The following is a 72,089-nucleotide window of genomic DNA, read 5'->3' as shown; positions in this document are numbered from 1 at the left end:
CTTGGTTACACTTATCAACAACCTCAGCAACCCCAGTACGGTCCGGTTAATCCTGGTTTTCTAGGAGGATATAATATCCTGAATGCGATTCCTATTCCAAGTTATCCTGGATATCCTCCTCCTGGGATTGGTCTTGTGACCCAAAGTTTTAGGGATCCTAATCGGCAATTACCATTTATTGCAACTTTGGATTTACCAGACTTGACGGGCCTAACGAACGATCCAATAAATTATCTCAAACAAAGTAAAATCTCAAAGCAAACCACCTAAAGTCTCTAAAGAACCAAACAAATTTGAATCACACGCCTAAAGAATCTAGGGCGTCAAACCATACATGAACAATAGCCTTCCGGACCGAAAACACTAGTTGGAGATGAAACCCAACATCGCCGAATTCAGTACAGAAGTGGTGGGCGGAACAGTTACCCCGGCAACCTGCTTAATGAATAGACCGGCACAAGTTCTTCCACTTTAACCGTCTCGAGTGAAGTGAACCCCCCGAAAAATCCAAGTGAGTCTAGCCGACGTCTGCTCCAGGTACAATGGGATCTTCCCTCCACCGTCACCTCGGTAGAATCCTAAAGATAATGGTCACTAAGGTTACCAACAACAACAAATGCACCTGGGGGAACAGTCTACACTCCGACAGCACGCAAGGGCAGAGTATCAAGCTCAATCCCCTTGTTGGCTCCTTGACAATAATCCAAGGTTTAACGACAAGTGACCCCTGGCTCCTCGACAATGGTTAATCCGAGGTTTACCGTTTGTAATACGTGCGTGTCTGGCGTCGTTCCCAATGGGGGAGGATTGATCCCCTCACTGGTTCGGACATGAGCTCGTGCTTCTCTTTTAAGAGGAGCTTTCCCAGAGTACAAATGAAACAATTGGATTTATCCTACCACAAGATGAGCTACTTGTTTGGTTTTGCTGTCTTGGAGAGTTAATTACTCTCCTACTCCAAGACACTAGCCTGATCTATATTGGTGTTTCAGAGCCCTAGTAAATAAAAGTTACTAAGTTGATTTTACTTTAAGCGTTAATTTTTATGGCTTTCTTTAAGACAAAAGGTAGTGGAGATGAAACTGGTGGTGTGTAGACTCGACCGAAATCCACTAAAAAGATGCACTTAGGATGATTTATACTAATTTTTCTTTTTCAATGAATTCCCTAGCTAAGAGAGTTGGAGAATGCAAACTTGATATAAAGACAACTTTCTTGGCAATGAAAAACAAAGAAACAAACTCTTTATCTTTTCAAAACATATGACACATGACCACTAATCACTTCATGAAAGTTCCTTTTTCTTTCAAAGACTCAAATGCTACTCAAGAAAACCTTCCTTCAAAAGATATTTTTGTATTTTTTCCAATTAATAAAGCATGTAAAACTTACTTTAACAAAAATCAAAGTTAAAAAAGCTACAACAATCAAATCAACTCAATTTCACTCAAAATCAAATCTAAGAGAAAAGCACCTAAAAGTAAATCTAACGAGTCAAAAGCTTACTAAAGATGATTCCTAGATGTTTTACTCAGTCAAAATGTAACTAAGGACTAGTTAATGCAGAACCAAAAACCAGTCAAAACAAAAATCAAAATCTTTTGTTCTTTTCTCAAGAATAAAATTCAAAGTTCAAACAACAAACTTTTTCGAGATTCACAAAGAGAAGACACAAAGGTAGGTCTCTCACAAGGGTGAATTCTATGACAGGCCCGACTCCTAAGAGGACTGAACAAAACCAAGGAGATCCAAAGTTTGACAACCTCTACAGGACCAGTTAAAAATCAAACCCTAAGGCAAAACCTCTATGAATTTCACTAAAACGCTCGACACTGACGAAACAAGCTTAGGTGAAGATTTATGGCAGAAAACCAGTGGATCTGGGCAGAAAAAATAAAATTAAAAACAAAATCTAAAAGGAAAAAAGAAGAAAATTGAAATTTTCTTAATTTTGACAGGGGTACGCAGGCGACCTGTTTGCACAGGTGCGGGTACGCTCTGTGCACAAAGCGACAGTGCGTACAAGTACGCACTGTGCTCAACTCAGAGGCTGCGTACTTCTAGCAAAACAAAGAAAAACTAAAATCTAATTTAACCCTAAGCTAGCCCACCCAAATACACAGTCAGACAGCCAAAAACCAGAAAACAAATGACTTTTCTCAGATCAAAAGTTGATACAAAGGAAAAAACATTCACATCAATGGATTCCCCAGCGGAGTCGCCATTTTGTCATGCGGAAAGAGTCGATAGTGCGGACACAACCGACCTCCCTAGAAGCAAAAGCTTTCTAGTGACAAACAAGACAAATAAACACTACCTTTCTCTAAACATGCATTGCGAATACAAGTAATCAGGGGATCTTTAACATACCTTTAGTCCAATTCTTTATAGTAGTCCAGCCTCGCCGATCCGGATGAGCTCCTCCTTCTCTTCGAAACCTGCATTCACTAACAAGCCAAAAGATTAAATAGCACCTGATAAACTCATAAAACAATACATATCCATTATACAGACCAAGGATTATATGAAACAAACCATGAATAACAATCTGTTGAGAAAAATAAGTTCATTTGTATTAAGAGGTAACAAAAGGAACCATTACAACCTGAGCCTTGCTATTGTGCAAGTCCCTCCTAGGGTCCAGCAAGAGTTTTCCTGTACTTTGATCAGCTCACCCACTCTCAAATAAGGCTAGGAAAGGATGGGAATCTCTCCTCTCAAGCTTTACAAGGGAATCCTAATTCCAGTGGCATCTACCCTTAGGAATGTTCAACTTTCAACCTCCCCTCCCTTTGGCCCAATGCCTGTATTTATAGTGCTCTAGAGGAAGTTATTCAGGTCCACCATCAATGGGATAAGCCCCTCTTTGGATGGGATAGCTCCCCTCTTGATGGGATAAGTTCCTCTTTGGTAGGGATACATGAACCATCTGGAGGCGCTTCATACACGTCAAACAAGCTTCTAGAATGCTATAGAAATGACCACAAGTTACTTTTTGGGAGTGAAACTTGCGCCTTTTGACCTTTACAGGAGTATGCACCCATTGCTTTATAGACAGAGCGTACAAGTACGCAAGTATTGTGAACTTGGGGTGCGTACACGCAGGTACAGCTAAGAGAAACTACGTACCCAGAGATATATAGATTTTTAATGACTTTCTCTCTTTCTTGGAGTTTGACAGAGGTATGAGGCTTGCCAAGGAGGATAGTATGACAGTTGATGAAGCCATACTAACTGCAAATAGTCATGGTGACAAATTTTAGTGTAACAAATACAACCAAATCCGCCCTACACACTCAGTTGCAGGGATCCACGCACACAGCTACGGACTCTACCAGGCCTTTGCACACATAGCTGCAGAGCCTCTATCTATCTACCGCACCCTTGACTCAGAATTACAGACACAAAGAGAATCTTTCCTTTACCAACCCATAACATTCAAGATCTTCTAAAAACTTCCTTCTACCCTTAGAGCCTCGCTCTATTTATACATCCCCATGGTCCATGGACCACAGGCAAGTCGACTCACTTCCTATTATTTTATATTATTTTTGGACGAACAACCCTTTGACTCAACTTATTACATTTCACGCTCTGTGCATTTTGCGGATATTTTCACAGTATCATTACCCTAACTTATAGGCTTTAATCCCCAAAACCGTTATGCGGGGCCTCCGTTACCCAACAGGCCCCCAACACAATCATCGTGACTCGTCCTGAATCACTCGTCAGTGCGGCAATACGCACTGCCAAGGCTTCGCGGTCCACCATCCCTATGAGTGACGTACTACATTTTCCTGCTCCCTCTTTGTCTCCTATAACTCTTCTTCTAGCTCCTGCTCCATTGCCTCCACTAAATTTCGGAACCGATGATGTTCATTCTGCTCTGCTCGGTTAACACAGAGCACCCCCTCATAGGATTTTAGCTCACGTTGGGGTGCCGCATATGGGAACTCTTTGTGCCAACGTAGCAAGTTTCCAATTTCTGGTCTACTATACACACTGTCTACTACAGCTTGTGTTGAAATTTTGCAAGAAGATTGTTGTTGTCCGTGAGATCCCACTCTTCAAGCTGCATCAAAGATGAATTGTTAATTGCAATTCCATCATTTGTCTCCATATTCATAGTCTTTCCCTTATCCTTTATGGGTCGCCGACCAGCCCACGGGTTGGATCAGAAGCAGTACAGAGTGGCGCAAGGCTACTGAATAGTTCACGACCCCTCCAAACCACATAAAGACATCCCAAGGGTGCGGAAACCTGGTTCGAGCACCCTCCCCTACTACCTCAGGTGAGACTTTAGTCCACACTCCGCAGACTGTTTCCGAAAGGTCCGGTAGTGTGGGATTTGTTTGGCTAATAACTCTTCCAAACCTAGGTCAAGCCCCAACAAATCAACATGTATTAATGGGAATTAATATATAAAAGTTATAAGTTAATATGAAAATGGTGGAAATGAATTGTGCTAAGAATAATGTATTTTCTGTATTTGTTTGCTTTCCACACATATACATTATAACATAGGCTTAAGTGGTTTTGTGGGTTTTTTGGGACAAAGGGGTTTTACATGAGGGGTGATTACTATCCCTAGGTAAATAGTGCTTTAACCTTAGGAAAATGGGTTTTATTAGGGAAATGAGGGGGAATATAGGGAGATGAATTTTTTTGGGAGGAATTTAGTACTTAACATCCATAAGTCATTGAGCCAAGGGTTCGGTCCCTCCAAAAGTCAGAGAAATGCTTTGAGCGTCTTTGACTTAAAGGTTTTTGATCACTTTGAACTTTATTATGGGAAATTAGTTAAATAAAAGGTGAAATGAATGGAGAAAGTTAATTAATTGACTTTGAAATCCATTTGCATGTTTGATTGTTCATTCATATCTAGAACTTTTATGATGAAAATAATAAATATGCTTTTTGTCTAACCAATCATCATATTTCTGCAATCTTTCTCCTACTTACCCATCTACTTTTCCTACCATTTTTACTTCACTTTATTAGGGTGCATTTAGACTAGAATACCCTTATCAAAACATTTTCTTTTCTTTTCACAAAGCAAACTATCTAATTCTATCACTATATCATCCAAGGGCTCAGATTAAACTGATGAGATCCTTTTATTTTTCTCTACCTAATCTAATGATCTGCCAAGATTAAACATTTTGGTCAAATTTTATTCTCTATCTATAGACATGAAATTGAAAACATGAAATAGCCAAGTTTAAACATTTTTGACTATCATGGATTGTGGCAAGGATCCCAAGCTGCACACAATCTTTTATTATGCATAAAAATAAATAGGAGTGGCATTTAGACTTGCACACTTTCATGGTCTCTTTTGTTTTTTTGGGTTCTTATTCTTCACTTTTTGGGAACTTTTTCTTTATTATTTTTGTCCTTTGATTATTATTTTAGGACATACCCTCTTTACATTTTTTAATTTTTTGAATATGGAAAACATTTGTAAAAGTAAAGTTATGTACAATATTACAAGGTTTAATCTCAGTCATTCAAAATTATGACTCCTATTGGTATGAGAACCTAACAAGAGGCATCTACCTCAATCTCAAATGGTTGTCACAAGTCTAGCAATGTGAGCACTGGTGCAAAGTAGAGGCGATATTTCAACTCCACGAATTCCTTCTATTGATATTCAAACGAAAATAATTTTTCTTTCACTCCCTTGGTGACTTAACTCAAGGGTCAAGTGATATGAGAGAAACCCAATATGAACATGCGGTAGAAATTGGAAAGACCCAGAAAGCTGCTGAGCTCGGTCAGAGTGGTTGGGGCTGGCCAATCCTGAATGACTTGGAGCTTGGTTGGATCCACATGCACCCCTCATCCATCAATAATGTGTCCCAGATACTGAACCTAGTTCATGCCAAAAGTTCATTTCTCCAAATTGGCACATAGCCTGTGCTGCCGCATTGTTTGGAGAACCTGTCAGATGTAGTGGAGGTGCTATTCGCAACTCTGGCTAAAGAGTAGGATGTCATCTAAGTATACCACTACAAATGAGTTGTAGAATGGCCACAAGATGTCATCCATCAGCCTCATGAAGGTTGTAGGAGCATTCGTCAACACGAAAGGCATAACCAACCATTCGAAAAGGCCCTCCTTGACTTTGAAGGCAGTCTTCCACACATCAGAGGGTTCTATTGGTACCTGGTGATATTCAGACTTCAAGTTGATCTTGCTGAAATATTTCACCCCCTTGATTTGGTCCAGAAGGTCATCAATCAAAGGGATTAGGTACCTATTCTAGACAGTGATATTGTTTGACACCCGACAGTCAATACAAAGTCTCCAAGTCCCATCCTTCTTCTGTACCAACATGATTGGGCTCCCATAGGGCGAGAAAATCAGCCAGATGCGACCTTCCCGCAACAGCTCCTGAATTCTCCTCTTGATCTCGTCATTCTCTAGAATGGAGCGCCAATAGATTGGTCCATTGGGAAACAACGCACCTGGGATCATATTGATTGAGTGCTTGACATGATAGTGCAGAGGCACCCCTATGGGGGAGGTGAAAATGTTCTCGTACTCCTCCATGATGTTGACCATTTGATTTTGTCATTTGAAGGGGCCCTTTCTAGAGGTCGTGGCCTTCACCTTCTTCTTTCCCTAAGGGCGTATCATCAGGAAAAAAAATTTCCCGATTTTGGAAATAAGCTTACTGCATTGTATTAAAATAACCAAAGAGATGGCAGTACGATGTGCTACATCATGTATCTTGTACAACTTATTTCCCAAGGTAACAATAATAGCGCAAGGCCTTGACTCATACACAACATGTCGCTTCCACAAGTATGGTTGGCCTAATAATACATCACAAACATCAAGGGGAGAAACGTCATATAATACCTCATTCGTGAAGGGCTTGATGTTGTATGGAAGGTGGCACTACTAACTCACGTGAAGATCCCGTCCTTGGTGAAGGCCCCCAAAGGTGTACGATTGTAGGTGTGTTGTGATTGGTAAGCCTAGCCGCTTCATGACCTCTACTAAAATAAGGTTATTCTGGCTCCCGCTATCAACAATGAACTATAGCACTGTACCAACATCTGGGAGTGGAAGAGGAACTCCTCCTCCTATGGATCTTCGGGTTCCTCCTTCTGGATCTTTGTGGTGACAACAGTGACGTTGGGCTCCGTATCGATAATCTGCTTCCCTTTGTCATTCCCCTTGTTAGGTTCTAACATAGAGTCGGAACATGCATCTGATTCTGAACCCTTCAACTCGGCCACTAGTGTTTTCTTGGCCCAACACTCACTTATGTTGTGAGTGGAGCACTTATGGAACTCACACCACTTTCCTATGTCCTTCTTTAGCTTCACATTATTTTTCTTTGCTTGCAGCTTTGGCAGGTTGTCTTGGGCCACCCTGCCTTGGCTTTGTCCTTTGTTATACAGTTTGGGAGCACCTTTTCCTTGCTTCGGATTCATAGATCCAAAGTCTTTCTTCTTCTGTTTGAACTTCTGCTCAATCTTGACGGTGTATTGGTACACCATGCCAAATGAGGATATGTCTAGGAACTCCACCTTGTCCTGGATGTACTTATGTAGAAAGACACGGTACTTGAGTACCAAATGTTTCTTAGAATCCTTGATACCCAACTTCGTGCGAAGGATATGATAAAAATTGGTAAATTCCGGCACATCTTGGTCCCTTCCCTACCACAGCATGGTCCACTTCATGTGTTTATCCTCATAGCTCTTGATGCGGTAGTAGTACTCCTTGATGGAATCCCAAAACGAATTCCAAGTGGGTGCGGTTGAGAACACTGAGGTCATACTTTCATCCTCCTTCTCACAGTAGGTTTCCCACCAATCCTTGATGTCGAGGGTGACTTTGGGAAGAGAAAAAGTAATCTTTTCCCGGCTGGAAAAATCATGAACAAAAAAATATCCTTCTAGCAGATTTAATCATTTATTTATGGTGTCCACATCTATTTGTCCCTCAAATATGGGAATTTCAAAATTTACCTGTACCTTAAAAGGAGTGGAGCCTCTAGAGTGGCTGCTGGATGTGGATGTGGATGTGCCACCATTGGGAAATTGTTAAAGGATCTAGGAAAAGTTATCCATCATTGTGTTCCTTTGTTTCTTGAGGGCCTTCTCGAGCAATAGTTTGATACGATCTCCTGCTCCCTCGTCTTTCTTTTATTCCCCCATGGGTGGTTGTAAGGGTTTGTGAGGTTGATCCCTAAATCCTTATATCTCGACCTCGTTGTGGAAATACAAAGAAAAACAGAGAAAGGGCAGACCGCTCTCATAGCACTGATCCTGATTTAAACAAGAGTGCACAAAATTATAGATATAACCAGAAATACAAAGATGCAACAGTGATCCATGTGGATCTTCAGAAAATTACCAGTGGCATGGTGAAAGGCTCAAAAATCAAAGTGGAAAAATCTAGATAAACTTAGCATCAGATCAAATTGCCCATCATCTCGATTCCAACAGTGCGAACGTCACTCAAATCCGAGTCCAGATGACGAAGTTAGAACAAGTAAAAGTTTGAGTTTTGACTTGTCCAGGTAGCAGGGAGAAGATGACATGGAAAAGTTTCAGCCAATGAGGAAGTGCCATGTGGCAAGTTTCCACTCGGTCCTGCATATCACATATTGGCCAAAAGGAGGAGCGGCTTAAGGAGAATCATCCCCTGGCATTGCCATATGCGATTGCGATATTGCATATCACAGGTTAGAGGAGGAACAAAAGGTTAAGAATTAGCCCCAGCAAAGACTTGGTTGCAATGTGATGTTATCTCATATCACAATCATAGAACAGGGATAGTGTTACAAAAGGCCTCGATGGAAAGCGTTGATTGTGATTTCGCGATAGGAACCGATTGCAATATTGCGATGGGGAGCTAGACCCGAAATGGTATATATTGTGATTTATAATTCTCGGCGGGTCCACCATATCACAGAGTACTGGTGCTAGATTGATACGCAGATGGGTTCGATGCTGATTGTGATTGGCAAGGAGGATCCAGACACGATATTTTGTATGGTGTGTTTTATAAATCGGCAGGTTTATATATCACAGGATGCTTTTGTCTTGGCTTGGATTGTCCGCATATAAGTTGGAAACGTCGAAAAACATGCCACCGAGACTCATGCGTAGTTGAGATGGGTTTTCCTTGTTGGAAAGGGGCTTCACTATTGCGGTAAGGTTGTTTCCGTGAATCCTTCCAGCTTGATTCCACCTACTAACTTGGGTTCTTATGTTAGAACTGCCCCAATTTTGAGGGATGCCACCATGCTTATATATACAACTGTTTGTGTTGGGAGAAAGAGGAGAAAACTGGCCGAATACACAAATTTTACTGCATAAAGCAGACCCTGACCTTAGTAGTAGGTCAGAACCTTGCCTTGAGTAGCAAGGAGTCCATGAGAAGGTTGAAAAAGACCCGATTATCCAATTTGAGAGTTTGGATAGGCGTTTTTGCACTATTTTTCACTAGGAGTTCAATGGTTCCATCTGTTTTCAAATCTAGGCTCTCTATTCTCTGTTATGAAACCAGCTCACAAAAAGATAGAAAAGAGATATCCACGCCTTAGAATTTAGCCTCTTCGAGGGGGCAACCTCCTTTACATTACATAAATGAGCAATTATTAGATGATACAAATGAAAGACCTCCTTTCTATACATAGGAGTCTATGGGGTCATAACATAATCAGAGCGGACATAACAATAATAATGTAAGGGCACAATAATAACAATAGTGGGCTTCTATGGGGCACAATAGTAACAATATGGGCACTACATGGGTACATCAATATAATAAGTGGGTTGTACTAATAACAATAAGGGGTTATACTAGTAGTATAGGGGCCTAACATGCCCCTCTCCTTCAAAAAGCGTTGTCCTCAACGCTTGAGTAGTTCTTGATGCTTCTGTATAAAATTCTTGTCCTCCCATGTGGAATCTTCAGCAGGTAACTTCTTCCACTTGATGAGATACTTTGAAATTGATCAATTTCAGAGCTGTCGAGTTCTTGTTTCTGTGACTGCTCCAAGTTCCAATATGATTTTTCCTTCCTCTTCAATTTCTGGCAATATTGTTTGAATTGGGATCTTTTGCAACTTTTGAATAAGTGGCCATACTTCTTCGTACTTCTTCCATTCATCGCTTGCTTCGTTTATCCAATCTGGTTGGATAATAGAAATAGCACAAAAAAATGCTTCCACATCCTCATCCTTGAAGAGTCTTCCCATTCGGTAAGGTCAACATTTTTTAAGTGCATGTAGTATTGCCAACATTTCCTTCTCATAAATAGCTTGCTTCAGATGTAGCAGTAAAAATACCCAATCACCTACATCAAAATTTTTTTTACTACGATGTTGATCTACCTATTGTTTCGTTTGATTTTGCACCGAAGTGGTGTTATCCTTTAAAATTTGGAGAACTTGTTGTTGATGCTCGATGTGATATTTCACTGCTTGAACCTTTTTCTTCTTGATATGTCCATCTATCTCTAGAGTTTGAGGAGTGGTAATTTCTTCCAATCCTTTACAAGATATGGTCGGATTCATTTCTTGATGCTCGATGTGATCTTTGACTTCTTGAACATTTTTCTTCTTGATATGTCCTTCTATCTTGATAGTTTGAGGAGTGTTAATTTCGACCAATGAATTGCAAGATATGGTTGGATTCATTTCTTCTTTCTCGATGTGATCTTTCACTTCTTGCACCTTTTTCTTCTTGATATGTCCTTCTATCTTGAGAGTTTGAGTGGTAATTCTTGCCAATGCTTTACAAGATATGGTCTGATTCATTTCTTCTTTCTCTGGGGTGGGGTCCTAGCGCATATCTTCTTCTTTTGATGTTTCTTGATCCTTTTCTTCCTCCTCTCCATATTCTATGTAAAATAATTTCTTCTCAGCACACTTATGACCTTTAGTGCATTTGCTATCACAATTGTAACAAAGCCCTTTTTCTCTTTTTTCTTCCAATTGTTGTGGAGTAACTCTTGTAGGTTCTGGAAGGCTAGGAGAAACAACACTTCCATCTTTATAGTTGGCAGGGGTATGCTTCCTGGTTTCCATAATTTTTCTTTCCACTATGTCACAAAGCCCTTTTACTACTTCCAATTGTTGTGGTGTTGCTCTAAAGAAGGTGTTGCTCTTTGTATCCTCATAATGTGCTATTATTTCCTGCATGAAAATTGACCACGTAACAAGTTGTTTATGAGAACAAAGCCCTTCATATCATAAAAATTGATCTAGTTATAAATATAAAGATGCAATACATACCTTTTGTAACAGTGGTACACCATGTATATCAAAATATTGCTCCATCTGAAGTATCGAATTCACCGGATCCTTGCCATCAAACTTCCTCATCTTGCTTTTTCTTGATTTTAGGAGCTCGATCTTGAAACGACTGTAACTCTATACTTTCATATCTTTAAGTTCAAAAATTGTGATTTGTAGTAGCCCTCTGTGTCCTCTTTCCAATGCCACTAGTCTGATCCAAATTGGATTCTCCAAGAAAGAGTTATGCACAATCTCCCAAGACGAATTGGTTATAGACCTTTCCAGAAGAGTGAAATTGTATGAAGTGCCACGTGTCACTGTTTCAACCTTTGGCTCTGATAAATATCTAAGAGAAACTACAATCCGTTATCTCTCTATACCTTCTTATGAAATTTCAATCCAATGCTCAGAGAGAAAGTTATGACGATTTTCCACAGGTCACTTGTTTGGAATGTAATTCAAGAGTCTGAAAAAAGACCAACTTCCTCAGATCATATCTCGGCAAATATAGTGCAAAAAGCTCTGAAATTTGGATCTAAGATTTAGCGCGATTTCTTCTCAAATGGGTTTTTTTTTTAGCTTCTAAAACGACAAAAAAAAAAAAGTTATAGCGAAAATTCCACGATGACCTGTTTGGAGCAGCGAAACCCTAGAATCCAAAGCTCTGATACAAAATGTTATGAAACCAGCTCACAAAAAGATAGAAAAGAGAGATCCACGCCTTAGAATTCAGCCTCTTCGAGGGGACAACCTCCTTTACATTAGATAAATGAGAAATTCTTAGATGATACAAATGAAAGACCTCCTTTCTATATATAGGAGTCTAAGGGGTCATAACATAATTGGAGCTGACATAACAATAATAATGTAAGGTCACAATAATAACAATAGTGGGCTTCTATGGGGCACAATAGTAACAATATGGGCACTACATAGGTACATCAATATAATAAGTGGGCTGTAATAATAAAAATAAGGGGTTATACTAGTAGTATAGGGGCCTAACATTCTCTTCCCATATATTAACTTCGAGGTATAAGGGTTGAAATTGCTTGGTTTTTTACTTTTATCTCTTTTATGCCACTAATAAAAAGAAGGCCTCCCAACTCTTGAGCAGGGCCCAGAGACGTAGTCCAAATTGGACAAACTCCATAATCAAATCATTGTGTCATGGTTTCAGTGTTCTTCTAATTATTTCTACATTTTTTATGTGCTTTTAAGTTCCATGGTTAGTTAACTCTATTATATGTAATTCTGATGCATTTGTAAGTAAAATATCTTGGATCAAGTAGAAATAACACTTCATTTCATTAATATCAAATACTGAAATATTCTTATAGACATAATGGAAATAAGACTAGCTCGGGCGATAGTAGCTTATCTCTGCGAAGAGATGTGATGTCTACATGCCTCTTAACTGTGTTACAATGAAGCTCAAAGGCATATTTATTATTTAGAAACAATGGAAAACCATAAACATCCAAAAACCTAATCCTAGGAGATGAAGTGCCAAACTATGGGTCCTGTTTGGGTAAATTGGTATATCAACTTCTCGGGGTCGTAACTTTGGCATACAATCTTTGTTTGATGCAAACAATACCTCATTAGAAATATATATCTGAGGAGTACAACTTTTGAGTGGAAAAAAAATGTCATTTAGGACCTAAAAATGGCTTCATAAGTTCACGACTAGAAAAACTGCCAAAATAGTAAATTGTGCTACAAATAAGGAAACTGAAAAACTGAAAGAAACAATGGTGGGGGTCTAAGTGGCATAGGTGGTTGGCCACCAATATCCACCTGATCAATTTTTAAATAATAAATTCCCTTGAACCTCATTGTAACACAATTGAGGGGAATGTACCCACCACATCTCTTCTCAGAGATAAGCTACCATCGTCATGTACCCACCACATCTCTTCTCAGAGATAAGCTACCATCGTCTGAGCTAGTTTATTTCCATTATGTTTGTATGCATATTTCAGTATTTTATATTAATAAAATGAAGTGTTATTTTTGTTTCATCATTGTATTTATATTTATATCTATGATCTTTTGTGTTCCTTTTTAAGTTTATATTAATTTTCTTCTTGTAAGGTAAGCCTTGCACATTTAATTCCCTAGATCTAACAATAAAACTTGTGTATGGTTTTGTCATTTCTATGCAACAGAGAGAAACAAAAGAAATCAATGGCATAAGCTTTGACCTTGAAAGTAAGTAGGCACAAATATTTCTAGGTCATGACCTTTTACCTTGTTTTACAATGTAGACTTCTTTATCATCATGATGAAAAAATCTCGTCTATTTTTTCTCGCTTAATCCTTAAGATAAGTTCCAAAAGTTGGAATTTCCTTTCAAAGTTGTGTGACCTAATAGGCCAAAGAAAATAATAAGTAGTTGTGGGAGGGGTTATAGTAATTACAATGACTAGATTGATAGGTTCAGAACCAACTGGTTTCCCATATATTGATAATGGAAACCCATTCTCTTTTGATAAGGTTATTGTATCCAGCAATGTCTGCCTTGGAGTCGATACATGGCCCAAACTTTTGCTACTCTTTTTTGCAGTGCGAGAAGATTGAGATTTGATCTCAAAGATAAAATTCCTAGTGGCCATACACTTGAAGGAAGTGACTAGTTTAGATCGAGATTCAGAGTTTATTTGTACCTTTTTGGCCTCCATTCCAAGATAGTTATCCCTGTAAAATATGAAAAATGTCACACCTCCATGATTTTTAGGTATGTTTTCTATATTGACCACCTCCAAAAACACCCACAATACAATCAACCACAGGTAAAATTATGAGTTTCATGTTGTTTAAAACTTTGTTTCTCCAAAGAAGTTATGCATTTCCTATAATTTACTAGCAGGAATAAAAGTTTGAAATCCCAGAGAGGAAAATGGGTTTAGTTTGTTATAACATCAACCTCCATAATATTTACTGGTCCCTGATACATCTGATATTGTGAAACAAAGATTCACGTAAGCAATAAAATTCATTAGCATCAGAGTCCTCACGATCATAGTTTTCTTATGAAAGAGGAGCAAGGGGGGGTAAATGTGTGTCTCCTTTGTGCATAGACCCAACTCTCAAATAAAGATAGCCATAAGTGTTTTCCCATTGTCTTTTGGTTTCTGAAATCCAACATCAAGTTTCTTATCCTTGCTTCTATTAGATTCATGTCATCGTTATCCAAAAGTTTGTCGAGAAAATTCAATGTATCTCATGTACGAAAATGGTTGCATGGTAAGAATGCAACATCAAATCAATATCATAGGTCAGATCAATATTGTTCTTGTTTTTCTTGACAAGCTACAAAACTCCCTTGTATATTTATTCAACCCCTTTAAGGAATTGGTCATCGAACATGTATGGTTGGGACACCTGTAGAGACCTCATCATCTAGTTCAGAATATAAAGATGATACAGGAAAAATAAAGCACAACATATACATAAAATTACTAAAAGATGGGAGGAAACATAACATAATTTAAATACATGGTGAAAGAAAGAGATTTTCCTTCACACTGATTCCATAAGATCATACTGGATCTCGAGCATAATTCTAAAAATAATTCTTGCAGATGCCCCTAAAATAGAATGACTCAAATCAAGCTCATAGGTTCCTTTGGATAAAATTATTTCCATGTCTCTTTTATCTCTTTTCTATTGGCTTATTTGGTAGATGACTCCACAAAACAAGCATCCAGTGTTATGTCACATGTTTTATTGCAATCCTTTCCATCTTGGACCTACAAGCCACATTTTATTAAAAGGAATAACAACGTGAAATCATACACCAATGCTTAAACATTACAAGAGCAATGACTTTTGGATTACAGTTTTGGCCCTTCTTTGAGAAAAAATATCATTTTTAGAAGTTTTTCAACTTTTAGTAAGAAACAATGTTTTTTCTATTTATAATTTCATTTTACAGTAAAAAGAAAACTTGTCAGAAATTTTATTAGCTTTCAATTTCTTATTTTTTAGAATTTTGTTATTCACATTCGATATGTCAACTTAGCAATTGTTTGAATATGTTTTCTTTAAAAATAAAGGGATCGATAAAAAGTCAATTTTTTTAGCCCCAATTATTCCTTGTTAACTTTGCATTTTTGAAAAGAAAGGTGTTGCAACAATCTATACAATCTATACTTTGGCATGGCATTACTTACAAAAACAACATATGCATATCATAATTACTAGAATTTTTTGAATTGAACCAATTGAAAAAACCATAGATTTTGAAGATGTTTAACAAAAAACCATGTTTCTCATCATATTAGTTAAAAATTAAATGAGGACTGACCAACATAATGCACCATAAATTTTCCATATTTTTCACATTGTATTTTGGAAGATACAAAATTTTGATTTCACTAAGTCATAATGACCTTTAGAAAACATTTCCACACATTTTACTTGAAAATTAGTTAAAGGTAGAAAATATCTATGAAATTCCCTAAAATTTATATCTAGTGAACGTAGATTCAATTCTACAAGTGCTGGTGTTGGTTCTGAAAGTAAATTCACTATATTTTATAGATTTTAACTATTTTGAAATTGGAGAAGGATGAACAAATCTGAGCTAGCTCTGGTAGGTTCCAAGGTTGCAAGTTTTTAGCTGAACAAATTTTCGGCAGAAACTAATTATTATTTCTGGTTGAACATTAAAATTCTTTAGCCAAAAGTTAAAATTAACGAAAAAGTAAATAAATAAATAAAAATAAAAATAAAAAATGGGAAAAAAGCTATTACTTTTAGGTAAAAACTTTTTTCATTTTTCTATCGATTATGAAATTAACACGATGTGACCATGTCAAATGAAAGGATGTGACTCTTTTGGACGAAACCTATAAATAAAATCGGTTGAAATTTCATTTTCTCACTCTCATTCAACATTTTCCATATGCAACTTTTGGACAACGAACTTTTTTGGATCCACCTTTAAGATAGTAAAACTTTTTGGGATAGATTTTGAATAGTGAACTTTTTTTAGTAACACATTTCTTGACTAGGTAGATAATATTGTGGATATCATATTTCCATACACAAATATTTTTACAAGAAATTTTTTATCATATATTTCATTGGGTTTCTTGTCGATGAATGTTGAATTGTTGGTTTAAGCTGAGCTTGTCAAGCTCTAGATTAATGGTTTGGTTGTATGAATATTTAGGATGTATTTTCGATGCTGGTGTGATTTATTGTTAGATCAAATTATTATTTACGGTTATTAATGTTTTCGATCACAAGGGTTTACTACTAAATATACTAAGTTTGACAATGTTAAGCAGATTTGATTCTTGAGATAGCTTATGTGCCAAGGATTATATTGTTGATATACATGAACCCTAGTTTAATACCTATATTACAACTAGAGTGTTGAGTGTTACTTGATTGTACAGTTAGGGTTTGTTTTGATGATTTTTTTAAGTAGGGTTGATTGTTGACTTATCTTTGAGGGTTGATAAGGTTGAAGCAGAAGATAGGGTTTTCATTTATATGCTAGATAGCTAACAAAATTTTCAAAATATATCTCTTGGATAATGAAATTTTTTGGGTTACTTTTTAGATAGTAAACTTTTTTTAGTAACAAATTTCTTGAATAGGTAACTATGATTGTGGATAGCATAGGTAATATTTTTTGAGGTTTTATTATTAAATTTCTTTTCTAATTTTTCTTTAAATTAAAATGTCTATTTCCCACTTTCTTCTCTATGATTGTAATTTTTTTTAATTTATTTTTAAAGTATAAAATTTTTTCTTTGAGATTATATTCCTTAATACAAATTTTTCATTATTTTTTTATAAATATATATAGTCCAAATTACCATGGGGAATCCAAGATATTGCAAGAGAAAATGTGATCAAATTAGAGACATTGAGGTTTGTAGAGAATACCCAAGAAACTATTACAAAAGAAAGAAGGAAGAATGTTTAAATATTGAAAGACTACAAATCAATCTCAACAAGAAGAAGTTGAACCATGTATATAATTTACATATTGTAAATGATATTTAAAATTTAATATTCTATTGTGTAATTTAATTTTTATTTGATGAACTAATTTGAAAAATATTTTGTAATATAAAAAAAGAGAGATTCATCTCATAACATTGATGATGAGATTAAAATTGTTAAAAGAGAAAGTGAAGAAGAAAATGAATCAGTCATTGATGAAGTTGTTGAATATGTTGAAAGATATTCAAGTGAAGAATAAGTTGAACGACCCACACACACATATATATATATATATATATATATATATATTATTGAAATTTTACATATTTACTAGTTTCAATTTCATTCTCTACTTTTAAATTTAATTTTTAATGTATAATTATACTCATTTATATTAAATTCTCATATGTATGTAGGTTAAATCAATATTTATGATGATATGTTAGAAAATGTTGACACTAGCACATACGAAGATAAGAAAGTTGACCATGTTATAAGGCATCGTGTTAATTTGATTATTGATAAGTTCTTCAAAGATGAAAATGTGACAGTTAAAGCTCAAATTTTGAGAGGTATCTTAACATCAAAGGAATTAAAAGAAGTTACAACACTATTAGGCATTCAAAAATAAACAAAAGATAAAAAAGTGAGGGAGAATGTGATTGCAAATGTAAGTAGTGTTATAGAATCAATTGGAAGATCTAGAAAGAAAAGTGATCTAGATGCACGTAGAGAAACTACAAATAACAATGGTTTCATCAACTACTTGTGAAAATAATTTGATAAAATCCATGGTAGAGGCAGTGGGGGATTCACGAAAAACATTTCACAAACGTAGGAAATTTCAATGGTAAATAGATGCAAATGATGAGCTTGTTTGTTGGACAATAATTTGTAGGTAACCATACAAAGATAGACTTGGAGAAAATATTAAAAACATGATAAGTGAATAATGGATGAAAAATTCGCGTGTTTCACCAAAAGAAAGGGATGTGATGCGATGATGAAATAAGTATGAATAACATCCAAAACATATCTTGGATACCACTAGGATAGAGTTGTTCAAGAAGTTCAAAGAAGATAATAGTGGAATTAATGTCTCAATTAGTGATTTTTTGCAACAAAACACCATGGCATGTTAAGCCTATCATTGTGGTCGTTATCATATGGAATATGAATTATATTATGACACCTTCCTTTATTTTGGTAAAACAATTTGGAGAAATTTACCTTCTCCTTCCTGTTATAGACATTTTTGGGCACTGCAACCCCAATCATAAATGTCCATAAACCAAGGGCTCCTAAGTCCCTAAAAGTGTTGTTCCAACCCCTAAAAGAACAAGGTCAGCTGATTACATTATCTCCCAGATGTTCTCCATGAAAAACTACTCAGAACTGGTCAAAATTGGACCATCTCACCTGCTCCATGGTCAAAGTGCGTTGCATCCCACCTAAATGCACATAGGAGGTGCGATGCATACTAAAAAGCCCTTCTATGGGGTGGGATGGGTGAGCGTGGACAAATGGCAGGGTCAATCTATGAGGTGGAGGATCATGGAATCTTCCAGAAACTTCTCATGTGACACTTTCCTCTCTGCATTCGCCCAGGGATGAGTAAGAGATCATCAATCTCCAAGTGGAATCAAGAAATATCAGAGAGAGGAAACTAATCAAATCTCAAAAGCCGACTCACCCCCCTTGCAAACATCTATATATGGATCCCTCATCCCAGAGATCCAGAGGCTGGAATTTTGTATCTTGTAAGGAAGTGCTGCTGGTTTCTTGGTGTAACATCATAGTGTTGGGTGATCTAATATTTTCATGAGGTGAAGAAGGGCTTTCTTGCTGAGAGGATGACGCTGGGTCAGAACAATTGGTTGTAATCCTCTTTGCTATTCTTGATTATTAATAAATCTATTAAAGTTTTCCTCCACATTCTTGTATGATTGATGATATATGCGTTTTTTTGGTCAATATATATCTGGTCCTATATTGTTTATGATAGTAGATCTCTGTTCTTGGATAGTGTTATGCTGCTTTGATTCGACAGGTGCTCTTTGAAGTTGGGTAGACAAGGAAGCGAGTGGCAAAGATCTATTAGAAGGGAGCGGAATCAAGCCAGGAACCAAGCACAAGACAAAGGTTGGTCTCCTTTGTTCCCCTCTTATCTACTTCTGATAAAGGAAAAGGAAAGTGGTTTTAGTTTGTTTGTTTCTAAGGTAGCTACCAGCCTTAGTGGGACTAGCAGCTCTGCATAGACACTAGATTTCTTGGTAACTAAATGCTGACTCTGCTAGGGAATGAATAGATTGTTTGTTTGTCTATATTTGTTTGCTTTATAAACTTACAGACGGAGCCTGAAGTCAAGCCAGCTAGCCTTCGAACTGCATTTGCTATGCAAGTGCAAAGTAGATCAATGCTTCTTCAGTCTATATCGGGGTTTTGTTTATGAACTGAATAATCATTTTATAAGCCCTCTAATTGCCCTTGTGGTGGCTCTAGTAACCTCCTTAGATCTACCCCTGTGATTTATTTACTGATTACCACTTGCTCAACCTAAATCCCTGAACTGTGCTGCAAACTGTGATCAAGAACTAGATCAAAAGTCTCGCACTGTACCATCGCACCCTCTCTTCAAGGATATCAGTATTAATCGCACTTCTCGTGTGTTGTAGGTTGGATGCATACTGGAATCCCTGTGTAACATGTGTGCTGATCAGAAAGGGCTAATTTTTCCTTCAGACTTTGGTTTTTTCACTCTTTTCAACTCTATTTGGGAGTTTTGCTGTCTGTAGTCAGTATACCTCTATTTGAAACCCCCTTCCTTTCCATTATTCCACCTCCATTGTGCAAAGAACTGTAAATGTTTTTATGTATTGTGAGCCATTTTCAGTTCTCCTTTACAAAGAAGTAACGTAATTGAATTGTCATTTCTTGATTTGGAAGTGTCGCAAGTGTCGTTTTCAATCATAGAAGAGAATCCGATTGTTCTTGATAGTCGATTACACTGTTACTCTTGTATTTGACTTGAATTAGTAGTTTTTCAAGTGTCGAAAGCAAGTTTTCAATTCCAAATAACAAAGTGTCATCATTGTCTTCATTTTGTCTTGAAAAGAAACTTGTTAGTAATGTCGCTTTGAAAACTAGTTCATATTTGTGCTTAGCTTTCTTTTTATCATTCACACATTAAGAAGGCTGAAAGAAATACATGCATGTGCATTTGCATTTAGACTGTTTGTTGGTTTGATTTAGGACAGTGCATACAGTGTGTGCTCTCTGCTCTATGTTGAAAGGATATCATCTCTCTCTCCTTAGTAGCTAGGATTTTCATTGCAAAAAGAAGATTAAACAATTGTTTATCATCTTAGATTGCATTTTAGGAATTGTATATCTACATCACGCGGTGAACCTGAAAGGAAAATTTCTTAAGCAAGATCAACTGTAAAATAAATTTAATGAGTCTAGAAATTCTTTGGAACCTAACGCACAACATTTAGAAGTCTAGGCTAGAGACGTATTCCGACGTTGTAAAGCCTGGTAACTGTTGTTTTCATTGCTGGTTGGGTGATTCCTCCACTTTGAGATGATAAGTGCTAGTATGGACTTGTGCTCCCACGTACCGTCGAGTATATATTGGGAGACCACAGTAGGCTTTATCCTTTATCCATAGGAAGCCGTGTCTGCCGCCCTATCGATCACAATGCACTGAACACAAAATTAGGGAAGATTGACTATCGTACCGTAAAAAGTATTATGAAGTTTTGCGATTGGTTTAGTAATCCCTCTGTCTAGATTTCCAGAGTAGTCTCTTTCGTTCATTTTCAGACTCCTTAAAGGAAAAGGTCCATCTGAGCACTTGTCACTTCAAGCTCATTAAAAATAGAAGGTGACTAGAGTCATCTTTTGTTTTTTCTCGACTCTTAAAAATTGAAAAAACAAGTTGTGTCAAAGCATATAAAATTTATTTTAATCGGAAAAAACATCACCTTTCCTACGTTGGTCTTAGGTTGAGAAAAATGGAGTCCACCAACCAAGGATTTCCCCTTGGAGGAAATCCTAGTGCTTTCTCCTCTTGGGGAGATGTTGGTGCACCCCATATGGCCACATTTTCACTTCCAGGATTGACAATCAGCTTCCCTGTATGGCTCTTCTCAACCTCTATCGTTCAGAACCCCATGATTCCTGAACAATCAATTCAACAACTAAATGATACCAGAGTTACCCCCCAACCTTCTACCTCGTCCAGTTCTCCCTCTCCTCCTTCCTCTTTGCTTGATGAAGCTGGTAAAGCCAAAAATCAAGTAACTGAGAAGAAGAAGGAGAAGAAGAAGAAATAGAAGAAGAAGAAGGAGCCAAAGGCGAAAAGGGGCAACCAAGCATCGTCTAGCGAAAATCCACACACTGCACCGTCCAGGCCTAAATCGCCATGTGTAATTTGCAAAGGAGACTACTATCATCGAGATTTTCCTTGCATCCCTCAGATCTTAAGGGACTAGTCTCCTCGTTTGCACAATCCGGTGTCATCAACCTCTGACGATCATGTTGAGAATACACCGTCAACTAGTGAAAGTGAAGCCCCTGGAAAAAAAGGAAAATGTAAATTTCCTTGTAAATTGTGTGAAGGCGATCATGCCATCCACCATTGTCCCTTCTTAGACGAGGCTAAAAGAGTTTTGGACGACCGTCTAGTTTCACCATTACAGCATCCTCCTGGATATAAGAAACTCTTGCTGAGTCCGTCACTAGTTGAAAATCCGGCTGACACGCCATTGTGGTAAGCTGAAGCATCTATCATTGAAGATGAAACCTCGGAATCCACACTAGACGAAAGTCAAAAGGTCGAGGCGGCAGTTGACCCAGTATTGCCTTCAGAAGGTCCATCTTTAGATGATATAGTCACCAGAGAGAACAAGAACGACACCGTTCAAATTCTCTTCGTAAGCACATACTCTGACGAACATGGGGGCAGTCTACCCATTCCTTTACCACAGGAAGGAAGTTCGTCAGAGTTGTATCCGGCTGTCCATTCGGTCCCACCTCCAAGCAACTTAGTTGTTTCCTTCAATTGGAATCTACTAGGAAGACCCCATTTACTAGCCAATGTGCCATTTCAGATCATTGCTCAAATATATAGAATGATCATGGCTGGTACCATCATAGATGAAGGGGCTTCTGTGAGTATCCTTTTCTCAACTGCTTGGAAAGTGCTTGGTTCGCCATCGCTTTTGCCTGAAATGAGAAATCTAACAGGCTTTGACAAAGGAACTAGTCGACCGTTAGGGAACCTTCCCAATGTGCCGATAACATTAAGAAGGAAAACTGTTCACATGAACGTAATGGTCGTCCAAGGACCCCTGGATTATAATCTACTCCTTGGACGCGACTATATTTATTACATGGGAGCCATTGTCTCCTTACTCTTTAGAGTAATGTGTTTTCTACATGAAGGAAGAGTGGTCAAGGTCGTAGACCAGCTTTCATTCCCCAGTTCACAGATAGCAAATATTCAAATACCATCCCTGAATGGTCTTTTCAAGCAAGGAATGTCTCATCAATCCCTAGTCCATCCACCTAATGAGCGCGAGTGATTCGGAGGACATGACTGAAACCCGGGGGGCATGCAACCTGGTCTGTTTCGATAGGAAAACCTTGGGTATAGGGTAGGTTTCCGCGAAGGGTATATGATCAGTTTATGAGATTAGACTGGAATAAGATTCCTTCATCAAAGTTATGTGAGTGGAGCCAGTTGCGCCACTCACCTTTGTTTATTTCGGTAGACATCGCCGAGGAAGTGTTTTGTCTGAAGTGTGGATAGAATAATCTTTGGTAACCTGGAAATTTTTCACTATACTTGGGGGCATGCAAGCGAAGAGCGACCATTTATTTTTTAAATTTGTAGGTCCTCTAACCCTTTAAACTCGTAGGATCGGTCATTTCCTAACTTTCATAAAGAAAGGATGTGGGGCAAAACTTTAAAAAATTCCATTTTAAATGAGACATCCTTATTATACGACTGGATCGAGTAGTTTTAACGCAGAATTCAAGCTCGTTAAAAAATAAACATAAGCCATGAGCAAACGTTCCCCCAAAGTTTAAGATCATTAAAAAATGAACCAATTTCCGGTAAATAACCATCGTGAATGCATTATCATCAGCCTTTAAAGCCTTGGTCATGTTCTCATCATCACCTCCACTCTGTATTGGCTGATCATTCACCTCCATTTGATTGTTTACCCTTTTTGAGGAACAACTATGAAGAGTGATCCTGTTAGCCATCCTTGTGACACTGACGTGATTGGAAAATTCCAAGCCTTACCCGGAATTAGTTGCTACCCAAATTTATCACTCTTTCCTCGAAAAACAAGTCTCCTTTAAGCTCTTTTCATCTGAATCGTAAAATATGAAAATATTGCCGAGCAATTGGTCTCTCCAGCTCGTTAAAGTGACTGGAAGTGCTATCCATCCTTTATATTTTAATCTTTTTGGACTTGAGGGATTATTACAGAAAACGATAGCGCGGTTGTTTTGTTCGGTTCGTTAAAATTACCGAAAATTCATCCCTTTTGTATTATTTTATACTTTTTCGGACTCAAGGGATTATATGACGAAAATGATTGTTGGAGTTTTCTTTACGTCCCTTTTTTAAACTCTCTAAAATTGAAAAGGACCAAGTGATATTTGTCGTTAAACTCGTTAAAGCCGAATAGCGACAAACTTTTCCATACAGACAAGAACGAGTTTCACTATCGCTAGGCTCGTTAAAACATAGCGATGGGTTTACCCAAAGGGAAAATTAGAGAACAAGCATATGTTATCCTCCTCAAGCTTGACAAAAATAAAGAGGTACTGGTCAGCAATGACTGGGGAAAATTTGGGAAGAAAACTTGAAGAAACTTTATTGGTAGCAAGTCGCTCTTCAACATGACATTTTCACTCCGCATCCGAGTCGGGTTGGGTTGTTCCATTCACTGGTCATATCACCATTGGTCCATCACACCATCCATATTTGGGGTTAACGCTACCAATCCATCATGTCAGTGTCGCCGATATGTTCAAGAGAATTCACCTGTGTCTCATCCACTGCAATACATTTACTCTCCATTCTTCATAACCGCCACCCTAAACCTTATGTCATCAGATCATTTTCACCTCCATTAAAATCATTTGCTCCGTTCCGTGTCATTGATGTGGGATTCACTAAGGCCCTCCTAAGACAGATCACTTCTTGTCGACATCAGCTCATTATCCAGGAAGTCGATCTAGGAACAACCCTTTGAGTACTTTGAAGCTTGCATGCCTCAATGGAGGGTTTCTCACTTCCGGAGACAGGTTTACATCAATGGCCTTCGACCGAAAGATTTTGCGTGGTGTTCGACGCCAAGTCCCTTATTCACACCACATGAATTATACTGTAGTACCTTGAGGGTCATCATCATTATCGGTGATTCCTCTCGTGCCTGTTAACAACTTACATCATTGGCTGGTAATCAGGCGATGTCTTTCCATGTTCGACTCCAGAACATCTCTCACATGGATCGACTTGTACTTTGAGTGAAGATCGGATGAGATTGAAGACCTCGGATCTAGTTTCATCCATCTGGGCTGCAATATATATTCAAGAAAATAAAGACATCAAATGCACATCATTGCTCCACAGATAATCATCCAATCCAAGGGATGATGGCTCTACCAGAATCATCAGTCTGCACTCAGACGATTGTCTGTCTTATGTACATGAAAATGAATTTATAAAGTTGAGCATGGGTTGCCCACCTCAGCTAGATCATGAAAATATTATGAATATAATGTATTTTATTGTATCTTATTACAGGTCGCCTTCCAGCTCGAAAAAACTTCGGATCCTCATGATAAAGCATTTCACTTGACATCAAAAGATTAACGACCTCAGGCTTTAAGGGGCAATTGTTATAGACATTTTTGGGAACTGCAACCCCAATCATAAATCTCCATAAACCAAGGGCTCCTAAGTCCCTAAAAGTGTTGTCCCAACCCCTAAAAGAACAAGGTCAGCTGATTACATCATCTCCCAGAAGTTTTCCATGAAAAACTACTCAGAACTGGTCAAAATTGGACCATCTCACCTGCTCCATGGTCAAAGTGCGTTGCATCCCACCTAAATGCACACGGGAGGTGTGATTCATACTGAAAATCCAGTCTATGGGGTACGATGGGAGAGAGTGGACAAATGGCAGGGTCAATCTGTGAGGTGGAGGATCATGGAATCTTCCAGAAACTTCTCCTATGACACTTGCCTCTCTGCATTCGCCCCGGGATGAGTAAGAGATCATCAATCGCCAAGTGGAATCAAGAAATATCAAAGAGAGGACACTAATCAAATCTCAAAATCTGACTCACCCCCCTTGCAAACATCTATATATGGATCCCTCATCCCAGAGATCCAGAGGCTGGAATTTTATATCTTGTAAGGAATTGCTGCTGGTTTCTTGGTGTAACATAATAGTGTTGGGTGATCTAAGCTTTTCATGAGGTGAAGAAGGGCTTTCTTGTTGAGAGGATGACACTGGGTTAGAACAATTGGTTGTAATCCTCTTTGCTATTCTTGATTATTAATAAAGCTATTCAAGTTTTCCTCCACATTCTTGTATGATTGATGATGTATGCGTTTGTGTGGTCAATATATATCTGGTCCTATATTGTTTATGATAGTAGATCTTTGTTCTTGGATAGTGTTATGCTACTTTGATTCTACAGGTGCTCTTTGAAGCTAGGTAGACGAGGAAGCGAGTGGCAAAGATCTATCAGAAGGGAGCGGAATCAAGCCAGGAACCAAGCACAAGATAGAGGTTGGTCTCGTTTGTTCCCCTATTATCTACTTCTCATAAAGGAAAATGAAAATGGTTTTTAGTTTGTTTGTTTCTAAGGTAGCTACTAGCCTTAGTGGGACTACAAACTCTGCATAGACACTAGATTTCCTGGTAACACTTCCACTATCCATGATTTCATATCCTAGATTATGTATGGAAGAGAAAATCATGAATTATTTTACCAAAAGAAATGTGTTGGTGGTAAAAAATGTGATCATTGTGGAAATTTGACTTTGTTTCATAAAAAATATCCTATTGATATGAATGATCAATCATTTTCCAACGTGAAACTAGAATGGAAGAGATAGGAATATATCCATTCATCGATTGGTGCAAGTGGTAGTACAAGTGCTAGAAGCATTGATATACAGGAAGATGAAATTTTTGTGATAGATATTTTGAAGAAGTTTGGAATATAAATTTATAAAAACACCAAGCATTCTCATAGAGCTCAATGGTAGGACCTGTAATTCAAAAAAATCCAGTGAAATGTTTTCACCAAGGACAATTTTGTCGGTAGTTGATTTTGCAAAAAATTACACATTTGTTACACAAAATGAAATACAAATTGAATATTATATTTCTAACCAAGTATTTATGCTTGTCCATGTTCTATATAGACATGTTGAACATAATTTTTATCATATAGAAAGCACCAATGACAATCGACATGTTATTAAAGAATATCATTTTTATATCAGTGATGAACGTAACCACACTACACTTGTTTCACAACATTACTTTGATAAGATTTATGATTCATTGAAAGCCCATGGAATAAAATTCAATGATAATTGGATATGGTTAGATGGATGTGCGGGTAATTTCAAATCTTCACAATCATTTTTTTGGTTGTGTTATCCTCATATGAAAACCAACATTAAACATTGTTGGAATTTCTTTGAGACTAGTCATGAAAAAGGAGAATATGATGGCGCAGGGGCATGTATAAAATGAGTACATCAAAGATATCATATGGACCACTCTGCCAACTAATTTATCTTAGCTAATAAATTTGTTCAATGGTGCATTGTTGCACTAATCCATGAGATTAATCCATCAAGGGAGGTATGCAGGTATATGCATATATATATATATATATATATATATATATATATATATATATATATATATATATATATGAACTTGTATATATTTTTAATATATGATCTTTTTTATTAATTTTTCAATTTTTAAAAAATAAAAAAATTATAGTTTAAATAATTGATCGATTATTATCTTTGACATATAAATTGTATTTTAAATAACATATTTATATTCTTGTTTGAATTTACTATGGGTTCTTTTGGCATATTGGATTTCAAGATGTAGATAGATAGATTCCATATGAACTTGAAATAGTAAAAGGGACTCGACAATTGCATTCAATTAAAAGAAAATAGTACCCAAATGTGTTTGAATTTGACAAAAGTAAATAATAATTTTTTTCTTGTTTGCATAGAAGACACAAAATTCAATGATGTTTGTGAAAACAATATGTATGTGAAATCTTGGCAACATACAAAGCTTAATAAAAAGGGGGAAATGCCACTTGCAAGCTTGGAAAAGATGGAATCAAAGGAGACTATAGTGGCATCCGAAGGTGATAGAGTTTATGATCTTGTTAGAGAAGGTAACATTTCAATTTCTTGTAAAGGATATATATATGTTTTATGTTTTTAATCATTCTGTATAAGTATAGATAATAGTTCAAATATAGATCTAGATCTAATAAAATTGTACATGTTGATAACTAATTTCTTGATAATGATGATCTGAATTTGTACATCATTTTTTATTACGCAAGAGATGTTTTTGTTGTAGTTTCACCCATTAACAACATAGAAAATTCAAGTATTATTTGATGCGACGTATTGAATGAGAGATGAAGTTATTGGAGGACTATGATGATAACACTTTTATATATGAAAGAGGCTCTATTATACTGAAAGGATAGTTTTACAAAGAAACTCATCAAACCGAGAGTCATGTTTACTTTCAAGATTATCAACCTGATGCCATAAGTTTTCAATATAGTTACTTGGTTTGTGCAATGCGCATAAAGTTGGTATAAGTTCAATAAAGAAAAAAATTGAAATTTAAAGTTGGAGAATGTTAAAAGTCAACCATGAAAAAATCATTCAGGATGACATTCCATTAAAATATTTTTAATTGAATTGGTCAACAATATATTCTCATTGTATTCATCTCTTAGAAATATTTCAAGTAAATTGTTAGCCTCCCTTTTTGTGCACTCTTAAGTTGTCCATTCTAGCTACTACTAGGTATTACAAAATTGTTTTCATTAATGTGTTGGCTTTGTTGTTAAGGTAAAAGAAAATTAAAAGATCCAAAATAATACTATAATGTAAGGATGTAGCATCACAATTTTCTTATTTGTTGTTGATCATACTTCTATCATGCTTGTGATGCATTTTTCTTCTTTATGTCATCTTTGTGTCTTTTCAAATATTTTTAGTGCTATCTTAGTGACATAAAATCTCATTGCCATCAATTTCAAATGTTTTGTGTCGCTTGTACATCTTTAAATAATCAAATTAGTGTCTTAAATAGGTCAAAAAATTTCTTTTTCTAAGTGTTGGTCCTATACATGCAATGTATACACCATATATATGTGCATTGCATAATTTGCAATATATGAACCTATTAAATAACAATGCATGCTCCATACATAGTATTTAATATTTGAAAAAATAATTTACTAAGACAAATGTTAGGCCCATATTGAGATTAATGCAACTTCAATTGATTCAACATTGTAATTTTTAATTCCCAATCTCTAAGCTTTCTCAAATTTCATGAAAAATACAATAGTAACAGACTTTAAGACAAAGAAGGTACTTTAACTCTATAATGTATGTATTTAACAAGCTTAATGGAATGTCCTTTTATATAAAACACAAATCTCATATGTATGTACCATAAATCTCATAAAAAGAGAGAGAAAGTGCATTGGTATATTATATACGGGTCACTTACTACTCCAAAGTTTCTTATAAAACATAAGTTCATGAGGCTATTATAGAATTTCTTCAAGATCTACTATGGAAATATCTCAAATCTTTGGTCATCCTTTCAATCACAAAACATGGATTTTCAACACTTTTATAGTCCTAGGTTGAAAAAACTTTTCGTACATATGCATGCAAATAGACTAGATCAATATAATATTACCTCTAATAGGAGGAGGATAATGATAATTTGATGTGTCAACTATATTTGGTAGAAGACTTTATTGAAAGGTTCAAAGGGTGAGAAAAATTGGTTATGAAAGCATTCAAAGATTTTATTGAATGGAATGGATAGGATTGGGGCATAACTTGCTTTCCAAAAATTTCATAAGAAAATTAAGCAAAGACGATGATTAAAGTCACAAACTATAACTTGAAGCTTAACATCATACAAAGAGTTGGAAATTAACTAGAACACCCAAGAAAAGGTCGCTAAATGAGAACTTTGGTGGGTAATAATGGCATCCAAAACGTGACTTTTATGTGACTACATTTGTTGACAATTTTGATGCATTTTACTTATCCATATTTTAACCATATGCATTCTAGTTATTACTTGTCGCATTCTACTTATCATTTAACTTCAAACCTAAATCACTAAAAGTTGGTATGGGGAAACTATAAATATAACAAAGGTTATCAAAAGTTGGGTTCTAAAACTCTACATATGTGAGCCATACAAAGTACCAACTAAATGCAAGTTTACTTCCATTGCTTCATATTCATGAACTAATTAAATGTAAAAAATTTAAGTATCAAACCATGCATCATGCAAAATGTACCATCTTTTATAATGCAATTTTATAGTGTGTTTGCTTTGAACAACTTTATTTTAAAACTTAAGTATCAACCCACATCCATAGTAGCTCTTCTAGATAAGATGATAATCTATTCATGAATGCAACATGTAAACCATGTTTTATAATGCAATTTTAAGTTATTATTTCTTTCAATATTCATCAACAACTTGATAAAACCCAAGTATCAACCCACATCCATAGTAGATCTAGACTTCTACAACATGATACTTGATTCAAAAATGTAAAATGATTGCTTTGAATTTATTCATTGAACTTGATAAAGCCCAAGTATAAACCCACATCCATAGTAGCTCTAGACTTCTACAACACAATTCTTGCTTCACAAATGTAAAATGATTACTTTGGATTTATTCATTGAACTTGATAAAACCTAAGTATCAACCCACATCCATAGTAGATTTTCTACAACATTATAAGATTCATCATGAAAAATGTGTACCACAATTTATTTAATGCAAATTTACTTTCATTGCTTCACATTCATGAACAAATTAAATCTAAAACCTTTTAAGTATCAAACTATGCATCATGCACAATGTACCATGTTTTATAATGCAATTTTATAGTATGTTTGTTTTGTACAACTTGATTTTAAAACTTAAGTATTAACTCACATCCATAGTAGCTCTTCTATACAAGATGATAATCTATTCATGAATGAAAAATGTATCATGTTTTATAATTTGCAATTTTACTTTACTCTCTCTCTCTCTCTCTCTCTCTCTCTCTATCTATATATATATATATATATATATATATATATATATATATATATATATATACCTGTGTGTGTGATTGCTCTGAATATTCATTGAACAAATTTACAAAACCTAACTATCAACCCACATCCATAGTATTTTCTACAACATTATAAAATTTATCATGCAAAATGTATAAACTCCAATTTTTTTATATTAAATATCAATTCATGATAAACAATTCTATGAAAAATGTGTCCAAAATTTATGTCATGATAAAAGTTTATATTAAAGATATTCTCAAATGCAAATGTGCATCAAGGAGAATCTCACTCCCATCTATGATATATCATCATCCTCATCCTCATGGATGCCTTGCAAAACATGTGTAATATCCATATATACATAAGATTGTATACCTTTAAATTAAATTTTAATGTATTAAAATTAAATGATAATTTTATTATCAAAACAAAATTATAAAAGGTTTCAAATTCCACACAATACCTCATGGTGTTTGCCCTACATTTCACCCTTGTGGATGCTTTGTATAACACATGTACATGTATATATTAAAAAATTAAAAATGCACATGAAAATGCATGAACTCAATATATTAAAAAAATTGTAAGTTTTTCAAATTGTCTAGACAATCCAATCCACATAGTTGACTCCATTGCTAATGTCCCTTTTGAATGAAAAATGCATTCACAAACCTAAAATTTTAAAATTTTAAAATTGTAAGATAGATCTCGTTTTTTAATGAAACTTGCTTCAAGTTATAATGAAACAAAGTTGAAATATTTAATAATTGTGACAAGCCAATCTCTGGAACATCTCCTCATATAGAGTAAGAAATTTGCACAGTGACGATAATGCTAAATGGAATGGGAATTTGTGAACATTTAATTATGTAATTCTTTTTTTGCAAAAATTTCTTCACAATACCGATATATTAAAATAAAATTAATAGTATGGACATGTTCTTAAAGAAAACTAACATCTCTCAACATATCTTCATTTGAACCTAAACCTAGCAACGTTATATTATCATAATTTTCTTTCAACAAATGAGATAACTGCAAAGGGTGAACGTATGAAAAATTCGTTTTAGACTATACCTAAAAACGTTTATAAAATGTATGTGAATCCAATGGCCTCTTCTAAATATTAACATTAAAACAACTCTTCTAAACATTAACACATACATTACATTACATTAAAACATTAATCCTAAACATTCACTGTTGGGCTGCCAAAATAAACATTTTCTTTCACTATTTTTCACCTTTATCCTCATTTTGTCACTTCATTCCATTACATTATCATTACTAGAGTTCACATTTACATTTTCCAAAGTTATTAATTCCATGTATTTAAAGTGAATTTATGATTAAAGGTTAGAGAGATAACATGTATTTGCTTATACCTAAAAGTGGCTTGAGTTTGATGACATGTGTAGATCATTTGGAAGCTTCCAAGGCACCCTTATGTGGCCTCGCAAGATAAAATTCTAATTTCAACTCAAGAGGTGGCCCATATTCCAAGGAGAAAGATCATGGAGATCTTGATGTGTCATGGGATTTGGATCTAATATTTAGGGATAAGTTGAGACAAGTATGGATCTAGTAGATATTTAAGGGATCTACATTTATTGAATAGATATCTCTAATTCATGTATAAATAAGAGAAGCATCCTTCAAAGGAAGAAGAACAATTATCAGTTATTCATTAGCGTCATATTTATGTTCATTCAGTATGAATAATATCATTTTCTCCAAATTATGAGTTATGAGTGTTGTTTGATTCTTAAGGTGTGATAGTTGTTCATGTGTGCTCATTGAGGAATCGAAGGATCCCCATACCAAGATAAGTACACTTTGTTGTAGATTAATGTTCATAATTGTGAATACACTAGTTTTAATTTTGGATGTTCATCTTATTTATTTGTTGTAAATACTTGTAGATAATTTCAGTATGAATTCATGTTATGGCCATGTTTTGTTGAGTGAAGATTGATCTACTTTCAGTAGCTAGTTTTTATGTGAGAAGGACAAATAGGATCTCCTAAATTAGGAGTCTCTTCTCCATGAGCTGGACTGAACTGAAACAAGATTTACTTTCTTATATGCTTTCCCAGATTACATTTATGTGAAGATTGATTTCCTTTCAGTAGCTAGTTTTTATGAGATAAGGACAATCAGGTCCTCCTAAGTTAGGAGACTCTTCTCCATGAGCTAAGAACTAAACTAAAAACAATATTTACTTGCTTTCATTTATATGCTTTCCTAGATGTTTGGAAATGTTGTTATAGAAAGATTGTAGAAATACAATCAGGACTCTTGAACGAGAGACTCTTCTCTATCTTCTAAAGTAAACTAATTCCATTGATCAAACATTTGTAATATGCATTTCCATTCTAAACAAACTTCCTACACCTATTTCATCTAAGGTTCCATATATTTTGGTTTGCTTCAAAGTTTATGAAACCCTCGGGTTGACAAATTAAATGACAGGGATTTAGCAAACAACTAAATCACCCAACATTTTGGCATCGTTGTCGAGGAAGCAAACTTAGATGTAAGTAGGAGGATTGTTTAGGAGCAATTTTCATTTAGGATCATTCTTATTTAGGGTTAATTGCATTTAGGAATTTTCATTTAAGTTTATTCTCATATAGAAAACATAGAAATAGAACACAAATAAAAAACCCCAATTCATTGAAAAAAAGAACAAAAATACAATAAAATCCATATGTATATATGGAAGAAAAATGAGTATAAGTTTGGAACAACTCACTCAGATCCTAGCAAATGTCAAGATCTCCTCTTCTTGCAAAGAAGAGATCTTGATAGTAGCCAAAATCTTAACTACTCCTCTAGAAGAAAACAATGAATTAACATTCGAAGAATCTTGTATACCTCATGATGAAAAATTATTTGAACAAGAGACTGAGGAGGATGAAGAGAAGTTGCAGCATGATATGAATCAGAGTGGAAATCACACCTATGAAAGCCTTATCGAAAGGTGGTTTCGATGGTTTCAAACAAGTACGAGGTTAGATCAATTTCATTTTTATTTCATTAAATCACACTCACAAAAACTAGATTCGATCATCCTTGTATATTTTCATTTTAAAATTGCAAAATTGAAAATGAATATATTTTTACTACTATTACATGAATGATTACATTAGAAATTTAATTACATGTAATAGTTTGTAATTTTCAATTAGCATAGAATAGGTAGGATGATATTTTCAGTTCAAATAAGTATGCTCTCCTCTTGCATTTTTGCACAATCTCAAGGATAAGAAAGTATGATGTTTATAAATGTTTTCGGGTTGCAATATACTTGTCTCCATTTGCTAAAAGAAAAAATCATCCTAATTCAATAAAAAATTCTAGGCTATTTTAGAGTTAAAATAAAACTTAAATTTTTTTAAAAGATTTTGATTGTAAAACAATATAAAAATAATAATAATAATAATTAAAAAGATTTAGAATAAAATTCAATTTATTTTTTAAAAAATATTTTGATTTTAATAAATAAATATATTGGAATAAAATTCATTTTTTTTAATTAAAAAGAAATTTATGAATGAAATTCAATTTGTTTTTAAAGATTTTTAAAATAACCAAAAAAAACTCATTAGAAATAAATTTAATTTCTTTTTAATTTGTTGCAACACAAAAATAAAAAAAATAAAAATTTAGGAATAGAATTTTATTTTTATTTTTATTTTTAATTAAAAAAAAAAAACAAAAATCAATTTTAATTTAGTTCTAAAAAAACCATTAGAAAATAAATAAATAACGCATTCTGCAAAAGAACTAACAGTGAAACAACCGCTCAAACCATCGAGATAACGATTAGCCAACCCAAACCATCGTTTGCATCTGATCTAAGGGATATGATCGGTTGGAGATAAGCTTTGAACCTAGGGAAGCCATTCAAACCTTTCAATCAGATAATGGGAACTCTTCTTGCTGCAAGGTGTTAAAAAAATTCCTTTAATTGATGAAGCTCGCCTATTCACGGATGTTAATAAGGTTGAGTGCACCTTGACGGTAGAGGAAATGCGCAGAAATACTATGATGTATGACTTGTTATTTGTAACCGTGACCATGATATATACATGAATATGTGTTATACGAATTATCTCCATCAAGTATGCCATCATCAACGCGATCTTCAAATCATCGCTGACCCATATGTGATTTCTCAATGCTACGTTGGCTCTTTAGGATATGTGAATATTGAGGGAACCGCCAACCCAGAAAATCAGTTTTATGAATCACCTTAACCAACCAATAATGCAATAACCAGGTGGACGGATGGCTTGGAACGTTGGGAGGTTCGTCTCCTTCCCGATCCCTGCGGAAAAGAAAATCAAAACAATACAAAACATTTTTTTGTTTTTGTGATTTTATTATTTTTATTTTATAACCATAAAAGAAAAAAAATAATAACAACAACAACAAAAACAAATAAAAAAAATCAAACAACTAAAAAATAATATTAAAAAAAATCAAGACAATTATATAAAAAATCAAAACAATTCCAAAAAAATATCAAAACAAATAAAAAAATTTACAAATTTAAAATTTTTGCAAATGGACATTTCATAACTTTTGAAAACAATTTATGTTTTCTTGGCATTATTTCAAAGGAACTTAAATACAAAGGGAACACGTAAAAAAATTCATTTTATTTCGTTGATAAGCATTCATACTTATTCTTGAATTTTATGTCTTCCAAAAAGCTCTCTCAGTTTTCATGCAGGGTTTGTACTGAGCTTTTATAGGTGCGTAGACGATCCAAGTTCATACAAATGTGATCTCGAGAAATCACATTCATCATTGAAAGCTTGAAGGAGTTAATACATATGTCATGACATTTATCACTACAGAAAAATCTTTTGCGTCATGATATGTTACCCACACTTCTCCTTCAAAGCCTCATTAGTCATCCATGTTAAAGTCCATTCATTCATTACCTTATCCATCATGACTTCATACATGTCTACTTTTTTGAGCCGCATACATTTTCGCCTTCTTTTTAGTTCATCTTTTTGCTTCATGAATAAACCATCCATCTCTCTACATTGTCTTGTTTTCCATGCCATAAAAGTTGTTTGGCCATAACATCTTGTATCTATAGTCCTAACAATCATTTTGTACAAACCCATGTTGACTAATGTGGGATTATTTAAGGCCCACCTTTTAACAAGTCTTGACCCATCGGCCTTAGCACCTTATCTGGGACAAAGACTAGAGTCATTATCAGTACCTTGAGGCTTGTAGGCGCTAATGGAAAGTCCTCTTGCCAATGAATAATGGGAATACATTAATGTCCCTTGTTTGTTGGATCTTGCAAGTGGCTCGACATCATCTCATTTATTCACACTTCGCAAGATGTACATCGGTACCTTGGCACAAATTGACATTAATGGTGACTTTGCCTCGCATTCGTTAACGACATGAAATCATTCGACATGTTTTTGTGTATCACTTTTTTGTCGGTAATCTAATGACTTCTTTCCATGTTCGACATTGACACATTTACTCACATGGAAAGAATTGTGCCACGATATGGAATGACATGAAGACTATATGATTTAGTAGCAGATTCAACAGTATTTTATACTTTGGAATAGATTTAGTAGTAGTGTTAAAGGATCCACATTCACAAATTCACTCTAAATACATGAAATTAATAATTTTTGGAGCAACTAAGACACATATCACATTCTTGTATTCTTCATTCCATGATTTAGCAGCAAGAGCTACACTTTTCTACATATACACAGTTTGTCCACTTAGGTAAGTAAATGTATGTTCTTTTCTAGCTTTTTACCATATAATTCCTTTAATATTGAAAATTATAATTTTTGGAAAATGTTTCACCATGTTCATGTTCATATCACATATTCAAATTTCATTATATAAATCACATTCATATTCCATTATCACCTTTCATATGTCATATATATCCTAACCAACATAATTTTCCAAACAACTATTATTGCATTATGATTCAAATGTTACATGCTTTGTAAATAATGGTTGAAGAATGAATGATTGCTTAAATGTTTTCAATGTCTTTTGATGCAACACAAAAACAATGAAAGTATTGTTACACAAGAACCAATACTAATCAAATTTTGGCTATCACACAAGAACCAACCAAAATAATATGTTGCAATCAAATGTTTTCAGAAAGAAGACTTTGCAAAAAAGGAACAAAGTTGCCAAAAGAAAAATTATGCGAAGTTAAAAAATTGATATCAGCCAAAGTCCATATAAAAGAAAGACAATACAAAAAGATTAAATCATGATTAAGTGAATCAATGCAATAGATTGCATGAGGACATGAAATAACTTAAGATGGAGGGTATGTTGGGCCACCAAAATTAACATTCACTTTCACTATTTTTCACCTTTATTCTCATTTTTTTGCTTCATTCCATTACATTATCATTACATAACCCTATGTTATCATTTCTACATGAGTTCACATTTACATTTTCCAAAGCTATTAATTTCATGCATTTAGAGTGAATTTATGATTAAAAGTTAGAGAAATAACACGTATTTTCTTATACCTAAAAGTGGCTTCAGTTTGATGACATGTGTATATCATTTGGAAGCTTCCAAGGCACCCTTATGTGGCCGCCCAAGATCAAATTCGAATTTCAACTCAAGAGGTGGACCATATTCAAAGGAGAAATATCATGAAGGTCTTGATGTGTCATGGGATTTGTATCTAGTATTTAGTGATAAGTTGAGACAAGTATGGATCTAGTAGATATTTAAGGGATATACATATATTGAGTAGATATCCCTAATTCATGTATAAATAAGAGAAGCATCCTTCAAAGGAAGAAGAACAATTATCAATTATTCATTAGCATCAGATTTATGTTCATTCAACATGAATAATATTATTTTCTCCAAATCATGAGTTATGAGTGTTGTTTGATTCTCAAGGTGTGATAGTTGTTCATGTGTGCTCATTGAGGAATGGAAGGATCCCCATACCAAGATAACTACACTTTTTTGTAGATTAATGTTCATAATTGTGAAAATACTAGTTTTACTTCTGGATGTTCATCTTATTTCTTTGTTGTAAATACTTGTGGCTATTTTCAGTATGAATTCATGTTATGGCCATGCTTTGTTGAGTGAATATTGATCTCCTTTCAATAGCTAGTTTTTATGTGATAAGGATAACTATTATCTCCTAAGTTAGGAGTCTCTTCTCCATGAGCTAGACTGAACGGAAACAAGATTTACTTTCTTATATGCTTTCCTAGATTACATTTATGTGAAGATTAATTTCCTTTTAGTAGCTAGTTTTATGAGAGAAGGACAATCAGGTCCTCCTAATTTAGGAGACTCTTCTCCATGAGATAAGAACTAAAATGAAAAAAATATTTACTTGCTTTCATTTATATGCTTTCTTTCTTGTTTTCTTAGATGTTTGGCAATGTTATTATAGAAAGATTGTAAAAAGAAAATTAGGAATCTTGAACAAGAGACTCTTCTCTATCTTCTAAAGTAAACTAATTCCATTGATCAAACATTTTTAATATGCATTTCCATTCTAAACAAAATTCCTACACTTTTTTCATCTAAGGTCGCATATATTTTGGTTTTCTTTTAAGTTTACGAAACCCCCAGGTTGAAAAACTAAATGACAGGGATTTAGCAGACAACTAAATCACCCAACATTCACACATAACAATCCCATGCCCTCTTCATCATTACCAATTAGGTCTTTTCAGCCATCATGGAATTCCTTTGCATATGCTCTAACCTCTTCAATATTCATGTTATCTATTTCCACATCTGATTTAAATACAAAATTAGCATGTGAATCAATGTGTGCTCTTTGTCAATTTAAACCGACATCAATTCCAGTCAATGTAGTCTATATGTTGTCTAGAATATCATCCCTTCCTTCTCAACCAATCTGAGAAACGACATCCATCTCCGATCACAGAGTTACCAGACATGGTTATTGACGTACCAAAGGAGACAGAGGACGAGGAAATGCAGTATCCCTAAATGCACCCTTTCGATCATATGTATGATCTTTTCTAGTACCATAATATCTAGATGGAATATCATTATAATCGAGTTCCATACCCTGAAAAAACTTTGCATAAAATAATCAAGAAAAATAATGTGGAACCTCGTCATTCCATGGCAGGTTGGCATATGTTGCAAGGAACCTATCATACAAATGATGGGCAATTTCAGGGTGCTTGAAATATTTCACCTTCAACATATTAATTATCAACCCTTATTTAAAATTAAAATATATTTGGCTTATGCTTTTGTAATCCTCCTATTTACCTCATCTGATTTATTGGGACCCATCACTTTCTCCTTATGACGCCTCATTGTTGGTGGCTGAAATTGCATGTTTTACCCACCTTTTTACCTTGTTTCAGGTATCCATTTTACACCATTGTTGAAAAATTTACATTATAAACCACATAGGTATACCTCTTCTCATGTCGGTATGAATCATTAATCAATGAATCATAGACATAGGGGATTGTTGCATAAGTGGCTTGCTATTTTGATTATTCTTGCAGATTTGGAGGAAGTATGATCAAGACCGTGGTTCCACAATGGTGACCATCTAGTTGGCAACACTATCTCAAGACATCAGCTGCAACAGTGGATCAATCCTTCAATCAACACACTGTTATCTTTATATTTTGTTTCTCTTAAGAAACCACTATGTAATTGTAGGTACACAACTACCGTAATTATAAGAGATGTTAGTGTTAACAAATTGTATAAGTAGAGTTACGGGGCTGTGAAAGTCGACAGTTAGGATCACAAGGAATTATGTTATCTTTGAGTCTGTAACAACATACATGTATTACCTCTTTTGATTAATGAAATTATGATCTTCTGAGTATTTCATGACTTCTAGATCTCGCCATAGCCCTGATCAAGGAGTTGGGCCCACTCTCTTGATCAAGTGTTATTGGATAGATGTGTGCATAGGTTTATTTCACTCAATTTATTTATTGTTGTGAATTCTTATTAGTGTGTTGCTATGAGTCTGCTTTGTTGTTACTCTTGTTGCTGTTACAGTCATTATTGTTGTTACTCTTATTTGTTATTACACATTGTTAAGTGTATAGCTGAATGTTCAGTTTCAGGTAGGGAAACTGTGGTCTACATATACTTTGCATGATAGCCTTGAAATACTCATAGAGCCCTGAGTTGACAATTAATGCGGAATTGTGTGAATTGCATGATTCATATATAAACATCAACATTTTGGTGTCGTTGTCGAGGAGGCTATTAAGGGCACAAAAGTATGACTTGTATTGATCATAGGACTGATTTCTCGTCCTAGGGAGGGAATTTTCCACCCTTCTCTAGGTCCTGAGCATTAGATCGTTTTGTTTCTTTGATTGTCTTGTTTTATTTTTCATAGGAACCATTGGGAAGTTTTTATGTCACCCTGTTTTAGGTCCTGAGCTTAATTTGGTAATTGATTTATTTTTAGGGGCCACTCTCTCATCCTGGGGAGGGAATTTCATACCTTGCTCCAGATCCTAAGCTTTCTATTTGTTTTCGTTTTTTCCTTTTATCTCTTGACTGTATGAATAGAGATACAAATAGAAAGGGCAAAGGAAGACCCCCGAAAAGAAGAGGGGGAGGTCTAGGCAGAAATATCTACATCCAAGAGATCATTTCAAGACCTGAGTCAAGAGCATCACTGTGAGCTACTGTTAGGGTGAGATCTCACATGAGATCTAGAGGGAAATCAGTTTCACAACCAGAAGCTTCCCCAATAACAGAAGTGTAATTAAGGGAAGAAGAAGTAGCAAGTAGAGGATCTAAGAAACTGCATATTGCAAGTTCAGAGGAAGAAGATTGAGGGAATTATTTGCACCACTTGATCGAGGGCATGTTGTTAAACAACCTCAACCACCTGTTATAGAACAGTCAGGGCCAGAACCTATTGATATTCCAAGTGCGTATTGGTAGGTATTCATGGCTTCTACAACTTCTTCGATTGAATTTTCAATTGGAGATATATCAGAGGTGATGTGCCTATGAAGCCTATTCCTTTAACAACATTACCTAATTTCCATGGTCTTTCTTCCAAGGATCTAGACACATTCATTTTTGAATTTGACATTGTTTGTTGATGGTATGATTATATTTTTGAAGCTCAAAAATTGAAGATATTCCTCGCTACTTTGAAGGGCACATATTCGAGATGGTTTATGGGTTTAGGGGAGGAATGTATTGCTACATGGGACCATATGAAGATGATTTTCCTCGAGAAATATCAAGATCAGTACAAATCCTAAAATGTGAAGGAAGAAATCTTTAAGATTATGCAAAAAGAGGATGAGAACATGGAGGAATTTGCGGAGCACTTTCAATATAGTTTGCAAAGGTCAGGCCATTGTGATATAGATAATAATATTTTGAAAATAATCTTTCTTAGGTCACTGAGGGAGGAATCTCTAGAACTATTGAATGTGGTAGAGAAAGGAGATATATCACAAGATGAATTTGATGCCATCTGTGAATTATGCATCAAGTTTTAATGAGGGGATGTCAGGCATAAGAAGGGGATCTGAACTCGCAAGGCATCCAGCGGTGGAGTTACAAAAGTAGAGATTGGGAACTTGCTAGATAATTTGATGTTAGAAAATTAGATATTATAGAGAAATGCAACACACAAAATATTACAGAAATATAAACACAAAAAACACATAAAAACAAGAGAGACATAGATATATGTGGTTCACCCAATTTGGGCTATGTCCACTAAGAAACATAGATTGCTTCCTTTTTTTATATTATCCAGCAAAATAAAGAGATACAACCTACAGGAGGTCCATTGTAACTCCCTCTGCCCTCTCACACAATATCCTCTCTCTTTGTCACTTAGAAAACACATCTTTATAGTTGCAATACAATTCTGTCATATATAGTGAGGGGTTTCCTTCTAGGGAAAAAACCCCTAATTTAAACATAACTTCTATGTCAGCATGCAAAAATGGCCATTGTTTCCACCCCATCACGAAGTGGGGTCCAATGCGGTGATACCTTTGAATAAAAATGATAATCAAGCTCCACACCCAATATTTTAGAACCGGTATCGTGAGCACACTGTCATCACAGTTGGACGTGTTACAGGCGAAACAGAAGCAGATAGAAGTAGATAATGCTATGTCCATTTTCTATCCTCAATGTAGGAAGAAACATCTAATAAAGGAATTCCCATTGAATTCAATCAAGACTTGTGATATATGTGAACGAAGTCATTCCACTAGCATCTCTTCCTGGGCTGAAGGCAGTCTTTCAGGGAACGAATGAAGAAATGGATCAATTGTATTTTAAGGGATCAAAGAAACCATAGAAACCACGGCCACAGAACAAGAATCAAGGTATGCCTTAAGACCCTTCATAGTATTTTAATAATTTGAATTTTGGGCCTCAACCTATACCCTATTCACCATCATTGTTGCAATCTTATCAATATCCAATGTCTTGGAAACCATGGTACCCTCAATGTAGTCCAAACCCTTCATGGTCCCAGAATTGGCATGGACCTTCTCCTACTCCTCCTTCAGTACAATTATCCCAACGTATGCCACAACAACAGCTACATCTACCTTCTAATGCATCCACTAGTAATCTTCCTCTTCATCTACAACTACATGTTCAATCCAATCCAAATCCAAACAATCGAGGGGTGCAACAGGTTAATACACTCAACCTCCCTTCATATAATATTTCCACTATGGAATGTTACAAATTGAATCTTTGGTCCAGTTGGGTGGTGAATACTCAAACTTCACCAATAATTGTTGAACATACCAATCATCAAGTCTCGGAACCAAAACCTAGAGATTCTACTAGAATAACTGGGGATGAGAAAGTACAAATTACTACGAAACAACAAACCCCTTCACAAACGTTTGTTACTAGAGGATTTCAGACTATCCCACCTTATCCTACGAGATCATCATTGAGAAAACCAAGTCCTCATCTTGAATTTGACTTTTTAGGGGAGCTGCAGAATTTATTTGTCAAAATACCACTACTTCAAGATATGAAGGACGTACAGATTTATTCTGAAAAATTTAAAGAATTTTTCTCTAAGTAATCGGGTAGAAAACTAAAGCATCCACTCACTATTCACGTTATAGGAAAATTATCAGACAAAATGCTGGGGAAGCCTATACCTATTAAATACAGGGATCCAGGGAACCCAATTCTGACAGTACAGATTAATGGGGTTGATATCCCAAATGTACTGGTAGATTTAGGGGAAACCATTAATGTTATAACCTCTGCAACTGTGATTACCTTAGGTTTTTGAAACCTTAAACCAACTCCCACCATCCTAGAATTGGTAGATTGGTCTACTATAAGATCGGTAGGGAAGCTGGAAGATATAATTATTTTAGTAGACTCATGGAAATACCTTGTTGATCCTTTGGTTTTACATACTCAATCCCTAGCCAGTGGACACCCTTTGATTTTAGGGAGACCTTGGTTTGTGACTGCATATGCTTACATTGGGTGTTGGTCTATAAATATGGTAATATCCAATGGGGAAGTGTGGTGCAGGTAAATTCTCAGTGCGAACACAAACAATTGCTCTAGCTCGAGAGAGCAGGTCTAGCCACAAATAAACAATCTAAGGAAAATACCTTAAGCTAGAATCAATTAAGATGGCCTACCTCTTAGAACGTTATTCCACTTGGTGGTGATCCTGCTTCCTCACTCTAATTATCTTTCATTTCCTTCCTTCGAATACCTGAAACAAGAAAACAACAACAACAAAAAACGTGACAACATGCAATATTGTTTTCAACCTACTTAATAGGTCAAGGAACATTAAGCCATAAAGATGTAAAATTAAACTTCATGTAGGAAATCAATTGATAGTTTCATGAATATAAATCAGAAAGAGATTACAACTGGTGCCTTGATATTGTTGATCTCCTCCGACATATCCGAGTTCCCACACTTCTGATAGCACTTCATGGATAGCCCAAGCAAATGGAAGTTTAAGGCATCTTTCCCTCTAGTCTCAAACCAAACCAAAATCACACTATTCTCCCTCAGACACACACTAGAAAGCTATAAGCTATAATAACTTGTTGGTTATTCACACTTGCTCAAAAACTCCAACTAGCTTTTGCTTGGGAAAAAGAGAGGCTTATATAGCTTGAATGGATGGGAGATGGCTCCTCTCATCATGGGAGAAGGTCTTATCTCTTGAGGTTGTTCCATCCTAATAGGGGAAAGGAGCCCAAACTGATTTCCCCGGCTCTATCCAGCCCAACCATCTACCAAACTTCTGTTACGAAGCTTTTAGACATGGAAGATTTGGCTCCTTATTTAAAAAACCTTCCAAAAGAGGATCAGCATGACTAGAAAAGGTCTCAGTCGATATGATTGGCGCGAGTAGAAAACAGGTCAGTAGCATCGGTCTTGTAAAATGGGTTAGAAGGAAGATTCTTAGGAAATGATGCAAAGGGGAATTATTATGCTCATGAAGCGGGACATACTGGGAGTTTCTTCATGATGGGAAATCATGTTGGGTACACTATAGAGGTCCTTTGAGATCGTAGACAGGGGAGTACAGGGACAGTAACAGAATGTTGTTTAACAGATGCCCCCTAAAGTGTGAAGGTCGAACTAGAGTGAAGGGTGAAATGCTTTATACATGGAAGCAGAGAACTCAAGTCTGTCATCGGAAAACCTGCAAGCAAGCATAGATACATATACATCACTGAAAACTATGAATAATAATACATGAATCATGGTATGGATGAAGCCATCCAAAGAATAATCATGTAAATGGATCCAAGGCATGGGTACAACCATCCAGTAGAGAGGATCATAATGAAACCAAGGTATGGTCGCAGCCATCCAATAATGAGAAGGGTCACATATAACAATTCATTGTATGGTCATAGCCATCCATCTAAAAGAGACATGTACATCAACATGACCATGTCACATTGCCTTGCAACCTGGACTTATGTAATCTTAGCCCAGGGTCTTACGCTCCAAACGACCCGATCAAAGTACAAATCCTAACATGTGAATGAATGTGGTGAAGTCGAACATGCTAAGAAGTCGCTTGATTATCGGTCAATGATGTGAACCGTTGACAAGCGTGAGAGAAAACACCAATAATGACAATGGCTCTCAAGGTACTGGCAACACCATTCATGAAATGTGAAGAAATGAACTGATGTCGAACACCCATGAAATCACCCGATCAAAAGTCAATGATGTTTACTTGTTGTCGAGTATGAAGAACTTGCCATTAGGGCATGCAAGCTCTAAGGTACTATAAGGGAGTATCTCAGCCAGCTTCTTGGATAATAATCTGAAGTCGACAGGAATCGACCGTGTCGAAGGAGGGCCATGATATATCCCACATCATCGACACCAGACAACATGATGAAAATGATTTCAGATGATACAGAGAATCAAGAGTAAGTGTAACTGCAGAAGGACTGACTCTTGAACATATCGACAGAACAATTTCGGAGTTTGGCAGCTATTGGATCCATAAGATCGGTATTCATGATAACATGGCAAAGATCAAATGGAAGGCAAAAATGAGTGCCCCAACATGGGAAGGTCAAATGAAAAGGAGAATATCCCAACCCGACACGAAGCAGAAAATGTCATATTCAAGAGTGAGGTGCCGACACGACTAACCAAATTTCCAAATTTTCCCCACCATTTCTGGCAAGTACCCCAATTATTTTTTATTGCAAGCTTGAAGGGATAGCATATGCTTACACTTAAGTTCATCCTTCGGACGAATCCGACCTAGTAAGTTTAATGAGTGCTAGGAAGGAGAAGCTACCATTCATCATGGTGATGAATCCAATGTCGTTTAATGTTTTAATGAGTCCAACAAAGATGCAACTTGGTATCATTTTCATGTTTAGAGAGTTTGAAAAATACATGGAAAATAAAACTCCACATGATCCCTTTTCATACATTTGTGTCTTTCGAGCTTGGAAAGGTAGAAAACGATGCTCGAGAGAATCGCTTGACCATTTCAGTCAAGGAGTGCCTTTTTCATAAATAGTGCATCCCAGCCCAAAAAAGGAGTAAATGTATATTGGGTACACAACGTTTTGTAGCCTTTTAATGAGTTCAAAATGAGAAGAGCTCAACAATCTTTTCGTGTTTAAAGAGTCGGAAAAGAGCTTGAAAGCAGACCCCCCATTTTATTCTCTTTTATGAGTCAAAAAGGGAAAAATACTCAGTGATATTTTCATTTGATATTTACGAGTCAAGAAAAGAGATGAAACATGACTACAGTACCATCATCAGCAATCCATCACTTGTTGCTACACAAGAAAGGTAAAGGCATTATCAAATTTTGAGGCAAAATAGGTCAAAAATACTTAAAAACCTAATACTTCATGAAAAAATGAATAAAATGGGGCAAAATTAATTATTTTTTACCATTTACCATTTCACCTTTTTGTGAAGAGCTTTTTATCCACTTGTGCCCTAAATTTTCTGGAGCAGATTGCATGAGATCTAGGAGGTCATTCGCCGAGTCATTAGTTGCAGGTAAGAGTCGAGACCTTAAGCTCCATTTTCACACTGATTCTTCCTATTTTTATCCATTTTTGGGTTTCATGGGGAGCTTTTGGAAAAAAATTTCGCCCTCGGTCGATGCGATTTTCAGTCGCAGAATCTCGCCAATCGGAGGTGGCTAAAACTGCCAACCGTGTCACCGATGCCACTGTTTTTAAAACAGTCGCACCAGCGCCGTGAGAAAAAAATTTGCATGTTCCTTTCTCAATTCAACCGTTCAAACCCAATTCTTTTCAGCCAAGGATGATCGTTGACTTGATTACATGGATTTTGTAGGAAGAAATCATGAAAAATGGTATATTGGAAAGAACGTTAGCATGAGGATATTGATACTCAAGTAATAGTTGATCCAAATTGCTTGGAGGCTTTGAGGAATGGTGGGCTCCTCAAATTCTTTCTTACACCAGGTATATGGGCCCAACCTAAGTTTCTACGGTACCTAATTAGTCTCTGGGACATAAATCGAGAAATTTTCATAATTGGTGACCAAGAGATAGAGTTGGAGACTTCAGACTTTTATTTCATCACAGGACTGTCCCAGAGAGGGGAACTAGTCAACCTATATGGATCGAGGCCGATTGGGCAAGTGTGACTATGCTACTTTCCAAACATTTCCCAGGAGCTCTCAAATCAAAAAGTGGCAAGATCGAGATTATGACCATTCAGGATCTTGTGTTAAGAGTGCTACTATTGACCATCAATAGTGCTTACACCTAATCCTCGTGATTGGGTGAATTATTGTAAATAGACAAATAGGAGCAGTATACATTGCAGATCAATCAAAAATCAAGCCATCGGGGCTTGGCGCAATTGGGCTTAAACTGCCTGGTCTTCCAGAATGTCTTGTGGATCTTGTTCTATATCTCTCATAGCTCAAGAGAAACTTGTTGTCCTTGGTCCACATCTACTAGCAAGGTCACTCCATTCATATGTTTGATGGCAAGCTTGAGGTAAGAAAAGCATATGACCACTCACTTTTCATGAGGGGAATAGAAGAAGAAATGCTTCTCAAACTGCAAGGAACATCTACTCATGCACAACATTTCTCATACAATTCTCATCATGAAGAAGGTACACTTCCATCAAGTTTATTATGGCATGCTAGATTTGAAAATTTGAACTATGACAGTCTTCGCTTATTGAAGAAAAATGGTGTCGCTGGTTTTCCTACAATTCCTAGGAAACTTAAGCAATGTGATGCTTGCATTCTAGGAAAGCATAGCAAACAGTCTTTTCATGATTCACATTCAAGAGCACATAGGAAACTTGAACTCAATCATTCAGATTTATGTGGTCCAATGCATGTTCCTTCTGAAAATGGAAAAAAATATATCATGACATTTATTGATGACTACACCAGAATGTGTTGAGTTTATTTATTGAATAAAAAATCTGATGCTTTTCAAACATTCAAGAATTTTCATAAATGGATTGAAAATGATGCACAATCTCATATTGGGTCTATTCGCACTGATAATGGAAAAGAATACACATCAAATGAATTTGAAAAATATCTTCGCCAACATGGGATCAAACATCAAACAACTCTGCCTTATAATCCCCAACAGAATGGTGTAGCTGAAAGAATGAATAGGACAATCTTAAATATGGTACGATCCATGCTTTTCTTCAAAAATGTAAAGATAATGTTTTGGGCTGATGTTGTTCTATGTGCTGCATATATAAAGAATAGATGTCCATCTAATTCTATAAGAAACAAGACTCCTTATGAAATGTGGTATGGACATCTTCCTTCAGTAAAACATCTCAGGGTCTTTGGTTCCACCTGTTATGCTTTGATACCAAAGGTACATAGAAACAAACTTGATGCTAGAAGTCGTAAGTGTATCTTCATGGGATATTCAAACACCTCCAAAGCATATCGTCTCTATGATGAAGTAAATAAGAAGTTTGTTGTATCTATAGATGTAATTTTTCTTGAATCATCCAAAACAAACAATGTTGTTGAGCGGCAACTTGATTGCTTGGATAGATTTGCAGAAACAAAATCATTTCAAGAATTTGATAATCAGATTCCACATCTTGAAGGGGGGATTCCTATACTAGATCAACATGTGGAATCTTCTTCTGAAGAACACTCTCTCCCGCATGAAACTCCAACAACGGATGATGCTTTAAGTGATGTAATTGATAGAATTGGGAGACTCAATCTTGATTCAGTCCCAACTCAATCAACGGAGCATCCTGGGCCATCTCAAAAAGGTCCCCCAAAGTGGCTGACAAAGACACTTGAAAGTGTTCATCCTGATGAAGTTGGAAAGACAGGAACCAGAAATTCAATCCAGAAAAATGGAGGTGATGTAGATGACTCTAATTCACTTGTTGATATGGATGTTTCTTATGATTGTGAATTGAACTTGTCTACAGATTTTGAACCAACTTCCTTCAAAGAAGTTGCTTCTCATGATGAATGGAAAGAAGCGATGCAAAAGGAGTATGATGCCCTCATAAAGAATGGCACTTGGAAGCTGGTTGATCCTCCATTAGGAACCAAATCAATTGGCTGCAAGTGGGTCTACAAGAACAAGTATAAAGCTGATGGCTCACTTGACAAGCACAAAGCTAGGCTTGTGGCAAAAGGTTTTGCACAGAAGGAAGGGTTCGATTATGAGGAGACCTTTTCCCCCACAGCAAAATGGGCTACCATACGTACACTCTTTGCACTAGTAGCTCAGAACGGTTCGAAAGTCCATCAAATGGATGTAAAAACTGATTTCTTGAATGGAGATCTAAAAGATAATATTTTTATGTCTCAGCCTGAAGGATTTGCTGTAAAAGGACAAGAACATAAAGTATGAAAACTTGTGAAGTCCTTGTATGGCCTCAAACAAGCACCGCGAGCCTGGTATGAAAAACTAATTGAGCATCTTCTGAAAGTCAATTTCAAACATTTTCATCTTCATGATGCAACTTTATTTGTGAAGAAAGTTGGCAAAACAGTTGTATATCTTGTGGTATATGTAGATGATCTTTTGATGATAGGGAACAATGAAAGCTACATTGCATCCATAAAGAAGGAATTGGGGAAAAATTTTGAAATCACTGATTTGGGCTATGTTCATTACTATCTTGGCATTGAAGTAACCCAACATCCAAAGTCCATATTTATTTCTCAAAAGAAATACATTGGAGATCAATAGGTTTGGCATGACAGAGTGCAATCCCCTTACCACTCCAATGGAACAAAACTTAAATCTCACATCTATTGAAGGAAAAGAATTTGAGGATGTTGTGGAGTACTAAAGAAGGTATGTTTTTGATGATTATTTCAGTATCTTTTCATTAGAACTTGCAAACCTTTTGCATCATGAACTCGGAAAATGATAAAGAATTATAATAAAACATGTGAGATTAATATGCAAGACTAAAACGCTGACAATTGCCATTTACTTATGCAGGAAGGAGGGAAAACGAGAAGTTGTCGTTCCAAAGGAAAGGACAAGGATGGGTTAGCCACTGTCCCTTTGACAGGAGACCGAACGCAAACAAGGAAAAGCAAATCAAAGCGAATCATCCTGGAAAAGGAGGTGGAGATATCAGCTCGACGCAGGAGAGAAAAGAAATGACTGAGGACTAACGGTTCGGAGAATCCCTCAGGATCCTTGATCCTGAGGGATCATTGTTTTAACTATTTTTGCACTTAGACATCTCTGTCGTCACCCTTATAAAAGGGGCAGCACTGTTAGCTCGGGAGAGAGTTAGATTCGGTTATGCTTTTATGTAATTTCTTTTAAAGATCAAAACTTTGATCATCGAATCTCGTTAAGAACTAGTTTATTGTAATTCTGCTCTATGCACTAATACAAACTTGGTTATTACTTCATCTCTGAGTCTGGATTAACTTCAAGCAGTGTACCCCTAGAGGCTAAGGGCCCGGCCCTGGAGGACACTTGCTCCTGTATTATCACGTTTGGTTTATGCATGGTTTGCTTATCGACGTTATTTGGTAATCTGATGTGTTTTATAAGTTTACATCACATGCTCTGTTATGTTTAATTCATTAAGGTTTCTACGGACAAAACTATTGTATTGACTCTACATCATATTATTGTTCTTTTAAGAGTTGATATAATATTGCTAGTCTTGACAGAATACTGTTATTGTTCCATTACAGAGCTTTTGTGTTGTGCACCTGTTCATTAACGTTACGGAATTCATCTTGGGAGTTATGTTCTTTACGATTGTTGGATTTATGAACAATGTTGTTCTATTTTGAAACTGAGATTGATACTTGGATCAGATTACTATTTAAGTGTGCTATGTGCGTATACGGTTTTTAAGCGCTATTCCATAATTTATCAGTGCAGTTCCATTGGTGTGTGATGTTCGATTCACCCTTAAGAGTGAAAGATTGCCGTTTGATTATGATTAATGCATTTGATCTAACAGATTAAGATTGTTACTGCTTGTGAGACTTAGTTGTTGTTCTATTTCTTAGCTGCTGTCCTATTTCAGAATTGTTGTTCCATTTCGGATTTGTTGTTCCATTGCAGACTTGCTGTTCGATTTCTTAATTGTTGTTCCATTTCTTATCTGTCGTTCCATTTCCTGTCATTTGTTATTTTGGTGTGAAGAATGATCTAAGGCTGTAGTGAGCATTGACATTTACTGTCTGGCTCTCAGGTCCACAATCTATTCTCTGATTTCCTTTTCCATCATTTTCCAAAGGCATGGGTTATTTCTACCGAACCCTTGACTGATAAGTTGCTTAGTCTTTTGAATGTGTGATTTAATCCTTTGAAGAAGTTAAGCTGTAGACAAGCATTTACTCTTGTATTTCTGAAACACTTTACTACTAGCATTACTCTAGCAAATGATAGCCTTAGACTGAGACACTCTTTGAAATAACAAAACGCTCCCGGATTGACATATTAATGTGAGGTAATTAGAGGTGAAAGAGACCCTTTTTATAGCTCTACATTTTGGCGTCGTTGCCGGGGAAAGAGTGTAGCCATTTGTTCCTCTTTTTTTCAAAGTAGCGTACGAACCTGTTAGGGAAGAATTGGATTTTAAAACGGAAGGTAAGAACCTGCATGTGGAGAATGTAAAATCCCTACTCCTCTATCCACTTTCCTACAGATTTGCTGTTGTTTTGTTTGAATAGAATTTAGTAGTTAATTTGAGTGCATGACTAAGCAGAAAAAACTTGAAAAAAATCCCAAACCTCTACCCAAGCCAGAAAATGCTAAGGGGTCGGTGACCCTTGGTCGACCGACCTTCATAGATGAAATCTACAAGAAAGCAGAGTCTTAGCCCTCAGTAGGACCTAGGAAAGTCATTTCTAAATAGCCTACTAGTCCCCTTCAGGCCACAGCATCACCATCTATAGCCTTTGCTGAGGTGCATAGTCAAACTGAAGAGCAGGACTTTCAAGAAATTGAAAATTCTACTCCAGAGCTATTGCAGGAAGGGAATTTCAGTAATCTTTAAGAAGGAGAAGGAGAGACAGGGGAAACTAAGGAACCAAGGTCTCCTATTGGAACAACTCAGCCATTAAACAGCCTGGAAAAGGGAAGTGCTGCAAAAATCATTGTTGAAGAAACTCAATCTCCTCAGACATCAGGTATTCTCATTATCCTGGATAGAGGAAGTGTTATTAAAACTATCCCCATTAAAGCCATTCCCTCTAAACCTAGGAATACCCTCCTAGATATCCCAGAAGGTTATTGGCATATATTCGAACCAATGGCTCAAAATCAACCAAACACCCAAACCTCTACATTACAATACCCTATAGTGGATTATGCAGCAAATGTGCCTATGAAAGCAATCCTTCTTCAACATATCCCTGCATTCCATGGTCTTACATCAGAAGATCCGGATGAATTTTTATTTGAATTTGATGTACTGTGCAGGGGATATGATTACACCACCGACCCCTAGAAACTGAAACTATTTCCATCTACATTAAAAGGGGTTGCTTTAAGATGGTTTATGGGATTAGGTGGCGGGGTTATAAATAACTGGGATCAAATGAAAGAATCTTTTCTAAAAAAATATCAGGATTATTGCAGGTCTAGAGAACTGAAGGACGAAATATTCCAGATGATAGCTAGACCGAATGAAACATTAGAGGAGTATGTGGAACGTTTCCAGTATAATCTACAAAGATCTCCTTATGCATCACTACCTTTACCTGATAATGTGTTAAAAATAGCATTAATAATGGGCATGAAGGAACAATGGATTGAAACATTAAACATTATGGGAAAAGGGGATATTTATCAAGAAAATTTTGCTGACATTATTGATTTATGTATCAGGAGCTCGAGAAGCAAGACAAGAGTAAAACTGGCAGAACATGATCGGTTTGTAAGAGATAATAAAATTTCGACAGAAGGAGTAACACGTGTAGAAATTGGAAATTTATTGGAAAATTTTAAAACTGATATACCAGGGACACTGACCACACAACTTGATATTATGCGGCCAAAAAGAAGCAAATGGAGGCAGAACAGAATTTGGCAATCTTCTGTCCCTAATGCAGGAAAAAGCATAGCCACAAGGAGTTTCCACTAGATGAAGTCCAAACATGCGCCATTTGTACAAAAGATCACCTTACGGAGAGTTGTTCCTCACTTCCTGGATTGAAAGCTGTATATAAGGAAGCAGAAGAAAAGCCAGAATCAGTGTATTTGCTCAACCAGTGCCGTCAGTGGCAGCCGAGACAATCTGGTATGTTTCCAGACCCAACTTCTTCTTTTCAGCCTCTGCAGCATAATGCTCAACAATATAACATGTGGCAAAATCAATCCCAATCCCCATTTCCAAACTGGTCACCACAGTCATTTCCTTCTTCAAATCTGTGGCTGAATCAGGTGAGCCAATCTGGTTGGCCGAATCTTCCTTATACCCCACCATATTGGCAAGGTAACTCATATCCACTGCAATGGACTCCCCCTACCTCAAAAAGTTCAGCCTGGCAGACAAACTGGCAGCGACTGATGCATAAGCCAGTAGGAACCATTCCGCTCCCTCAACCTACACTGCTAGCCTTACAACAAAATCCCCAGTCTAATCTGAGACCACAACTCCCAGCCCAACTCAACCCCAATCCAAATAATATACCGGTTCAATCTGTCCAAATCATAGAAACACCAGAGATAGGAGCCGATCTGAGGGAGTGTAATGATCTTCAGTTAAGATCTAGGCATATTATTGAAACCGAGGGAGATAAGACAGTTCAAGTTGAAGATCAATTACCCAGAGAACATCTGTCACAACAAGAGGATGTGAATAAACAACAAACTCATAATCAAGCAACCACATCCTCTCCTCCGTTCCCAGAACGATTAGTCATACCTCGACCTATACAATATCCTGATTTTGACATTCTTGGGGAATTACAAAATCTGTACATAAAAATTCCACTCCTCCAAGCCACTCAAGACATCCCGATATACGCAAAAACTATCAAATAATTGTGCATAAAGAAACCAAGGAGGAATATAACAGATAATCCAAGAGTCCAAGTAGTCGGCACTTTATCTGACTTACTATCAAGAAACGAAACACCCATTAAATATGAAGACCCAGGAAATCCAATTGTAACTATCCAAATTTATGGACTGACCCTGTCCAATGCCTTAGTTGATCTAGGAGCTACAATTAATATCTTAAAAACCACTACTTGCCAAAAGCTAGGCATACATCTGTAGAACCCACCTCTACCTTGCTAGAATTGGCTGACCGATCCGTGGTTAGGCCGGAGGGTACACTACATGATGTCATGGTCTCTGTTGATTCCTGGGAATATCCAACCGATTTTTTGATAATAAATCCCAAAACCCAACTTGGTGGAAATCCATTGATTTTATGTAGACCTTGGCTTGTCACTGTCGATGCTTATATTGGCTACCGGCAAGGAAATATGACCATAACCAAAGGACCAAATATGAAGAACTTAGTTCTATATCCTCTAGCGTAGCCAAGTGTCATAATGATCAAAACTAATAAGCACCCTGTATCATACCTTACTGATAACATTAGATCTCCATTAACTATACAAGAGGCACTTGATTTCAAAGACCAAATAGAAGATGATGCCATTAATAATTTCATTAGTCAAACTGAATCTATATCCTGCACACAATGTCATATGATAGAAGCAGCATTTGATAATGAATTAGAAGAAGATCCTCTGAAAGATACACATGATCAAACAATACCTATTACTTCTGTTGCAAATAGTAAAATTGTGGAAATTGAACCGAGAAAAACCTTAAATATTAATGCCAACCTCACACCTGAACAAGAAATGAAGCTCATCCATTTATTAAGGAAATATAAAGAAGCATTTGCATGGGACTACCCTGATATGAAAGGAATTGACCCCCAATTATGTACACACCACATTTATATAGAAAAATATGCAAGACCTGTTCGTCAACCTCAAAGGAGACTAAACCCTCATCTAAAATATGTGGTAAAAGCTGAACTTCAAAAACTTTTGGATGTCAATTTTATCTATCCTATCTCTGATAGTAAATGGGTCTCTCTGCTTGTGGTGGTACCAAAAAAGAATGGAAAATGGAGAATTTGTGTGGACTACAAGGAGCTAAATAAAGCAACATAAAAAGACCACTTCCCTCTCCCATTCATCGACCAGGTATTAGACACTTTAGCAGGAAAGAAATTCTTTTATTTCCTGGATGGCTTCAGTGGATACAATTAGATTCAAATTGCCCCTGAAGACCAAGACAAAACTACTTTTACTTGTCCTTGGGGAACATTTGCCTACCGATTTCTACCTTTTGGCTTATGCAATGCTCCTGCCACATTCCAAATGGCTGTCCTTAGCATTTTTGCAGATTTAATAAATGACGGACTTGAAGTATACATGGATGACTTTACACCATACGGAGATGATTTCGATCCAACATTGGATACCCTAAAAAAAGTCCTACAACGCTGCATTGCTACCAGGCTTCGTTTAAGGCACAAAAAATGTTATATGATGATGACTGAAGGACTTATCCTAGGACACTATATTTTAGCAGCTGGCATTCAGGTAGACCCAGCCAAAATCCAAATACTTTTTCTTATTCCCACTCCTACCACTCAAACAAAGGTACGCAGTTTTCTTGGATTTTCTGGTTATTATAGGAGATTTATAGAACATTATTCACACATTGCTACACCTCTATATGTACTAACTGGTAACATTGATTTTCTTTGGACAGAAAATGTGAATGTGCTTTCAAGGATCTGAAGAAGCTTGTATCCACAGCCCCAGTCCTTCGAGGACCAAATTGGGATTTTCCATTCCAGATATCATCTGATGCCTCAGATACAGCCATTAGAGCGGTCCTTGGGCAGGAAGAGGATAAAAAACCATATGCAATTTATTACATTAGCAAAAATTTATCCCCTGTTGAATTAAACTACACTGTTACTAAAAAAGAGTTTCTAGTTGTAATACATGCTATCAATAAGTTTAGACATTACATTACTGGATATCCTATTATCTTGTACATAGATCATTCTACCATAAAATATTTAGCAAACAAGCCTATCACAAATGACAGAATAACTAGATGGTTGCTTTTACTGCAGGAATTTGATATTACAATCAAGGATCGACCTGGAAAAGAAAATCCTGTAGCCGATTTTCTCTCAAGAATGCCAAAGCCAATCGACGCGGCAGCAGTTGAAGACCAATTTCCGGATGAGCATCTATTTGTTGTGGCTGTTCAAACACCTTGGTATGCTGATGTTGCCAATTACCTAGCAGTAGGTAAATTACCAAAGCATCTAACCCCTAATGAGTGGAAACAGATTGTTCAGCGGAGTGCTCGATTTTCATGGATTTGGGGCTATTTGTTTCACACAGGGGCAGACATGCACGTCAGGAGATGCATTCGAGAAGATGAAATCTTTGACATTTTAAAAGCCTGCCATGATGGGCCATGTGGTGGACATTTTGCCGATCGTAGAACTGGACATAAAGTGTTGCAAATAGGGTATTATTAGCCCACTATTTTCAAAGATGCAAAGAAATTTGTCCAAGCCTGTGACAGTTGCCAGTGAGCAGGACACCCTAGTCAATATGATGAGATGCCTCTGAAACCACAGCTAGTCATCAAACCATTTGAGCGATGGGCTCTTGATTTCGTTGGACCAATTAACCCATCATCAAACTAGAGAACATATATTTTGGTGGCAACAGAATATGTCACCAAGTGGGTTGAAGTAGAGGCATTGCCTAGAGCTACAGAGGACCCTATCATACAGTTCCTGTTCCATCTATTTGTACATTATGGCCTTCCAAGAGAAATAATTACAGACGGTGGACCACAGTTTGCTGGGAACAGAATAGCTACAACACTCAACAAATATCATGTCCAGCATAAAATCACTACTCCATACCACCCACAAGTGAATGGACAGGTAGAAAGCAACAATAAAATAATAGAATCAATCCTAACGAAAACCATTGCTTCACGTAGATGTGATTGGGCTGCCAGACTACCTGAAGCACTGTGGGCTTACAGAACAACATGGAGAAGCACCACTGGTTACTCACCTTATCAATTAGTGTTTGGAAAACAACCCATTTTCCCCATAGAATTCGAAATCCAAACATTACGAACAACACAGGAAGTTGGATTAGATTTAACCGAGGCACAGATTAATCGATTGCAACAGATCAACGAGCTAGACGAAATTAGGCTCTCTGCACTTCAAAACACTACCCTGACCCAACAAAAACGAGATAAATGGCATGATGCTCTCATTAAAAATAAAGTCTTCCACAAGGGAGACTAGCCTCTTTTGTACGACTCCAGGTTTCAAGACTTCCCCGGGAAACTGCAGACTAGTTGATTGGGACCATATGAAATTCAGAAGGTACATGACAATGGGACCCTTACTCTAATCACTATTGACGGTTCTGGATATGCCTTCAAGGCAAATGGCCACCGAGTTCGTCTCTATTGCAAACCACTCACTCGGGAGTCCTTCTGCCAGCAGTTATGCCAAGACGCTGAAATGGAGATTTTGGGGGAGGAAGAGAAGTCTTCCTCACCTGTAATTCATTAAGGAATTCATTTCTTTCTACAGTTTGTACATAAGTTCTTTTCTTGAATCATTTTTGTACATATTTTTGTTGTTCCTTTCTTTTTTTCAAAAGAACAACATTTTCTTATGGTTGTTCCTTTTTCAAAAGAGCAACCCCCTTTGGATCAGTCGTCATCTTGTTGCAATTTGGTTCTTTTTCTTTATTTTTGCGTGTTTTGTTGTTCCTTTTACAAAGGAACAACGTTTTTTATCTCTGTCGTTCATTTTCCAAAGAAATGGCATTTGTGTGTTTTTGTTGTTCCTTTTCCAAAGGAACAACATTCTTGATTTTTGTTGTTCATTTTCCAAAGGAACGACATTTGCCTGTTTTGTTGTTCCTTTTCCAAAGGAACAACATTTTTTATTTCTGTTGTTCCTTTTCGAAAGGAACGAAATTTCTGTGTGTTTACTGTTCCTTTCCCAAAGGAACAACATTTTTTATTTCTACTGTTCCTTTTCCAAAGGAATGACATTTTTGCATCTTTTGTTGTTCCTTTTCCAAAGGAATGGCATTTTCCTGTTTTGCTGTTCCTTTTCCAAAGGAATATCATTTTTTATTTCTGCTGTTCCTTTTCCAAAGGAACGACATTTATGTGTGTTTGTTGTTCCTTTTCCAAAGGTCCGGAACAACATTTTTGATTTCTCTGTTGCTTTTCCAAAGGAAAGGCTTTTTTGCGTCTTTTGTTGTTCCTTTTCCAAAGGAACAACATTTTTGATTTCTGCTGTTCCTTTTCCTAAGGAACAACATTTCTGTGTGTTTACTGTTCCTTTCCCAAAAGGAACAGTATTTTTGAATTTCTATTGTTCCTTTTTCAAAGGAACGACATTGGTATGTTCTGTTGTTCCTTTTCCAAAGAAACGACATCTGTGTGTTCTTCTGTTCCTTTTTTTCAAAAGAACAACGTTTTCCATCTTTGTTGTTCCTTTTTCAAAGGAACGACATTTGTATTTTCTGCTATTTGTGGTCTTTTGTTGTTCCTTTTTCCAAAAGGAACACCACTTGCATGCTTTTGCTCTCCCTGTGAAAAAGCTTGTTCCTTTTGCTGTTCTAAATTGAGGATGGTTATTGCTCTTGTTCTTTCAAGTCTTGTAGAATATAGCTATGCGCTTATGCAATGGATACAAAATCAAAACATATTGAAATCAGCCAATCATAAATCGCTATCTTTATAAGGCTCCGCATTGGTAAGAGGACAAAAGGAAGGACACACTTACTTATCATCTTTTGTTGTCACTATTCTACTAATTCTGCTATGACTGGTTATCTTTATCATGATGATCCCTTTTAGTCCTCTTTGAATATTATTTAGGAATAAGAGCAAAGGGTTTATATCTTCCTATTGAGATGTTAATACTTCTTCCACTATTCCTAATCTTAAGGAGTGTTGAACCACCCTTTGTGTATAAATAAGGGAAAGTACTTTATGAAAAGGAAAGAAAAAAGGGTAAACATGACTTATAAGTTGTCAAATGCAGGATAGGGGGTCTCATCAAGAGCCAACCTACCATGATCATGAGGATGAAAATGAAGTGGCATTCCCACTATGGCCACCACACCAGGGATATGGTCCAAAAGGTATATCAAATAAACAACCCTCGAACAGGAGGTCTCATCATGAGCCGGCCTGCCCACTTTCCGCTCCTTCCTCGTGAATGACATTATGGTCAACTAGTCACCAAGCCAGCATAATGGCCTACATTTTGACATCACGCAACATTCCCTAAGCATACACAAAGGATCATGGTTCCATGGGTGAAGTAAACAACTCTGCCAAGGTTATGGACACCTGTCGGTAGCAGAGCACTGTTAATGGTATTGAAGTCACATTATTTACACCAATAGGTAAGTTACTAGCACCCTTCTGTTTCTTATACCTTAGTAATTAATCATATATCATTTCCCGAATTATATAACGCATGTAAATTTATTATCACCAATTATGGCAGAGTAGTTGACAATGACCGCATGAGACTTGGAATGTACGGAAGATGTCCTATCCTCCCAGCTTTGCATCATATCACAACAGCCTCTTACGTAATAAGCGATCCAACTCTATCCCTCGATTTCGGTAATTCACTGTTTTTGTAAACATGGCATATTTCCATACACTATTCCTTTATGACTCTATTTCAGAGCGGGGGCTGCTCCTTTATTTGATGGTTGGGATAGCCTATCACATTGCGGGGGGGAGGTTAACCTCATCATTCCCTGGATTACGTGTCATCTTACTATTCAGGAAGTTGTGTACTAGGGTATGGCACAGCTCAACGACATACTATTTTCATTTTTTTTCTGCATGAATTTTTGTTCATAAGCCATTTCTATTGTATACTCTATTTTTGAACAAGTCTTGTGTCTATTAGCCTCTCTGTGTTTCAACAACACAAACAGCTACCGTTACATTGATAGTTTACATTGAAACCATGGGAGGAAGATCGATTCGGAGGGAACCGCAGGTGTTGATAGTCTTTGCTGCTGCCCGGGAAATCCTGGCAAGAGCAGGGTGGCTGACTTATCTCAACCGCTTGCAGGAGTCTAACGAGACGGTGGCAATTGAATTCCTGCAGAATTTGCAAGAGGATTACTCCACAGTGAGGGGGAGACACATAGCAGTCACCGATGACATAATCGCAGAAGTATCAGGACTACCATCCACCAGACCTATATGGACGTTAGAAAAGGAGAGATTGCAGAAGATTATAGAAATCTTCCAGGACGAAGGCCAGAGCCTGGCAATTAGAGGAAAGGGAGTTATGCCAGCAACACTAAGAGAGCCCTGGGCAGAATTGACAAGGACCATTCAATGCTACATCACCTGTGAAGGCAGAAAAAATGTGGTAAGACGACGACATCTTAAACTCTTAGTTGTACTAAAGCAAAAATGCTCTGTAAATTTACCTGTACTTTTGAATTCGTTACTTCATGACGTTGCACGGAGCATAAAAAAGGAACAACATGTAGAGTCAATTGTTAGTCATAATGGGTTGATTCAGTTAATTGTTAGCCATAGCCTCACCCAGTAGCAGAGCAGCTGGGAAGAGCTAATTGCCATGATAAATGGGGGATTGACCACACCATCCCCAAAACGTAAACATGCCACCAGTACACCCGAGCATCCAGAAAAACGTAGGGAATTAGCAAAACGGAAACATGCCACCAATACACCTGAGTGTCCAGAAAAATACAAGGAATTGGAAAAGCGTAAACATACCACCGGTACACCCGAACGGCCAGAAAAATGCAAAAAATTGGTCCGGCTAGCATGACTATGAGGGAGGCTGGATAAGCCCCAGGAAAACACCAACCGGCCAGTAGAAATTGAATATGAGCAACCCTCATGGCCAGAAGGGGAGGCCGAGTAATCTAAAGAAGAAGAAAAAGAAGAAGGGGTCGAGCAATTTGAAGAAGAAGAAGAAGAAGAGGCTGAGCAATCTGAAGAAGAAGAAGAAAATGAAGAAGGAGCCGAGCAATCTGAAGAAGAAGCCAAGCAATCCGAGCAGGAGGAGGAAATGGAATAGCAGGAAGGTAGCCCATTGCAGGACCCAGTGGGAGAAGATGAATTGGCTGAAGTCTTGGCCAATATGGGCGAATATGGCCAACCTTCCAGTCCATCAGACCTCCATGCCGAAAAGAAACCCTAGGAGGAAAATGCACTTGAAGAATCACATGTAAAGGAGGCAAAAGAAGAGAATATGCCTGTTCATGATGAAGATATGATAGGAGATAATGAATAGGAACAATCCGTTCCTAACCAGAAGACACCGAAAGAAATTCCAAAGGAAGCAAGGGCAGAAAGAGAAGTCGCCCAAGAAATGACAGACCCAATTAGGGTTCTTTCCCCAGAACAGCAAGAGCAGAAAAGTGAAGAAACACCCCAGAAGGAAAATCCGGGAACTAGTCAAAGTCCAGGCCACAGTGAACAGCCTGCTGTTCCTTCTAAGGAAATTTTGGAAATTAAAGAATTGTGAAAGGAACGGCAGAGATTATTGAATATAATAGTCCAGCTCCACCAGTAGATTAGGATCCTAAAAGCAAGGCAAAGGGTAAAAAGGACTTCAGGAAGGAAAAATGTGACCACTCCAGCAAAACCCCGCAAGGCACAGGGGCGAAGGACCAGAATTCATCCTACTGTTCAAAACCCTGTCGAGAACTAGGCTGCTGTTCCAAATGATGCTGAGAAACAAACTGATGTTCCAATTGAAAAGGAACAGCAATAGACTGATATTCATGTTAAAATAGAAATGGATGAGATGATGACCTGTGATAAGGAAATTCAGACGGAGGCACCACTTTTGGGAGTGATAAGGGTTATGAACTCAAAGCAATGCAATAGGAAAGTTCAGGTAAAACTCTCGGCCTCCACTGCTGCATGGAGAAGAGATCCAAAAACAGTAACCCTATGAAATGGGTTGAAGCAAGCTCAACAAGAAGTAGAAAAGCTTAGAGAGCAAATGGTCCCTCGCAAAAAGTATGAAGAGCTACAGCAGCAGCTTAGGAACGTCAATCAATCCGAGAGCTGGGCTTTTGAAGGTTGGTGAAGGGAACAAGAGAAAGTCGCAAAGGTAACTTGTAGGCTAGATATCGTTATCAAGCAGATGGATACCTTGTGTTCTTTATACAATGACGTCTTAGCATGTAGAGCCCCTGCCAAGAATTATGCCTTGTTTCTACTAGAACGGTATTTGCAACTAACAATAAAGGCTATTAAAGGAGGTTCTCCCATACAAATTAACAATGTTAATGATTTTATAGACTGTTGTAAGCACTACGGGGTAAAAGTCCAAAGACTACTGTGTGAGTTCTATTTACATAACCTTTTATTAGACCAAGAGACCGAGCTGAACCCTGGCCCTTTTGTTGGAGGCATCCAATTGAAAGCATTCATCTCATTTGGGGTTAATCAAATTAAATGGCTTAAAGTCTATAATACTTTCCAGAGGCAAGAAAACGACCTAGATTTGTGGGTAAGGGTTGAGCCTAGGGACCCAGTACAGTTGTGGAGAGCACATAGAAACCTCATGAAGACTCTGGGTGTAATTGAAACATTAGGACCCATGCATGAGGAACTCATTCGATAGGGATTATAATACTTTCTTTCTATCAAAGACCTTGCCATTGATGCAGCTAAATTTCGATATCAAATCTCTAATCCGAATATCCAGCTCAGGGAACCGTTTAAGTATGAGAATTTTAAATTAGCTACCAACCACTTGCACCTCTATGGTGAAATCGTTTTGAGGGCAGGGCCATCTTGGTTAGGATATAGGTTCCGAAGTCCAATTATTTGGCACCCTACACCCAGATACCAAGCCCTATATGAGATGCCCGAGGGTCAGATAGGCCATTTCTTTGACTACCTAGTTACTCATCATGGTTGTAGGCCTCCACATGAGATTCCATCTCCAGCCTATTCTCTCACTGCTTTGCATGTCAACTACAATTTTTTCATGAGGGCATGAAATAGGGTAAGCAGGGGGGTGTGTGGAGTACTAAAGAAGGTATGTTTTTGATGATTATTTCAGTATCTTTTCATTAGAACTTGCAAACCTTTTGCATCATGAACTCAGAAAATGATAAAGAATTATAATAAAACATGTGAGATTAATATGCAATACTAAAACACTGACAATTTTCATTTCCTTATGCAGGAAGGAGGGAAAACGAGAAGTTGTCGTTCCAAAGAAAAGGACAAGGATGGGTTAATCGTTGTCCCTTTGATGGGGGACCGAATGCAAACAAGGGAAAGCAAATCAAGGCGAATCAGCCCAGAAAAGGAGGTGGAGATATCAGCTCGACGCAGGAGAGAAAAGAAATGACTGAGGACTAACGGTTCGGTGAATCCCTCAGGATCCTTGATCCTGAGGTATCGCTGTTTTATCTATTTTTGCACTTAGACATCTCCGTCGTCACCCTTATAAAAGGGGCAGCACTGTTAGCTCGGGAGAGAGTTAGATACGGTTATGCTTTTATGTAATTTCTTTTAAAGATCAAAACTTTGATCATTGAGTCTCGTTAAGAACTGGTTTATTGTAATTCTTCTCTATGCATTAATACAAACTTGGTTATTACTTCATCTCTGAGTCTGGATTAACTTCAAGCAGTGTACCCTTGGAGGCTAAGGGCCCGGCCCTAGAGGACACTTGCTCCTATATTATCACATTCGGTTTATGTGTGGTTTTCTTATCGACGTTATTTGGTAATCTGATGTGTTTTATAAGTTTACATCACATGCTCTGTTATGTTTAATTCATTAAGGTTTCTACAGACAAAACTATTGTATTGACTCTGCATCATATTACTGTTCTTTTAAGAGTTGATCTAATATTGCTAGTCTTGACAGAATACTGTTACTGTTCCATTACAGAGCTTTTGTGCTGTGCACCTATTCATTAACGTTACGGAATTCATCTTGGGAGTTATGTTCTTTACGATTGTTGGATTTATGAACAATGTTGTTCTATTTTGAAATGCAGTCGTATTCTTTCTAACTGAGATTGATACTTGGATCATATTACTATTTAAGTGTGCTGTGTGCGTATATGGTTTTCAAGCGCTGTTCCATAATTTATCAGTGTTGTTCCAATGGTGTGTGCTGTTCGATTCGCCCTTAAGAGTGAAAGATTGCCGTTTGATTACGATTAATGCATTTGATCTGATAGATTAAGATTGTTACTACTTGTGAGACTTAGTTGCTGTTCTATTTCTTAGCTGTTGTCCTATTTCAGAATTGTTGTTCCATTTCGGATTTGTTGTTCCATTGCAGACTTGCTGTTCGATTTCTTAATTGTTGTTCCATTTCTTATCTGCCATTCCATTTCCTGTCATTTGTTATTTTGGTGTGAAGAACGATCTAAGGTTGTAGTGAGCATTGACATTTACTATCTGGCTCCCAGATCCATGATCTGTTCTCTTATTTCCTTTTCCATTAGTTTCCAAAGGGATGGGTTATTGCTACCGAACCATTGACTGATAAGTTGCTTAGTCTTTTGAATGTTTGATTTAATCTTTTGAAGAAGTTAAGCTATAGACAAGCATTTACTCTTGTATTTTTGAAACACTATACTACTAGTATTACTCTCGCAAATGATAGCCTCGGACTGAGACACTCTTTGAAATAACAAAATGCTCCCAGATTGACATATTAATGTGAGGTAATTAGAGGTGAAAGAGACCCTTTTTATAGCTCTACAGATGCAACAAAGTATAGACAGCTTGTAGGAAGTCTCAACTACCTAACTACTACCAGACCAGGTATTTTATTTGTTGTTGGAATCCTCTCTAGGTTTATGCAAAAGCCTTGTGAGGGACATTGGTCTACTGCAAAAAAGGTTCTAAGGTACTTGAAGGGAACTCAAGACTTTGGAATCAAGTATACACAGGTGGACGACTTCAGCTTGATTGGATACTCTGATTCAGACTTCGATGGAGACAAAGAAACTGGGGTATCTACTTCAGGATATGCTATGAGTCTTGGATCAGGAGCTATCTCCTGGAGATCACGCAAACAATCAATTCCACCAGATTCCACAACAGAAGCAGAATACGTGGCAGTTGCTGAAGCAACAAAATAAATTGTGTGGCTCAGGAAAATTCTTGAAGATTTGCAGCTAAAACAAGTAAAATCAACTCCACTCATGATTGAAAATACCTCTGCAATAAAGTTGGCCAAGAACCCAAAGTTCCATGATCGAACGAAGCACATCAATACTAAATATCATCTGATTCGAAATCATGTTGAGGCCAAAACAATCCATCTCCATCATTGTTTCACAAATGAGCAAATTGCAGACATCTTCACCAAAGCGCTTGGAAGGGAAAAGCTTGAATGATACAGAATGATGCTTGTGTTAGCTACCTATACCAATAGGTTTCATATTTCATGATTGGCTATAGACGTTCCAAATATGCTCTGCTTTGATCATGCAAAGATCACATATTTCCAAAGGAGTACAAGGTATGTTTATAGCTTGGTATGGACTCAAATTTTGATGGATGGTCCAACAGTCTAATCTGGACCATGTCATGTTTTAAATTGCAGTTGTAGATTAAAGAAAGAAAGTCTGTCCAAACTGTTTAATCTTGGCAGACAAGTAGCTTAGGTAGAGAAATTAAGGTTCCCAACTGCTTAATCTGGGACCTTGGAAGAAATAAGGGTAGAAGTAGATAGAAAAAACAAAAGAAAAATCCAAACAAAAGAAAAGGCAAGTAAGGGCCTGCAAGTCCAAGTGCACCCTCCAAGAAGAAATAAAAAATGCTAGGCAAGTAGCTGGGTAGGTAGTTGAGGTTGCAGAAAGGTTATCTTTACCATTGCAAATGTGTTAACTATGTTTACCAAAGCAAAGTCAATCAATTGACAAGGGGTTCTTCTTCATCAAGTTGCAACAAGCAAAGGAGCATGTCTAACTCCCCTTTTCCCTTTTCATGTCATTTACTAACATTCCCTCATCACTTGAGATTCATGGAAGAATTATGGTTTCATGGTGGTTCTTAATCTTTTTAGAAGCCACATTTCTTGTCTAAAATCTTTTCATTTTGATCTACTCCCTAAACTAAGTGAGTTTCGAGTAAACTTAGTGTTTTCTCCCTCCATTCACTCCCCCCATCCATATTAACTCTAACCCTACTATGTAAATCCCCTATATTGCCTTTCCCCTACTAGTATTAACACCATGGTGTATAAACCCCAAATTTTGTCTAAATATCCCTCCCCTTGGCATTATAGCCATATGTTCGCTAAAAAGGATCAAATGACACTTGGTCATGTTGATAAACCTAAACCTAGCCTTCCTCCCCCTTTCTGAATCCATTGTTAACTCATTGCACCCCATTTGCAAATATAAACCCTATACAAGCCCCTTTTTGACCCATAACCCCTTTGAAATCATGAAAAATCCAAAAAAACCCACTTCCGCCGCTTAAACCAAAGTCTCGGCGCATATATTTGTTTTTCGAAATATATTGAAAAACCTTACCAAACCACCATACCCCGATGGTCTTCAGCCTAAGCGCGCATCCCGAAAATAAATGTTAAATAATACCGCCCCCGCCATACCCGCCGATCACTTCGTTGATCCGGCAGCCGTCCGATCGGAGCTTGAACATCCAACGGCTCTTATCGCATCGGAGCGGCTCCGACGTCCACCGTTTACCCGCCGTACCCACCGATCACCTCACTGCCCCGACAGCCGTTGGATCTAGCCCTCTAGATCCGACGGTCCTCATTGATATCGGAGCGGGTCTCACATTCGACCGATATCGTCCGATGTCCGTAAAAAGGTTACGTCATGCGGCAGCCACGCGTCCCCGCCACAGCCCGTTGGAGGTACGTCTGACAGATACCTCCCCCGTACCATGAGCGGTGCGATATGAAACCACTGGCAGTTTCCGGTTTCTGTTTCCCCACCTATACTACGTCACCTCCACGTCATCCCACGTCACTGCCACCATGCCGTCACGTCAACCATTGCGCCCGACCGTCTGCCGATCTGTCTTGCCACTTCACCATCCCCGTGGACCAATCAGAGCCCGCCACCTCACCTATGACGTCATCCGACCTTGACCCCACCTACGACATCATGCTGACGTCAGCAGAAAAACGCGCCAAAAGTCCAAAAAACCAATATTATAGTGAAATTTCGCGTTTTTTCCCATTTTTCTTCCAAAAGAGTTTGTTGCGCCTGCATGCAATTTTTACGTCCACAGTCCACCAACCTGCAGAACCTGACCAGGAGACCTCCGGAGCACCAATCCTGCCTGCATATACGACCTCTGCTCGCTGTTTGCCAGGTGAGCACACTTCCAAGCACACAAGCCGGAGAAGCTGCATCTTCCTCAACTGCCAAACAGCAAACTACCAAGGCCACTGAAAATATATCCAGCAAAGGCAAAGAAAAGGAAATGGAGACAGAGCAACCACATCAAGAGAAGGAGCAGTCATCTACATTGACTCAAGAGCAGGCAGATAAAGGAATGCAGCAGCAAGCAGAGCAACAACAGCAACAAGGATTGCAGCAAGAAGAAGGGCAACATGACAGACAGCAGCCCTTACAGCAGGAAAGAGTAATTGATCCTTCAACTTCCACTGAGCAACAGGCTCAGAACATAGTGCCTCCTAGGCCAGAAGTCACCACCGATGCCTCGGTCCTCCAAACTCCACAGAAAGAGGACTTAAGCAGAAAAAGGGATAGAGAAACTCCTTTGACTTCATCTATCAACCAGGGAGAGAAAAGACAAAGATTGAATGACTTTTCGGAGGATGACATAGCAATAAGACAAGCATTGGGCATGGGCCCACCCAGCAGAGAAGCTTCAGCAAGTTCCTTTCAGCAGGAACAAGAGAGAACAATGGGAGGAGAAGTCAGCTCCTCTGGCCAGCAGAAAGAAGGTGGACTCAGTATCAAACAGCAATTTATAGACATCAAAAGGAGGAGTGATCCTATCAAGATACAGCTGTACAATCATCTGTTAAACATGGCTCCCACCAATCAGCAAAGACTCATGTCTGCCTTTGATGTAAGTGAAGGCAAAATGATCATGAGTCATTTTATGCCCACAGCACTGCATCCCCAATCTACCTCAGATTACCTCAGGACCAACCTGGAGGTCCTGGCCAAAGACATACACCCAATGGATAAAATTGAACTGCACAAACAGACCGGTGAGATGGTGTATGCCTCCTTGGCAGACAAAACATTAGAGAATTACAAGCTAGAGAGCATCCTTAATGCCACAGCCTCTCAGCTGGAATTGGAGAAGGCATCATCCCAGGTGAAGGACAATAGAATAAGGTCCTTGGAAGACATAATTATTGAAATTGGGCATGATCCCAAAGATATTTCAGGAATACAGGAAATCTTGAAGTTGAGGGATGCTGACATGGCTGCCTTGAGGAAGAAAATCAAACTCCCAGCTACCATTCACCCTCAGACAGATGAGGTAGCCCAACAAAGGCATGAGCAGGATGCCACAGCCTTGTTGATTGCCGTTTATAAGCAGCTTATGCAAGCTCAAGAGAAATTGGGAGAATCAAAGGCTACACAAGCGGCCCTGCAAGCAGCATTGAAACAAAGAGAAGAGGGTCATACCTCTCAGCCTCCTCCTCAGATCATCAATCTTGAGGAAACTGCTCCTATCACTGCTCCTCCTCCTCAACAGACTGAACAGACAGCAACATCTACTTCAGCAGCGCCAACAACTACAGAGCAGGCCCAAAGCCTGGATATGCAAAAGCTGAAGAATGAAATCCAAATCCTGGAAGCTCAAATGACCGAGTTAAATGAGACCAGGGAAAAGTTGGCCAAAGTCAATGACAGACATGATAAATCAAAGAGAGAAGTGGCAGAAAAGGGCAGGGAAATCAAAGCCCTTAAAGACAAGATCAAAGAGCTGGAAAATGAGCTCAAACTAGACAAAATTGTAGCTGAAATCAGAGCAATGTTGTGGTCCAATATTGGCCAATCAATTACCAATCAAAGGCAATATATTGAGACAATCCATGAGCAATTAGAGCTCATCCCAAAGGCACAAAAGGAGGTTCACAGATCAAGAGCTTTATTGAGCAATATGCCTGAAGTGGCCACCATAATGATCAATGTACTTAACCATAAAACAAGTTCTCAGTTAGCTACCATGGGAATTACAAACAGAACTGAGACTATCCAAATGATCAGGAGGGTTCTTAATCTGAGAAATTAGGTGCAGACATTGGAAAGAAGAACCCAGGATATGCAAACTAAGGTGAACAGGTTCATGGAAAGATTTCAGGTATTACAGAACAGAGGACTCCCTAGCTTACTGAACAACGGAGGGAAATTATTCACCCATGAACAGTATGCCAAAAGAGTGAATGCTTTTGCTTCAACTCAGGTCAATGAGAAGGCCAGCACTTCAGATGATACAGGGCCTATTACAGGATAGATTTTCTATAGTAAGATAGAAAATCTATTTTTTATAATGAATGAAATCACGCACTTGTTTGATGTGGCCCCAAATTTTTATAAATACACAGAAGCAGAGGAGACAATGGATTCAATTCTCAGGCATCAACTCCCTACACAGGACTGGTGGAAAAATGCAATACAGAAAATTTTATAAGCAGTAAGGCATTCACCAAATTTTGTTTTTAAAGAAATGTGAATTGTCATGTAAAGCACAGTTCAACAAAATCAGCATGCGGCATAGATTAAAGCTGAGCCAACTCAGCAGATGTATCGGCCAACAAAGCAGAAATAGAAAACCACAGGTGGCAGGGCCGAGAAAATACAGCGCAGCAAGAAATAAAGACACATTATTCAGCGTTAAAGCAAAGCGGCTCAACCGACTCAATGACCTCCAAAAGTCAAAATTATCCTCTGACAGACATAAAGAGCATTTATGCTGCATTCAAAGTTGTAATAACTTCTTGTCTACTTTCTGAACGAAGTAATGAAGATATTCCTCTCTCAGATGACTCAATGCCTGAGATATTTTGTATAAACATTCCTATAAAGTCCCCTTCGCATGAGATTGCAAGGGGTTGTTGTTGATTTCTCCTGAAGAAGTTCTTATGCTGTAATCCTTTCAGAAGTTAATAAAGAAAGTGAAGGAATTTCTCGGATTTCTGAAGTGTTGAATGCGTACTGGTGTCTGTTGGAAACTGTTGGATTCCTATGTATTTCGCCATACAATAAGTCTCTGTAACTCTCTCTGTTATGCATTTTGTTTGTTAAAATCCATATGTCATCTCACTTTAAATATCTAGCAACAAGGAAAAAGAATAACTTTCAGGATTTATTCAATGAATACCCTGAGTTCAGTCCGCGTTGTTAATGAATGTTTTCTTCCGATGCAATCTTGATAAGTGTAATTCTTAATTGCTGCACTTTCAGAATACATCTTTCACAGTAGCCTTTGTCACAGGAATTCAAGTTTGCTCCTGTGCAGCGTGTTACACTTTCATCTCACCAGCTTAATAGAAAATTCTTAATTGCTTTCTATTGGTTGACACACATCACCATTTAAGCTAAGTTTGTTTGTCTAAAATACAAAATAGGCCCTGCAGTTTGAACACCACCAATCCTGCATATCAAATCATTTCACAATTCCAGACTCCATTGCCCAATGGTATTTCACTCCTCAAACACTACACTGTAAGACCTGAAAGAAGTCCTTCAACCAAAACATAAACCAAAACCTGAGCATAATACCTAGCCTAAAACAACATCATAACAGAGACAAATCATAAAGAGAGAGCCCTCTCTGATTACAGTTTGGCTAGAAACTGTGATCCAAAGATTGGTTAGTGGTTACCCCGGCCGTATTCCCTAGGGAGTCATAGGGAACAACCTGGGTGTTAACATAATTGGCGACTCCACTGGGGAGTGCTTGAGTTTTTTCAATTACCATATATTTTCATAGCTACTATCAAGCCTGAAATCAGCCAAGAGGCCTTTAATCTGTTTCTGTATCACATTAACAGCTTTGAGGAGGAGCTTGTTTAGGGAATCTTCATCTTAGCTCTGAGAATATATAGCCATTCTAAAATCTCCATTCAGTCCTTGCAGATATAAAAACTTCCTACAAAATCCCAAAAAACAGGTTGGAAGCTGGCTCCTAAGAAAAATCCACGGCACACTAGGGCAAATCCTGACCCTAATCCACCCATCATTGTTGATAATCCAAATACCATCCCTAGAAATATTAGGAGGCAGCAAAGGCAGGAGCAACCTGCTGATTTGACCTCAGAGTCAGATCATCCCAGCCTCATCCCTACTCCATGCAAGGTCCTTTTCCGGTCCACCCCTAGTTCCCCTAGCTCACCGTCCACATCTCAAACTCCTCCTCTCACATCCTCATCCACTGCTCATATCCCCTTGACCAACATTCTAGGTTCATCCTCACTTGTCACCCCTATCGTACCCGTTGTTCCTATTATCCCAGCTGCCCCTGTTAATCTTCTAAATCCTATAAATATGGCTAACAGATATGCACCCTTGCAGATACCAGCTAATGCTGCAGCTTTACCTCAAGATTACCAAAGCAAAATCTCATATTTTGACTCCAATGGCTCTCTAACAGCTGTCCAGCATGCGAACAAGATGCAAGACCATTTTGAGACCTATGAAATAGATGATGACAGTGTTAGAATGAGGATGTTTGTTCAAAGCCTAACCGGGGATGTAAGAACTTGGTTTAGATCCCTGAATGCAAACTCCATTACAACTCCTGATGAACTGTATCAAGCCTTTACTACTAGATGGGAAAAGAAGAAGGATCCTCTGCACATACTTGGTGAATATGAAACAATCAAGAGAGGTCCTCAAGAGACCGTTCTGGAGTATTGTGCTAGATTCAACAATGTGTACAATGCAATACCACAAAACCTAAGACCTCCTCCTGATTTGGCCTTGTACAAATTCCCTGATGGATTTGATCCTGACATGGCATATCAGTTGAAGGAAAGAGAACCTGAAACCCTTGAAGACGCTCAAAAGGCTGCTGTCACAGTGGAAGCAAACCTGATTGCCAAAAGAAACAGGGCAAGGTTGGAAAAGAGAAATATATACAAAGAAGAACCTACAGCCTTTGACCAAAAACTTGATGCAATACTTAATGGTATGAAAAGGTTGGGTGATAGGGTAGAATCAGTTGAGAGAAAAGCATCATGGGAAGCACCACAAAACAATCCTCCTAGGAATCCAAATTTTAGGAGAAATCCAAACCCAAACATTGGCAAGCCCAGTGCTGACCAG

General features: G+C 37.2%; 1 pseudogene; it reads right to left on the bottom strand.

The window, feature by feature from the left end:
- Positions 1-14,302: 14,302 nt before the first annotated feature.
- LOC149258397 (glycine-rich domain-containing protein 1-like) lies at positions 14,303-67,186 on the bottom strand (annotated as a pseudogene).
- Between the last annotated feature and the right edge of the window lie 4,903 nt (positions 67,187-72,089).

Source organism: Pinus tabuliformis, chromosome 6, assembly GCF_031772625.1.
Source record: "Pinus tabuliformis cultivar Carrire ecotype Pingquan chromosome 6, CPIR1, whole genome shotgun sequence".
In the NCBI taxonomy this organism is placed as follows: Eukaryota; Viridiplantae; Streptophyta; class Pinopsida; order Pinales; family Pinaceae; genus Pinus; species Pinus tabuliformis.
This window is presented reverse-complemented; position numbering and strand designations above follow the sequence as displayed.